The 72,089-nt window shown below is 40.2% G+C and overlaps 2 protein-coding genes across 6 annotated transcripts; both read right to left on the bottom strand.

Moving 5' to 3' along the window:
- Positions 1-14,705: 14,705 nt before the first annotated feature.
- On the bottom strand, positions 14,706-16,297 carry LOC103056639 (terminal nucleotidyltransferase 5D). Its single transcript, XM_007432993.3, has one exon. It carries the CDS (start codon positions 16,285-16,287, stop codon positions 15,109-15,111), a length of 1,179 nt encoding a protein of 392 aa, XP_007433055.2. The 5' UTR covers positions 16,288-16,297; the 3' UTR covers positions 14,706-15,108.
- A 20,140-nt stretch (positions 16,298-36,437) lies between these two features.
- LOC148214420 (uncharacterized) lies at positions 36,438-54,357 on the bottom strand. Of its 5 annotated transcripts, none has more exons than XM_088151583.1 (3): positions 53,929-54,357; positions 52,586-53,769; positions 36,438-48,012 (listed from the first exon to the last, which is right to left on the bottom strand). In XM_088151583.1, exons 2-3 carry the CDS (start codon positions 52,633-52,635, stop codon positions 43,434-43,436), a joined length of 4,629 nt encoding a protein of 1,542 aa, XP_088007709.1. In that variant the 5' UTR covers positions 52,636-53,769; positions 53,929-54,357; the 3' UTR covers positions 36,438-43,433. The 5 variants fall into 5 exon arrangements, with proteins under 5 accessions (XP_088007709.1, XP_088007707.1, XP_088007710.1 ...); XM_088151581.1 differs by having other exon boundaries at positions 51,009-53,769; positions 53,929-54,356; XM_088151584.1 differs by having other exon boundaries at positions 53,449-53,769; positions 53,929-54,356.
- Positions 54,358-72,089: the final 17,732 nt, after the last annotated feature.

Here is a 72,089-nt window from a genome sequence, read left to right as displayed (position 1 = left end):
GACACATTAATGAGGCCAACTGTGAAAAAGATGAATTATGAATTAACTATATTTCCACACCCCCTGAAGTAATTATGATTACTTCCCCAGATGAGCACAAATGGGGACAGATTAACTAAAGGTTGAGATGTAAACCAAGAACTCTATCAATGTGGCTCGTGGCTGGCTGTCTTCTGCTCATCTCATTAATATTATTGACATGCCAGCTTTTCAAATGTGTCATTATGTTTGTGCTGAAAGCAATGGTTCACAAACCTTTTTCCTGATTTAAAATGGAATTTACTCTTAAAATATGAACAGTGTTTTTGATGGGGAAGAGCAAGAGTTCTTCTTCTTCATGCACAGCTCAGTTGGGACAGGAAATGATTCTATCATTCTTCCCATCTAAGGGATTCAATCATTAGCCTGGATGGGCAGAATGGAGGTACTTTCTTGAAAAAGCTGCTATCTGAATTTCAGGAGCCCATCTACTGCTGGACCAAACAAATGAACAAGAAACCAAAACCATTTAGTATTTTTTAATAAGAAGCTTATTTTTCATCTAAAGGAGAAGACATTTTTAGCAAAATTCTCATGAGTGGGATAGCTCCTCTTGATTTAGTTGAGATGAGGTAAATGTTCTGCCCTTTCATGTACTATTCAATAGTTTGCAGTTTTTCTGGCTTCCTATGGAGCTTTTGGACCATAAGAATTAGGGGAACCCAGAGAAGTGCAGATAGATACGTTGAGGAACAGATCTTAGCACTTTTGCTATATCCCAGAAATAAAATAAGCTCAAAACACCCAGCAACCACCTCCCTCTGAATTCTAAAGTTCATTGAAGACAAGGTACGAAAACAGGAAAAAAAAATTCTCATGGAGAAGAAAAAACCCAGAAAATTGGAGGACAGATTTTGGTATAGTACAAGGTTTATACACAATAGCTACAGAAAGATCAAGGGATTCCTAACGATGATGCACATATACAAAGATTTAGGGTCACATTTCTCTCTCACTTCCAGACTCCAAATTTCCAATGGTACCATCCATTTGATATTAAACTAGACTAGGACAGTGTTGGGTAGTTTGTGATTCAGCCTCTTGTAGAAACCTAGCCGTGTCTTACTGATTGTGAGAACCAGGCTTTCAAGTTACATTGGGATATGTTTTATTCATCTGAGCATCGTATATTATATAAACAAGCCTTTGTGTTTGTTAACCTGGCTTAACAGCACAACCTGTGAGCACAGTCATATCATTGTCTGCCTCTTCTATGAATGTACCTTGGGCTTCCCAAGAATCTTAATGATGAAGGTTTTGGTTTTTTTAATGGAATGCAAGTTGCATTTTTATGGTTCAGTTTCTGTGTAAGAGATGAGGCTTCACACATGAGTTAAGTGCTCACAAAGAAGGACAAATTTTCTTAGAGTGAACTAGGCTCTTGAAGGGGATAGAGCCAGTACTGTACAGTACAATTTTGATGGGTATGTACTTTGCCAAGTTTTTCAGCTCCACCGAGAGGTGATAGAGACAAGAACTGAACCTGGAATTTCTGTGTGCAAAGGAGGGTCTTTTTGCTTAACTTAACAGGTCCTATTTACAGTGCTTCCAGAACCCCTACCCCCAAACATATTGAATGGGGTGAATATATGAATGATGGTCCTAATTCACCTGGGTTGTCCTTTAGAAAAACCCTTCAGTTCCTTTGTGCAACAATAGTTTTGAAATGAGACACATCCAATCTCATGGAGAAGGCAGCTGCTGATTGCATTATGAATAATACCAATAATGAACAGCCCTGTAAATTGCTGCATTATTAATCCTCAGCTAAGATGCACTTCGGTATTTTAAACCTCTCACTGCCTAGTGGAAAATCTGAATCACTTCCAGAAGGACCTTTATGGCCAGAATGAACATATTGAAGGCTAATGATAAAGGAAGCCTGGGAAAGATGATAAGGAACCAGATTGTGAGAATATAATCTGACCTATCCTTTCGATAATAAATTCTTGACTTGTAGTTGTAGGTGTGTACAGATTCAGTCAGAAAGCCCACAGGCTGTACCAAACTTCTGTCTGTACTGTTGCATTTGTGGGAACCCTTTGGTCACAGGCCAACTCATAATTAGATGCTCATATTTATGAACGGAAGCAATAAAAGTCCACACATTCCTCATCCCCAAGTTCTTTCTGGGGAGGTATGGAATCTATAAGTAGAGCCTTCAACAATATGCCACAATCATTTTTTTAAAAAGATGTTGAAAATTGTCCTTCCCTAACCCGTTGCTTTTTCATTGGACTGGAATGACAAATTCTAGAGTTCACAACCAGCATTCCAAACACCCGAGTTTTATAACTCTATAGCTGCAATACATCTAGTGGGGAAAGACTGATTTTTTTTTTTTGGTTATTTGATTTTTTTTTATCCTGCCTTTCCTTCAAGAGCTCCAATCAGGAGGTTTAGAACATGGTAGAGCAGTGTTTTTCAAACTTGGCAACTTTAAGATGGGTGGACTTCAACTCTCAGAATTCCCCAGCCAGCATGTAGCCCTCCAGATGTTTCTGAACCATCCATCCTCTTTAATAAATAGGGTTTTGGGGAGTCCTATTCATCTGACTATCCATCCTTCAGCAGAAATAAATGTGAGGTTTTTGTTCGTTTGAGTGCTTCCTTGTGCCAAATTGTATTATCAATCTTTGAAAAAACATGATCTTCCCTCATCTATTTTCTCAGTTGCAGAAACTAAGTTCCAACTTCCAGCTCTCCATTATGATATTGTATCTAATGAAAACCCTTACCTCCTCTACTACCTATTAAAAATGAACTCTAAGGAAACAGTTATATTAACTCATCACACCAATCTGTTATTTCTCCAGGTCACAGTGACATAATGCATTATTTAAAGCTTGTTCATCATCAGAGAAAACTGTAAACGCCCAGGCAGTTTACTGGATAGATATTAATCTCTTCTTTTAATTGGTTTAGAAATATTATACTTGATACACAAAGAAAGTCCTCCATGTCAGTCGAACGATAGTTCTATTACAATCATTGCTCCCATTAGATTTTAAGATTTGGCTTCATGCTCTACATAGTCTCTGGGGGAAAGAATTACAACTCTTTTCACACTCACTTTCAAAAGACATTATGAGTTTCTCATTTCACATGTGCAATTTATTTTCTTTTCCAAGGGATAGAGTTAGCAAATATCATGAGGGCTGCTTTATTCATGCGATACTCTTCTGATGGGGTGTCTCTAACTTGCTAGCTGTATAGTTTGGCCTAGTTCGCACATGCATTTGTATTGCACAACCACAACAGAATCAAATTATGAGTTGTTATGGGACTGCATGAATTTCCATAGGTGCAGAAGACAGACCTTTGGGTAGGTTTAGGGTTAGACACCATACATGTGTTGTGTTCATCATACTGCTACCTGCCTTTTCTTATCATTCAAATGGCATCTATCTTCTTAAAGCCGTTATTCTGTGCTCTGCACTGTGATAGTTGAGAACATTTTTCTGTGTGGCAAACCTTTTGATGTTTGAAAAGTGTTATGGAATCCAGCTCCTTGGTGGGTTCAGGATAACCAGAGTTAGAGATTCTTCAACAGCTGGTTCATCCTTTGCTCAAAGAGTTCAGGTGAAGGAATGTGTAGATCAAACTTGGCCACTTTAAGATGAGTGGACTTCAACTCCCAGAATTCCCCAGCAAGCATGCCGGCTGGGGAATTCTGGGAGTTGAAGTCCACTCATCTTAAAGTGGCCAAGTTTGGACAATACTGGTGTAGATCATTGATTCCTTGATGTACAGCTCCGCTAATTCTCTAACATATTTACCACATTAACAGCCCATTAGATCATCATGCTCTGTGGGAAGAAGAAACATATTTTTCTAACATGTCTTCTTTGGAAGATAAGTATCTGTAAAGCACAATCATATTCCCATGCTGTCTTTTCTTTTTCTGGGTTGACTAATGCAGTTCTTTGTTGTGTATATATTGCTACCTTTTGTACAGGAAGAGCCATAGAAATACGTGAATTTTGGAATGGTAAATTAATTATGATTGAGAAAAGAACTCCATCACTGGATGCATCTCCAATCTGAGGTGTGTAAATATAGACACATGCATTCATAGAGCTTCAGAAACATTCTGTGAAGATGGAGAATAATCTTTTCTTGGACACAAAAAGGACTGGAAGTTCCTTTTCTGCTTCAGTTTGATATTCGAAAAGGAACTGTTAAAAAGGCACAAAAAGATTAATATGTGTTTACACTTTGTTTCTGTTAAACATAATGTGTAATAGCATCAGCAGAGAAAACAGAAACATTGACAGCTGTGATTGGGTTCTGAAAGTGTCTCTTCCACTTTATGTAAATAAAGGAGCATATGGTAACGTGATGTTTTTGAAATCAAGACCATGTCTAACAAAGAACAGCTCACAAACTCTAGTACAGAATGGCTTTGTAAAAAGGATTGGAAACGTTTGGATGGTAAGTTCAAGGAAGATGCGTTCAACCAACATACCACCATTTTTAGTAGAATGGTTAGTCATATGTTATCTTTATTGTGCTTCCTTGTGGCTAGTTTCTAAAAAAAAGGACAGCTTGCTAAAAGCTGGACCCTCAAGAAAAAAATTGATCACAAGAGATCCACAACTGCAAAATAAAGAGCTAGATGTTCTGAGGGGGAGAAGGGAACTTCAAGTGCTTTTAGAGAAACATATTTTGCCCTTAATGCTCCCAAAGCTGTGTTTGGGTTGATATCAGAACACATGACAAATTCCATATCGATTTAAAGAATCAGCTGCCCATTCAAAAGATTCTCTTTACACCTACAAGAAAATAAGAGTCAATGTGTAATTTGGGGGTGCCCCAAATCCAGGATTATTAGTGGATGCTCAGTAAAATCTATAATTAGAAGTGGCTCTTTCCAATTGTAGCTAGTTTGTTATCTGCAGATCTTCATGAACCAGAATTGCTTACCCATAGTCCTTGATGCACTAATAATTTCCCAGGTGGATTTTGAAAAACGCCCTTCTACGGCATGGTCTCAAAAAAATACAGAGAAAGTATAAGAATGTTTTTTTGGGGGGAGGGGGGTTCTGAGTTTGTTTTTGGTGCCTTCAAATCAGTCTTGACTCCTGGTGATTACATGGACAAGTCCAGATTAGAAAAAAAGAGGAAAAATGTGAGGGTGATTTATTTATTTGGTGCTTTCAAGTCAGTCTTGACCCCTGGTGACTAATGGACTAAATTGGCAAAATGTTTTAGAAGTGGTTTGCCCTTTCCTTCTTCCTAGGGCTGAGAGAGAGAGCGACTGGCCCAAGGTCACCCAGTTGGCTTTGGGTCTAAGGCAGGACTAGAACTCACGGTCTCCCAGTTTCTAGCTTGGTGACTTAACCTCTACACCAAAATAGCTCTTGACAGCATTTATGGAGAAATATATTTTTGATAAAACACTATAGCTGTTTCAATCTTAGTACCTTTTCCAACTATCAGATAAAATTCTGGGATTCTTCCATTGTGTGTTTCTTATATCATATCCCATTATAACTTAACTTCTTGTGCCTCTTTCTAGAGTTTCTGTGGAATATACTTAACCACTGAGTATTAAACTATGCTTGAAAGGTCCCTTCCCATTCAAACATTATTATGGGTGGCTCTATTCATTTGCTTACTTATTTTGTTTATCTGCTCTTTGACAGCTCGGTGAATGTTCTACAAGACAAATTAACTTTTTAATTAATTTTGTTGTCTGTCATCAATATCATCCCACAACCAAAACTGTTTGGCGATACTCAGTATTGTGACAACCAAAAGTGATTGGTTATGTGCAGTAGGTTGACAACCTGACATTTACTACATGGTCTTAATTGGCTGGGAATTGGCTTATGAAGAGGAAGGAAGGAAGGAAGGAAGGAAGGAAGGAAGGAAGGAAGGAAGAAAGGAAGAAAGAAAGAAAGAAAGAAAGAAAGAAAGAAAGAAAGAAAGAAAGAAAGAAAGAAGGAAGGAAGGAAGGAAGGAAGGAAGGAAGAAAGAAAGAAAGAAAGAAAGAAAGAAAGAAAGAAAGAAAGAAAGAAAGAAAGAAAGAAAAGAGACCAATGTCTATAAACCAGAAGAAATTAGAAAATATAAAGTCTACATTTAGAAAGAAAGAAAGAAAACACTTAAATTAAAAGCAGGTCATTTATTTAATGAACTTCCCCAATACCCAAAGGCACTAGTCAACATGTAGACTAATGACCTACAAATAGACATGATCAGTACAATTATTTTAGCATTGCCATTTTTTTTTTTTGCACAACTTGAGATGGCACATCAAGTGAATTACATCCTTACAATAAAATTCCATTCCCAGAACACCACCACATCAGTGTCTGATATTAGAATAGAAAACATGCTGATAAAACAAGAAATTCTTGAGTAGGAGGTACAATTCTGTCAGACTGAATGCTTTATTTCAGTGCATACTTTCTCAGCAGTTATTGATTTAGTACAAACTCTGGGCCTAATTTAACTAAGGACCAATTCTCAAGCTCTCTCATGCCACAAAATAGCACAGCGATAGAATTTTCCAGGCTTCCCAATCAATGTTATAGCATACAGCTACAGATTCCTGAAAAGAAAAAGCTAATTCTCCCAGCCTATTTCCCCATGCCCCAAAACTTAAAAAAAAAACCCTAAAAAATGCTCAAAGGTCTTTCTGGAACAATTTCTAAGAAACTATTTGGAAAATTATTTGCATGTATATTCTTTTAATTTGATTCATTTCCTCCAGCATGCCCAATTATGGACATAGATAGAATTAAGAGGCATTAAAAAAAAAAGAAACAATATTCTTATTCAATTGGGTAAGCTTTGTATCTTTATAGTTACATTATTAAGAAAGCTTTAATAGTTCAACTTTTTAAAAATCAGGATCCTTCTAAGTCAAAAATGATTTTTAAAAGATGAAAATGTGTAAAATCAAAATTGAAATGAAACCTTGACATTAAAAATCCCATAGCCAAAGAAATCAAAATTAAATCTGGAATTATAGCCAGTTTTCTTCATGAGCTGTACTTGCCCAGATACAGTCACAGTTCACCATGATGGGCCATGATGAAAGAAAAGCTGTTCTCTCCTGTTGTATTGGAAGATTTCAATGTGCTGAAACAGAAGTACGATTAGCTTAATGAGAGCCTTGAAAAAATGCTGATAAGATGGTCCATAATTTCTCTTTAGCTTCAAATGGAAAACTTATCCAATGATCCTTTATAAAATAAAAATCCCTGAAGCAAATTCCATTGCAAAACCTCCGTGAAATTTGCAGGGAAACTGTCCATTTTGACAGTTTCCGGAATGCATAGGAGCCCAAGTTTACAAGAGATTAAATGCATCGCAAAGTTTCTCCATTCACTTCAGTGGCAATCTCTCATTTCCCCTTGTGCCTATTAAGATCTCCTCCATTGCACTGAATGCTGAAGCCCTTGAGTATACAGTAGAAGAAGCCACCTTATAATGCAAGGAGGCCCAAGCCACAGCTTGTGGATTGCAGGTGGCTCCGCACGCCCTACTTTTGCAGCTTCCACAGTCCCCAAGACACAGAGCTGCAACTTAGTGGTAAGCCACAGAATAAGGATGGCACAATTTTTCATTGATTTTCAGTGGGAAATCAAACAAAAATACATGTTTAAGCCTTTTCATGTTTCTTTTAAAAAGAGAAATGGGGAAAGCAGAACAAACATTCTGACCTTCCTATCTCTAGTGACATTGTCACACCACTGGCCCACCCTCTTTGGCCCTTAGCCACCCAAAAAATATTCATTAAGTATTATGGACTCTGGTCACAAAAATGTTCTCTGCCTTACAGTGAACGAGACCAGCATGTCCTTCAGGTTGTGCTGAATTACAACTCCAGCCAGCATGTGGAATCATAATGGATACAGGGAGATGCTTTTGCAATATCTGGAAGGCCAGAGGCTGTGTACCCATGCCATACTCAGACCAGAAACAGTCTTCCAGAATCTCAGGAAGGGGTCTTTCCCATCACATGCTACCTGATCTTAAAAAAACAAAAACTGGAGATGCCCAAACACCCTCCAGGTGCAAATCAGGGACTTTTGAGCTACGCACAAGAGGGTTGTCCTGTTTGCATAAGAGTTCCTTGAAAGTACTTGATGAACTTGAGATTGGAGGATTTTGGCAAGTTAGCTGGTCCACAATGGCAGCATAAGGTATGAATGTAGCTTGTCTACTTTTATATTTAAAAACAGAAAACAAAAACAGCCAGTTCTTTGTTGGATCACTGGAACACAACAAACATATCATCCTGATCGCAAACAACTCTACAACTTTTTTTAAACTCATTGTGATAAAACTTCAACATGTTAAATAGTATAAATGTCACAAATTACATTAAAATACCATAAAGTATCTGTCTTCAATCTTTTACAATTATAACAAAAGATCTCAAGGATTTATATTTTTATATAGTTCTCTCTCTATATATTTATATTAAGAAAGCACTTAGACCTTTACACACGTGACCTCACAACATTAGATTACTTGAAGCTGTAAACTTTGTGAAAGTTTTGTGAAAACAATGCATTAAAATCAGCCATTCTAAAAAGTATTCATTAGACATATTCCAACACTGTTGACTGTATAAGATTTTACACAAACATATAACAAAACATACAGATATTTTCAACAGAAAAATCAACTAAATCTTGTATATAGATCTTGTATATAGATTTATACCTGAAGGTAATAACATTAAGATCTGGTTACTACATTTGCTGGGTGGGTGTCTCTCTTCACATGTCAAAAAGAAGGCTGACACCAAGTCAATTCACCACGCACATAATGTAATATGTCAGATAGGCAATCACAATGGTGCCATCAAATTAGGACTTTGGGGCAAATGTCCAGGCCCCCACTCAGCAGAATGTGCAAGAGGAAAGTGAAGCACAGCAGCAAGATACAGATAATCAATACTGGTAAATCCAAACTCAAGAATTACTTAACTGTGCCTCTGGTCCTTCCAAATGGAGGTCCAATTTACATGAATGAGCCTCACACTTAAGAAAGTTCATATGTACTGTATGGATAGATCATGCACAGTAGCTTGACACATATATACATCCCTGGATGGAAACCCTGCCTCTAACGTTACATTATGTGAGTGGTGGAGGAAGGGAAGTCATTCAATGTTCTGCAACACAAAGAACTTTGCCATTCTACTAATACATGAAAACAAAACATAGATAAGGTGCATCAGCAGGAATTCAGTGTTGAGAGCCATGGAGGTGGCCTTGAAGGGGAGGGAAGGGAAGAGGAAGGGAAGGTAAAACACAGGCAGACTTACAAGATCCTGTTTGTATAGTTCTGGTCTCTCTGTAGAGTCAGTTTCCTGATCTGGACTTCCTCATAGAGCTGACATTTATTCAGTGTATACTTTATAGCAATGAAATACTATGCCTCTTTCTAGCTGAACCTGTAAGATCCTTTATATCAATTCACATTCTTTATTCACCTAGATTAGGACTATCTGACTAGGAGTAGTTCTCCAGGATAGACTTTGCTACTTGCAGAAGACTTTGCTACTTCTTATTACTCAGTCTTGTTGATTTCATATCTTAAGGCATGAACTAGTAAGTGCTGCATGATGAAACACATGCTTTGGTACATGGACACTCTTGTTCAGTGGTAGAGTGTCTCGTTCGCAAGCAGTAGATTCAACTCATGACATCTCCTAGCAGAAGAGCTCCTGGAGAGACTCTGTAGTCAATTTAGATGACGTCAAGCTGAGCTGGACAGACTAATGATCTGATTTAGTATAAAGCTGCTTTCCTTGTTCCAACTTGGGATATTTTGTATACACAGTAACTTGGGCATTGCCACCACAAGGTGGAAAGGCTGGTAATGCTCCATTTGGTACATGTCAAGGAACACATCTATCCTGTAAGCCAGGGTTCCTCAACCTTGGTGACTTGAAGATGTGTTGACTTCAACTCCCAGAATTCCTCAGCCTGCATGGCTGGCTGGGGAATTCTGGGAGTTGAAGTCCACACATCTTCAAGTCACCAAGGTTGAGGAACCCTGATGTAAGCTATTACCGAATGTCTTTTCTTTAACACCAGCCACGATACCCAGTGTAATCCAGGCGTACAACTATAAGGTTGTACTTTTATTGACTGGAATGGAAATTTTATAAGGGCTATTCTTACTCTTATGTGCCCAAGACCAAAAGAGGCAAGTTTTCTGCTTTGTATTTGAGGCCACATTTCTGAAAGAGAAAGTTGAACATATAAATTTCCTGTGGTGGCTGTATTTCAAAAACAAAAACAATAAAAACCAGAATCAGCACTATTGAAGGCATTCCTAAATCCATTGGAGCTTTTAAGCAACAAATCTTATACATTAAAAAAAATATTCTGCTTAATTTGATTTCTATATATACATGTATCCCAAATAGTTTCACTCTGGAGACATTCAACTGCAACGTCTATGTAAGAAATACAAGATATTTTGAATATATCAAGAGATTCAATTTATACCTGAGACTTTTTTTTTTTTTTGCATATTGATATCCTTCAGACTGTATAATGGTTTAAACCTATATAGTGTAACTTCTCATTAAAATCAACTGGATCAGTGTTTCCATTGGGTTCTATGGGGCTCAATTCAAAAGCTGCTGGTATAGTTTAAATGAACTAAAACATAATCCGAATATAAAGATACAGAATGAAACTGAATTAATTGGGTAACTGATAACAAGCTACATAACATGGTTGGTGAACACCAGCAGGTCTTACATTGTTGATAATATACATATTGATTCTCAAAGGCATAATGATGCATATACATAGTAGTACTAAAAGGCACACCTTGTCCTAGATACAGTATCTTTCTAATTCAAATTTCAAAACCAAAACTCGAATATATAAAAAAATCAGGGTGATACTAATGAGTGGATGTGAAGGGTACATGCATACTAGGAAGAAGGACCAGCTGGAGTTGAGGCAAAACCATCCAGATCTTTTGAAGTTTTTAGGATGCATCAACTCTACAAATTTAGGCTGGTTTAATACTTATTTCCTTCCCCCAGGGATAGGTTCTTCTGAATTTGCAAGAACAAAGAACAGTTAAAGAATAGTTAACGATGTAAGAAATGGTCTTCTAATTCCCAAAATTTTTTGTTGCAGGGGAAAGTCCCTTGCAATTTCCTCTTCCTCCCATGTCACTCTAGGCTGTCAGAGAATGTGGGATTGACGTAGATTGGATAAAAGACCCAATCCATATATTATGGAAGAATTGTAAGGACAGCTTCACCATGGTTTCACCTTTCACTATTCTAGTAACATGAAGATGTAGAAATCAGATGAAGGGAGCATGATTCCAGGGAGAAACCAAGGATCACAGGGTCAGTTTCTGAAACACGTTAATGTTTTCATAAAGGTTGGTCTTAGCCTTCAGTCAGAATTTGATGTACTACACTCGTTGGCTTTCTCATCTTTCTTAGTGGTAGTTCTGAAAATCTTTTAGGTGGAAATAGCATTAGATGAATACCAACCAATCTAGAGAGGGTAAACAGTGATCTCATTTGTTACAACTGAAGCAAGGTCAGGAAAATAACCCTAACATAAAATGGTTACATCAAAAGCAAATCAAAACAACAAACTGGTTGGTGTCTAGATGATTGGATACACAGCATTCCATCTATGGCATAACCATTGGGAGAGTATTTTACTATATGAGCAAAATCTACTTGGTTGGGACTTGCTTGAATCGAGAGAATTTTCCTTTTTCTGGTGCATCAAAGATGGCCAAAACTGGTAATGAAAAAAATGTAAAAGGATGATTAAGTGTCTTTCTCTGCTCACTATTCATGGAGAAAGTTACTACATGGTCCTTCCAATTCCTATCATAGTATAAGAAAATACCTCTAGTATCTGACAAAGTAGCCTAACTAGACCAAGGACCAAAGTCAAACTGGATGCTTCTGGGAGATTAAGAAGTACGGTGACCTTGCCTGTTACTGTTTTTAAAGACATCTAGCATCTGAAAATAAAACTTCCATTACTGTACATCACTGGCGTTTGGTAGATACCTCCTCCTTTTTCTTTGAAGGTCATTAATGGTAGTGGCCACTGCAATTTGTGGCAGGGAAATCTGAAAATATTTAGGCAACCAAGTTATTTCTAGGATCTGTCCTGAGTGGTGCTGTGGTTCTTCTTTTGAAACCACGACGAATAGGATATTTAAGCAGGGGGTTCAGCTCAGGGTAATAGAAAACACTTTTCTAACCAGTTCTTGAAGTCTATTTAAACATACAGAAAAATATGTGCAACAATCCTTCAGACCTGGGGTTGGCAACTTCCTTCCTCCTTAAATAGTTCAAAGTTACAGGATATATTATTAGCACAAAATATCTAGCAATTCTCACCTTCTCAGTTACGTTCTATGAAAATGCAGCAGGAACAGGCACTTTGGCACATGAAAACTCTTTTCTTTTCTCATTTGGCAAAGCACACATTGTTTTTGAAACAATGGCAATCAGCATGTATTTTTTTCAACTCCAGATACACAATATTTACACAGTAAACATCTTTACTGAATGCAGCTCTTGTGGATAATAGGAGATTCGAGTGGTCAGCTTTTTCTTAAAGATCCTAATTCATCCACTATCACTCCAATTAATATTTGGCGTGAATTTCAGAATTAGACATTATAAAAGCCCCACAAAGTTCTTGAAAGGGTTTCTATTTCTGATCTGTATCACTTCCATGTAATTTTATCCATCATTCTATCCCATTCTATTTCACAATATCCCTTTGAACACACACACACATTTTGCTGCTCAGAATACAGATGTAAGGAGGTGCTTCCTCCTAAGTAAAATTGATATACATATTTAAACTGCCAAGAACTGCATGATGACATCTGGACAAGCACAAAAATTCAGTCAAAATCTAAGTTATAATCTATACATTACTTTCAGAGATGTGAAGCACTTCATGTCATACAGATGTTCTCCAAGAAAAAAAAAAAAAGGATTCTTTCATGGCCACTGCTGAAGGCAAGGTGGAACAAAGATTAGACAGGACTGTTGTTTTCAATGACATCCCTGTGTCTTCTAGAACATCTAGCTCCATCCTATATACCAGGAGAAACACTGACATTAAACAATTGCCTACCTGGTCAAGGGTTTGCTTTCTCCCTTAGCTTTGGTATCTATAGCCTGTGCTTGGGAATAAACATGAAATGACCCTAGTTCTGTCTAGATTTATCAGGGCTGTGGTTCTTTCTTGGCCCTATCCTTCATTTCCACGTGATTCTGAGGTATGTTTGTATCGAGGTCATACATAAACACTGAGTGTGCATAGGCTTATGTACATGTGATCTGGTAGCCAGAAAATCGTTCTCATACATGGTGTTGGGGCAAAATGGATGCCGTAAGCCTTAATTTTGTATGAATGGTCTTTTAAGGAGAAAAAATGATGCCTTAAACCTCTACAAAGTGGGCTGTGGAATACTTATCCTAGCAGATACTTCAGTCCTGCCATACCAGCCCTTCTTTATCTAACTCAATTAACTTCCAATTACCATTAATATATGTAAATGCTTCATTCTGAGTATACAGGGGTGCCTTGGTCACCACAAGGCAATGTCTATCTTCTCACAGTTTAGAATTAAAGAGCTGGAATTTCTTCCATGATCCATGGCAGAACTCTCAAAAGAGCTCAAAAGCATTCCTCCTCTCCTCTCCCCAAATTTCATTAGAAATCATGCTGATTATCTAGTCTTTAACATATAGAATCTTTCCCAACCTGGGCACTCTCCAGACATGTGGACCATCTCCCAGAATTCCCAGACAGCATGACCATTGCTGAGAATTCTGGGAGCTGAAATCCACAAATCTGCAGGGCATCTTGGGGAAAGCTGACTTAGAAAAGTAACAGTTGTAGTCACGCTCCAATATCACTAACATCGGCTTATTTTCTATTTTCTCCTGTATCTGGTGACATTCACCCGTGGATTCACCTTAATTTTCAGCTCACTAATTTTGGGGCAAGGCCATGGGCAGCCACAGGGACATGGAAAGGGGGGCAGTGGATAAAATATGCATGAGGACATCATCACACAAATGCTGTGACTTATGTACTTGCTAACTGTGGCATTTGCATGATGGCATCACCATGTGTGTGCTGTCATTCTGGCATCATTGTGGTTGGCCATGGATTCTGCTCAAGCAAGGTACTGAATTTTGTAACTTTTGGAATAGACGGGCGTCAACCCAATGGAAAATCTCCATGAGTGCTTTATGTAAAATATATAGGGTTGAATGTTGTCCTATATATTTTCAAAAAAGCAAGAGGTACTCAGAACCTTCTTTTTGTGGTTGCTTACAAATAGAACATCTCTTCTATTTAGGGACTTGGGTTGGCCCCCAGTTGGTGTTTTGAGCCAGGGAGCAAGCTATGCATCACCAGATAGAAGATAAAAAGAATATCACATTTATATCAGCTTTCCCCAACTGGGTACCCAGAAAAGTCAAACCCAATGTTGGGCTTTAACTCACAAAATTCCCAGCCAGCAATGCATGGCTGCTTGGCATTCTGGGAAATGTAATCCGACACCATCTGCATTGAACCAGCTTGAGGAAAGCTGCTTCCATAATGAAGTCCCATGACTGTTGTACTTTTCTTCAGGAATGTCATCTTCTCCCATGGCTTGTGCCACTTGTAATACCCTATCGCTGGCTATCCTTTTCTAGCCTAGACCAACTATTGCAATAAAGAGAGAAGAACACAAAGCTGTACATGAAAGTCCAAAGAGATTGTAGTTTTAGGGCACTTGCTGGGTATGCAATGTGTAATTAATCAAAACACAATTCATTTGATATACAAGTCAATCTTTCACAAGCTGCCTGAAGGATATTTCAAGGCCTTGACCGATGATAGATGTTTGCAAGAACACACAGGTACATGTGGGTACACACACAAAAAAGATGTCCTGCTAATCAAAAGTGGTAGGAAAATTTGCTTTAACGGGGGCTTTATTCTGAAGAGAACTGTCGGGTGGAGCAAGGGCAAAGGAAGGGTTGAACACTGATGTAAGGCAAGGAGGTTTTGTGATCGGCTACACCATGCCACTTTGCATGTGTATGTGAAAGGAATAGGGCTGGTAGATAATGGGAGGTTGTCCGTGAGCGATATAATAATTGCTGAAGTTCCTGTCGCTGATATAAGGGGCAGGCTGATAGTAGCATGTTACATTAGCTACGTTGGGGATGATGTTCTGTTCTCCAAGCACTTTGAGAGCCAGGATTGTAATCATATTTAGCGTTTGCCTTCGTTCGTGGCCCATAAGACAGACTGTACTCTCATTCACAACCCCACGCAGGGTCATCAGATAGTCATACTTGCTTTTCTCTTCCCCAATGAAGTGGTTACGCAGGTAGGACTCAATCTTCCGCTGTTGCTCTGCTACATCTGGGAAATCAATGAAGAACCGAGAACACATGTAACGTTCCAGTGATTTAATTTCTGCCTCATCGGCTGGCTTAAAATCCCGGACCAGAAGATTGCTATATTTCAAAAGGCCTCCTCCACGGATCTCTTCCGGGTTCCTTGTAGCAATCAGTTTGTACTTCAGGTGGTCCATGGCTTCATCAAAGTCTCCATACATGCTCTCAGCAACAACGGACAGCTCAGAGTCTTCTGTAAGTTTGCCATCTCCATCACTATAGACATTCAACACCGAGTCGAGGATGATCTGAAAGGAATCTACACTAAACTCAAACTGCCGCCGGAGAGAGTTGACAAACTTGAGCTCAACATTTTTGCCACTATTGTTGGACAAGGAGATAAGGCTCCAGCGATCATGATCTGTGGATACTTTCACCATCTTCTGAACATAAGCATCCTTCATGGTCTGTGCTGTGATTTTTTCCTTGTTGACACATTTTGGTAAAAAATCCAAGAGGCAATTTAAGACAGATTCCTTCACAACCTGAAATTCATGCTCACTTGGAAGCTCCACACCAAAAATGATGTCCAGGTCCTTGTAGCTGGTACCATTCTGTTTAACAAGGATATGACTTGCTGTGGATCCATTCAAGCGAATGTCATGGACAATAATTTGTTTCTTTATCAGCTGCTCTTTGACAACTTGAATGATGTCTTTTGGCTTTACCTCTAAAGTCGGAAAATTCCCTCTTCCATGAATGGGGATCACCTCAGTCAGTACTTGATCCAGTATTTTAATCTGTTCCCAGGTGAGATAACTGAATCTGTGATCTAAACCCTCAGTCATCATGAAATCAGGTGGTCAACTAAGAAGAAAGCACAAAAAAAGAAAAAAAGAAAAAAAGAAAAAAAAGAAGAAGTCAGGAACACCTTAAAATTTAATAAATTGGGCAGTGTGGTTACCTGACAAACACTCAAGTTATGATTGATTGATTGATCGATCTGGAGCTGGGGAAGAAATCATAAATTCAGCAATTCTATTGGCCAAGGAGATATTGACTGTGATCTCCATGCATGCCTTTGAGATTTGCATCAGGGACCATTCTCCTTGACTTCCAAATACTTATGAAAGGGTCTTGATGCAAATTTATTTGTGCATATAGCTTTTTTACTGGACTGAGAACTTTGATTGGACACAGTTTTGATCCTGGCTTGAGAAGAGCTCTGTGTATCAAGTGTTGACATGGGTGCCCACCTTAGCCACTTGCCAAAGGCAAATCCACATGATCCCAGTGTGCCTTTATGCTTACACAAAATGTGTGCAGAGATTTGAATCCACATCCCATAGGATGCCATGGCTCTTAGCTTTTTGTTGCAATTTGGAGCGGGCAAAAAAATATATATTTATATTTTATTTCTTCCCCATCACCTGATTTATACAGCACACTGGTTGAAGAGTTCTGGGGACTGCCAAAGCTTGCATATTCATTTGTCTTAATTTGCTTGCTCCTATTAAATGTGTTACTCAGCTGGGAATTTTGGATTCTTTCTTTCTGATAGCTCCACTGCTGTTTTTCATGTATTATTCTGAATCATACCATTAGCTCAGCTGGGCTAATGAAAACACACAATCACCACTTAGAGTATTAAAACAACCAAACCACATGGTGTATTTAACAGCCCCATGTTGACATAAGGTACTTCCACACTTACCCTGTGTGCTACCAGTTTCACCACCCAAACACACAGTCGTGTTCTCATATTGCCATTTGAAGCCTCAATAAATACTTACATGAGCCAGCTAGTACTCCTCCAGCTAGAACATAAACAGGAATCAACCCTGGTTTGTTTGTTTTTTTCATTTTGCAATGTTAGCTTTTCATAGCAAGAGAAGATTTTTTTTCTTTTTAAGAAAAAAGGCAAGCCAACCACTGTCAGATTAACAGCAAAGACATTCCTGTTTAGCAGGGAAGGACAGAAGAAAAAAAGCAAAGGCATTTTGATTTCTGAAACAAGGGAGAAATCTCAGAGGTGGGTGCTTCCACCAATGGAGTCCCATCTCATCCTACAATTCCAGAGAAGCACTGTGAAATTATTATGATAATACTTCCTCTGAAGTAGTAGAGGAGTGGATTGACTTGTGGAGTTAATCAACTTTTTTCGTAATACAATTTTTTATTGAAGGAATTTTAACAAGATCAAAACAATACCAATATTAGAAAAGAAACAAATAAAATAAGGAAGAATAGTGAATAAGTAAGAAAGAAAAGAGAAAAAGAAATAGAAATAGAAATAGAAATAGAAATAGAAAAGAAGGAGAAAGAAAAGAAAAAGAAAAAGTTATAAAGAAGTGGCTTCTTTACCAGCAATTACAAATACATTAATATTTTACCTTCTCTCTAAGGTTATGACATCATTTCCTTCCTTCCATAGCCTACCCTTTCTAATCTTCAAACCCATAAATCACAAAATCATTTTTCTCTTTTTTTCACAAAAAGTCCTAAGGGGTTTCCAGTTACTGATAAATGTAGTTGCTGATCTTTCTCTAATCCAACAAGTTAATTTGGCCATCTCTCTAGTTCTGTCATCTTCACCAACCATTCCTCCATTGTGGGTATTTCAGATCCTTTCCATTTTTCTGCATATACTAGTATCGCAGCAGTAATCATATATCAGAAGAAGCCTCCATGGCTCTTTTCTAATGGATTGTCCATTAATCCCAGCAAGAAAAGTTCTGGTTTCAGTTAAATGTTGATCTTTAAAACTCTTTGTGTCATTACATGTACAGTGGTACCTCTAGTTACGAACTTAATCCGTTCCGTTACTCTGGTTGCAACTCGAGTTGGTCTCAAGTTGAGGTAAAGTTTTCCATTAAGGTTCAATGTAAATACGGTTAATCCGTTCCGCTCTCCGAATTTGGTCGCACCACGAGGCAAATTTCTCCATAAGGTTCAATGTAAATACGGCTAATCCGCCCTCCGAATTTGGTCGCACCCCGGGGTAAATTTCCCCCATAAGGTTCAATGTAAATATGGCTAAACAGTTCTGAAACATATGCATTTTATTTTTAAACCTCAAAAACTTTCCAAACGCCACGAAAACCTTCCAAACGCCACAAAACACACCACAAGCCTCACGAAACGTCTCCTTGCTACCGCGATCTCGCCCACAGGAAGCCGCGACCGTGTGGCAGCAAGGCAAATGGCCGCGGATCCGGTTCGTATCTCGAGGCAGAGTTCGCATGTCGAGGTAAATTTTTGGGGCCGGAGCTGGTCATATCTCAAAAAATTCGTAAGGAGGGGCGTTCGTAACTAGAGGTACCACTGTATTTGAACCCAGAAGTTCCTGGCTTTTTTACAAGTCCACCAGGCATGATAAAATGACCCTTCCTGTTGTCCACTTTTCAAGACTGCTAGTTGCCCCAACAGCATCATGGGGATAGGCAAGAACAATGCTAATCTCATTTGATGGGTCTGTGTGTGTGTGTGTGTGTGTGTGTGTGTGTGTGTGTAGAGAGAGACACACAGAGTACTACAGTATAGAACAAATCCTTCCAATTATGTTGATCCAGGACACAGCCAGATCTTTCTATCTCATTCACACCCTAACCTATTTAGATATAATTTACAATATGGCACCATCTACCTATGAAGTGAGTTTTATTGTCTGTTTCCAAGTGAAAGGATATCATCAAAAGTGCTCCTCTAGGCATGGCCAAAAGCTTGAATAGACCAGGGCATTTGAACCATATATTTCCTGCTTCACAAATAAAGATCTAAAGCAAGGAATTGCTTCTCTCTGAGAGAAGAAAGTGTTAAGATGTCTGTCTCATCCTCCTATTCAATTCTGATTTATGTGTGTAAGAAACAGATGATTTTGAATGCAGAGGCAGAGGCTCTTTGAGCCTAAACTGAGGTATGAGACAGAAAGCAAAATACACTTTCGGTACCAACCTTCTCCATTCTGGCACTCTCCCATTTTTTATTTTTTTTTTACTACAACTCCCAGAATTCTTCTTTAACCATACTGTAGAACCATCTAAGAAGGCACCAATTTAGGGGAAGCCATGCTACGTAGCAGGAAGAAACAGGAATGTTTAGGTACACATATCAACTGATAATTGATAATTTAGCTCAGACTATATAGCCCCTCAGTATACTGATTGAAAGAAATGAGCTAGCAAGGAATAATTGGAAAGGTGAGCCATCTCTTGGCTATCTTTCAAAGTTACTCCTGTGCTTTATTTATTATTTTTATCCCTCATTTTAGCAGTCGTTTAGAGCAAAAGATTCAAGTTAATTAATACCCCCTACTCTCTTGAGGGATGTAAAGGGAAAATGGCAAAAAATAAAAAAGTCAGGCTCTGAATGTTGCCCAAAGAACATTTGGGAGGCATTGTTTTCCTGGACGCTTATTATGGGCTGCTCTAAAATTAAGGGCTCCAATGTTGTGATGTTAAATATGTACTCTATGAATGTAATTAAGTGAAAATTACACAGCTGTGTAATTAAAAGTTATTATACCAAATAAATACACAACTAAACATGGCATGCAAGCAGTTTTTAATTTGTTTAACAAAATTAAGTTATGATTATAAGGTTGTTCATTTCTGCTCAAGAGATCGTCTGGCTATTAATAGTGGGTAATTTTTGCCCTTTTATCCAATAAAGAGTTTGTGATGTGGCAATTGTTTATATACTTCTAAAAACAGTGACTTTCCCTCCATAGTTCAGCAGTTTTTGTAGGCTTGCCACCTCTCTGATCAAAGGATAATACCAAATATGATTCAGTACCATAGTGTTTTGTAACACAGAATGGGGAATTTGACATTCTTAAGATTTTGGAATAACCTGGTCATGGTTGGTGTTGTGAGATTGAGAAGAACAATGGAAATGAAGGAAGAATGGATTGACTGTTCTGATGATCTGGGATACTGGGTTAGATTCCAAAACTTGGAGTTTAATCTTAGAAGAAGAAATGTAGCTCACTGAGTCTAACCTCCTGCTCCATCCAGGAATCCAAATTAAAATATATCCATCAAATAGTCATGCCCGAACTTAACCCGAACTCACTCTGTGGAAGAGGATATAACATTTCTCTGGAAAACTGAAATGGAAAACCTTTCTTGCATTCATTAGCCAGCACAATCTGGTTCAAATTGAACTCATTATTAGGAAACGTACCCTAACATTCCTGCAGTCTTTCCTCTCATAACTATGCCTTGTCCTACGTTCTAGGATGACAGAGAACAGATTTTGACCTCCTGCTATGTGATACATCTTAGGTCATGAAAACTGCTATCATATCTACCTAGAGTCATGCTTTCTCAAGGTTACCATACATAATTCCTTTGGTCTCTCTGTGATTTCCTATCCCCTTATCATCTTTGTTGCCCTTCTTTGCCCTTTCTGTTTTCTGATCTTTCTCCAAATGTGGAGCTCAGACCTGGCCAAGTGCAGGTAGGATCTGACCAATGCAGAATATAGTGGAATTATTACTTCTTGTCACTGATGCAACTTAAAATTACATCTGCCCTTTTTGCAGCCACAGCACATTGATGATGCACATTTAATCTGTGATCAACAAGTTGAACTTGTTGTCAGACTCTTGGTCCATGTAGCCCAATACTGTCTGCCCAACTGGCAACAGCTCTCCAGAATTTTAGGCAAGAAAGATTTCTTTTCATGACTTGTGAATACCTTAAAACTGGTTTTATCTGCATCCCTATAAATCAGGCATTTTTCCACTGAGTGATAGAACTTCGTACAGTGAAGAAGTTTACCTTAAATAGCAATTCTGTCATGGTTACATTTTTTGCATATAGGAATAAAATGTTATGGTACTGTGAATACTGGCATTATTTTGAATACCACTTGTTATGAAACACAAGAGGTCTTGTTGAATTCATGCCCTGCTTGTGGACTTTTTAAGGGCTATTATAGGTCAAAGGTGTTGTAGTTGGCCGTAGATCAGTATGTAGTCGAACGCTGCTTTGCATACAGAGATCCCAGCTTGATTTCCTGGCATCTCCAAGCATCTGGAAAAACTACAGCCTGGAACCCCATCCTTCAAGATATCAGATAAATTTTCTTGCACATTAAAATATATCTTTCCCAGAAATCCTTCTCTTTCATCAACCTCTTTTTTTACACTCGTGCACCTTGTTCAAATTTTGCTTCTAAAATTAAGTTAAGGCTTAGATTGGTTCCTGGCTGACAGAAAACAGAGATGAGGAAAAGGGTAGATGACTTACAGAGAAACCCCTGGAAAGAGATGCAGCTGCCATGGAAACCAGATATAATGGAGCAAGTCCTGAAGCATTAGATAAGCATAGATGTAATCATAGAACTGCCTCATGAGTCAGAAAATACAAGAGTATCTGACTGTGTGGCTGGAGGATTTTAGGAAAGATTGATTCTGTGCTTGCCAAAATTCAGGTTGTATAAAACAAAAAGAAAAGAACATACGGGCTTTATTGTGATAAATATTTAATTTAAAATATGGAGGACCTAACCTAAATTTGAACAAGCCCAGCCCTATTGGGGGAATTCTAAACATCCACTCTAGAGACAGAGAGAAAAACAAAGTTGATGAGACTTTGTTGATTTAGGATAATGCCAAGCATATCATAGCATCCATTCAGAAATATGGCAAGAATACTCTAGATGGAATAGTCCAACTACATTCCACCCAACTATTTTTTTTAACTATTGTTTATAAGAAAGCCACCAATATTAAAGCCTTCTAGAATAATGAAATCAGTCTTTAACAGAAATGGATGAATATTCTATATGAATCGCAATATGTCCCCAAACATCTGGGCAATTGTCAGTAAAAATGCCCAGAAATACGTGTACAAATTGTGATTTATATAGTTTTCTCTAGGCATGCCATATATTCAGAAAAAAAAACTTTAGGAAAGGCTCATGAAGAGTCAGACAATGCAAGCTATCAGGTCGCATGTAAAAACTAGCTGAAAAACAAAATTCAGAACTTGCCAGAAAAAAAATCAAATCCATTTGTGTATTAGAATCTGAATAAATGAATTATTGCTCTTTGGCCAATAAGCAAAATGCAATAAATCCTACAACTGGAGCATCTTACTTAAAATAAAGTCAGCTTAATACAGTCAGCTCAGGTACATCTACAATGACTGGGCTCTCATCTTAATAGCAACATAAAAGAAGTTGGCAACTATTTTAGTTATATCTGAGCTCATATCTGCAAGACAGTTAAGTCACATAAAATAAATAATTTCTTCTTGGAAACCTCAAAAGTAGTTGATCTGTATGTTCCTTCCTTATATCCTGATAAAGGGTAAGGATAGGAGAAACACGTGTCACAGTTTCCAAGGCACCCAAGTCACAAGGACAGATACCACTAAAGGATTGGAATTTGGCAATCCCCCCAAACCCCAAACTTTTTAGGTTGGAGGACACATTTGGAAATGAGAGAGCAAGGTATGGGCAGCTGCGTAAATTGGTGAGGTATCCAGTTACAAAATAAAATTTTATTAGAAAGCTCTGGCGATGTTGATAACATACCTCTTCTAGCCTCCCAGGATGCTCTTTAACACTTTGCCCCCTTCTCTCTCTGTCCGCACAGTTGGGTCTACTTCAAAACAGAGCATCAGATTGTAGCTTCCTAAAATGTTTATTTTGTAGGAATGTCTTTAGGGTATACATCATGCCCAGGAGCTAATGACTGGCATTTTGCTTTTTAACACCCTAGATTCCTATTTCATTTTTAATTTTTTAAAAAATCTGATTTTAATTAACAAAACTCAGGTAAGACATGGGTCTTGCAAAATGCCAAAGGAGATAGTTATAATCATTTAGGGGTACTCATGAGCCTCTTGTTGGTAATCCATTGATTGTTCTTCATGTTATAATGAGGAAAGAGATGTCTAGCATGAATTCTGGAATCCAAGAAGAAAAAGATCAGAAGATGCAGAAATTTTATGAGAGCCAGAGTATTGCTTGTCCACAGCAAGCCAGTCAGATGGTTAATTAGCTAAAAAAATGAATTCCTTGTTAAAATATACTTCATCTTACAAGAAAAAATCAATGTCCCTCTGACATGGCACAAGAAACCTTCTTCTAAGATGGCAACTGCTGCTGCAAAAGCAACTAAAGAAAAGTTAAACCTTCATAGTAATGCTTTAAATCACAGGCTACTTCATGCAAGTTTAATAGCCTTATCAGCTAAAATTGAATCAACTTAGATGTCTCAGTGACAGCTTCATTATCATTCTAATTAAACCAGATGATGTATAAATTATCTAATTTATTTAGATTTAGATTCAGTTTGAGAAGAAATTTCATGTTGGATGAAAATTCCAAGGCTTCTTAGCTAACGTTCTCTTCTACCAATTTCGGAAGATGTAGATCAAAGCAGTTGAAGAGCACCAGGATGAGAAAACCTGCTATTATAGGTAAGCATCGTTCACAAGGAACATGGAGAAATCTTATGTTTGGATTCTAGTACATCCAGTTAAAAGAATTAAGAATAATGGGTTGAATACAGATGTCATCTGGGTTGGTATAAGCTAGTTTTAGCCTGGAACTTGATGGACCCAGATTTAAAGTCACCATTATTCATAGAAGAACATTGGGTGACTTTGGGGCTCTCACTATTCCTCAGTCCAACTGATCTCACACATTTTACGGTGTGTATTAAAAAAAAAAAATCAAGATTTGGAGGAAACATGACATATATAAACCAAATGAATAATATGTCCAAAGTATTCCTTGGTAGCAATCAAATCAACAGATAGCCACTGCATTGCAATGGGAAAGATTGTGAAAAGCAGATCCCCTGGTTATGCTAAACTTTGCGCACGGAGATTCTCCCATCATCACATGGAGGAATGGAGAAATAGAAAGGTCTAAGGGAGGGAGGACTTGTAACGAAAATGAGCCAATCGCTTTTAGTAGGGACTTTCAAGAACTGCTCCCATTAAGCTAATGTCAACAACCACAGCGAGAGCCTTGTAATACTATCTTATCTCAAGATAATGCATGGTTTGCTACTACAATCTTTCCACGCTATTAGGATCCTAGCCATCTCACCAAACACCTAATAAGTAACCTACAGCCATATGCCACCTTCCTGTTTGATGGGGGGAATGGGGGGGGGCACAGATGGAGGCAGTTTTCAGTTTGAAAACAATCCTCCTTAGAAAATATACAAGACAGATTCCCCACCACCCACCCACCCCCAGTCTCTGAATATTAGTTGATATGCTAGTGCAAACATAGGCTCAGAGGGAACTAAGGCTTTTTTGTTTTAATGAATCAATGACTAGATTAATATGGAGATTTAGCAGGAATATAGTCTTGTCCGTTGTGATGTCTTGACTGTGGAATGGTCCTTCCATTTCCTCCCACTTAAATGAGAGTCACTTTGAACAGCTTTAGGTGCCAGAAGAGAAATGCTGAAAACTCTTTCTAGCACTGTATGTGTCAGATGCAATTTTGGCTAGAGAGAAAACTATTATTTAGTGTTCAGGACGTTGGACAGTTCCACATGACCATGCCTGGAAAGCTCTGTCTGCTACTACTCAGATTAAAGCAGGAGTTGGAGTGGTGGGGGTGTTCTAATATATCACTGGTAGAGGGCTCCATTGGGCCACCACTCTCTTGGGCAGATAAAGCTGGAAGGTATTTAATGAGGGTATCCATCTGTTGCTACATCAGCTTGCTGGCTTCTCTAGTTCAGATTCCTAAATGTGATTGATTGATTGATTGATTGATTGATTTAAATCAATTTATTAAATCTTGTGGGGTTCTTTAGGGCATCTCACGGTGCTAGTTCAGATGTAGGCTTGTATTTTTCCTGATAGACTATTGAGACTACAGGATAAAAGTTACTGACTCTGGTTCTAAATTATTTGTAAATAAATTCATGCGTTGTATTGCTTTGGTGAGCCATGTGGATTCATCACTCTTTTCTTCCACTTTCCAAATGGCAGACAATGATGACTTCATGAAATGCAAATATAATATCTATGTTTTTTCTCAAAACCATTTGGTATGATTCCTTGCTTATGGCTGAGACATATTGGTATAGAAAAAGACATGCCTGCACTAGTGATGATTCAGTCCAAATTTTACCCAAGCAATGACTCCTCTCCACTGTTAGTAATTTTAGTTTAGTAGAAAATCTGGTTTACACCATATAAAGCTGATCAACTGTGTTAAATTGTTCAGCTCTGACTCATAGATCAGGAGTCTAAGAAAAATGTTGTTGCTTATTGGACCAGACAGGTTGCTGTGGAATACACCTGTAATTTTTTCATGATGAGAAATCCTATGACATTCAAATGTTTGCACTCTTTCATTTGTTGCAGGATAATATCTCCCTACTACTATAGGTCATCCACTTTTTCAACATAACTTCTAGGAAGAAAAGAGCAGATTAAAGACTTACGATGGTTGGATTCTTGCCAAGCATGCACTTCTGCAGAATTAGTGTGATGATTCTCTGGATTTTTTGGCAAAAATACAAACGGTCATCTTGCCACTGATAAAATCATGAACCTCCCAAGGAAATGCTGTGGAATGAAACAGACAATAATAGGGCACTTTGATATATAATGTCAATCTGGTCACAGAATAAATCAAATATTAGAATTATGAAATCCTGTATTCATAATTTTAAGACACGAGAACTTAGAACATTAATGATTTGTCAGTATATCTGACCTTTTCTTCAGGAGCTCAAGGTAGTGTACATAGCATGCCCTCCTCCACATTGTCCCCACAACAGCCCCACAAGCCAAATTGGGCTGAGAGAGAGTGATTGGTCCAAAGTTCCTCAAGGAGCAAGAGCCAGATTTGTTCAAACCAAGTACTGTATGTTGGGGATCATGACAGCAACAGGAGGAACTAAATCTTAAGATTGAAGAACAGAGCAACCATATCCAAGAGCTTTGCAGACTGGGTTGGGAGGCCTGGTGGGCAATATGAATCCATGGGCTAACAGTTACCATGTCTGCAGTAGACAGAGTTCATGCCCATTTGGATCACTGGCATTCCCTCCCATCAAGAAGATGGTTCTTCTCCATTGCTTGAAAAGTTGTGCGAGCTACACTAAAACACCAAGAACTTTGTTTCCAGTTTTGATTGGTGCTGGTTAATCATTTGAATGCTGCCTAGCCATTCTTAAAGGAAATCCATTGAAAATAATAGCGATACAAGTTAGTTATGATTAACTCAAGCCTCACTGATGTTGATGAGTCTACTCTGAGCCAGACTAAGGCTGGCTTCAATACTATTCCTCTAAATCCAAAGTTATGCTTTTTAATCATTTAGACCAATTTCTGATGTTGGAAGGATGCCAATGCCCACACTCACCAGTACAGACATTAGAGACTCATTTTCTATATAAAGACCCCTCCCCAAGTGATTCACCAGTTCAGAGAAGCCTCTTTTGGACCTGACAGAACCTCATCACTTAACAGAGTTTAACAATGCCAGAAAGGACACAAAGCTAAACAAATATAAAGCAAAATGACAAGATGTTCATAAATGAAACTGTCAGGAGCATGGCTGGTGGCCAGGAAGCCACAAAGCATCCAGTTCTTCTCCTAAGTTAATGAGAGGAAGGGATATGGGGAAGGAAGCTTGCTTCAATTACATCCAGAAGGCATGAAAGGAAATGCTTTCTTGATCGAAAGCTTTGGTCTAAGGTCATTCACAAAATTGGAATAATTCATTACATATAATAGCCAAGTTTGGAAGAACTGGGCAGCCTCTAAATTTGACTTAAGAAGTTTCAGAATGACACCTGCAAGCTTGCTGGATGCTTTTCATTGAAAAAAAAAATTGTTTATTTGGAACAATAAACCAATGATGACTTTTATAATGGTGTCAGCAGAGTTCTACCTGGCTGGTTGAGAAAGGCCATAGATAGAAAAGTATATACTGTCTAATTTTCTTCTTTCTGCAAAGCAAGCTTTTTGCATTATGAAAAGAAATGGGGGCAAGGGGGAAAAAGAACCCCACAGATCTGATTCACACAGTATATTAAACCTCAGTGGTTTTTATGAAGTTTATTAAATAAAGCCCAACTAACTGGGTTTCCACAACACACTAAGACATAAAATAGACCAGTTAGCACCACTGTGCTAACTGATGGTTTGCTTAGGCATAGTTTGTTGAATAAAGTACATTGCCTTGGCTTGCAGAATACATGAAGCTACAAATCCTGGTTTATAAGCCACACTTGCTGGGTTTACATGATACATTAAATGAAATCAAGCCAACCAATGTTATGTGTGAATCCTACCACTCAAATTCTAGACAGTGGATTGAATAGAAAGAGTCATCTCTGTGTGTGCTGGAGCTGGAATCTTGAAACTAAGGTTGGTGACCCTAGTACTGTATCTCCAACCATACTTTTTTAACTATATCATTGTGTATTTTCCTCACTAGAGGGACACTACAACTTATTCTCAGGCACATAGAATTAGGGCTAAATACATGAGACCCTGCAAAAATCGTTGCTCATAGTGATGATGGGCGTATGAATCTACTCTCTCCCTCTTGTTGCTTCAAGGAAGGGGGGAAAAGGTATTAGGAAACCAATTAATTAATTGCCAGAAGCAAATAAATTCATTGTTGTTTCTTTTTCTATGGCAAGTTTGGATGGAAAATGTGGTGCCTGATATTACTGCCATGTTGTAGATAAAAAGACAATAATGGAGGGGAACACTGGTTAGAGGCCTACAGGAAGTTGCAGTGTAGAAATTCATCAAGCTCCGATTTAAGGTCAACATTTGAGATGCAAAAGGGACAATATTCCATTTGAATTTGAAATTTGGAGGCAACGCTAGATCCATTTGGAAGTTTGATTCTACAGGTAGTCCTTGCTTAATGACCATTCATTTAATGACAGTTCAAAGTTATGACAACTTCAGGAAAATGACTTACAACCTGTACTCACATTTACAACCATTGCAAACCATTGCACCACCCCCTGTGGTCATGTGATCATGATTTGTGACCTTTTTTATGATGCTTGTTAAGCAAATCACCATGGTCATTAAGCAAATCACATGTTTGTTAAGCAAATCATGTATTCATTAAATGAATTCTGTCAAAAAAGTCCATTGGGGAAGCTGGATTCACTTAATGACCATGTGATTCGCTTAACAACCATTGTAAAAATGGTTGTAAAATCGAGTCCAGTCACATGGTGATTAATGACCGCCCCATTTAATGACCATTTTCCAGTCCCTACTGTGGTCGTTAAGCAAGGACTACCTGTATAATGGAGTAGCCACAACTGTCTGCATCTTCTTCATTTTTTAATAGAATAGGTTGAAAACAGCAGGAATGATAGCTCCTTTGAGGTTCAATCAAGGTTTTGCTATAATATATTTTTTTTAAATATTCTTGCATCTCTGCAGGGATGTGAAAAGAGCACCAACACAACCATCTTCAAAACAATCTAGGAAGATTTTCTAGAAATCTTGTCTGGAGTCATACAGAAAGAATTTTAAAATAATACATTTCAACAATAGTATAAAAAAATAAGCTTTCGCTAAAGACAGAAGAATCCGACACTCTGATTATTGCTTTTCTGGTTTGGTAGACTTGCTAACATGGCTTACAGGCAAGGTTAGCATCTTCTGAAAATGAGGCATAATGTGCTGCTTGTTCAAGATTCAAAAAAGGATGAGAAGTATGCATGCTCTCCCTACTGTACATATAATGCATTATGATGTAGAGAAATAATTATTATACCTTTTAAAGCAAGTGCATCATCTCATGCAATGAAGAAACTCACTAAATACAAATGATGTACACAAAGAGTAAAGAAAACAAGTGTTTGGGGGTTTTTTGGTTTTGGTTTTAAATGGGGGATGAGTGGGGAGAAAATGGGGACTATATAAAAAAGAGTTGAGGTTCGAAATTGCTCATTCCTAATCCAGCAGATTGTGGTATAAAATATAGGGATACCATATATGGGCATCACCATCATCATCATCATCATCATCATCATCATCATCATCATCATCATCATCATCTCTGCCCAACCATTAGACTTATCAAAAAGTTATCCTTTCTTTGTAATTCTTTGATGCAATCAAATTGTTGTCTGACATTTTGCAGCCCAGATTTGATACCTCTAGTGAAGTTAAGAAAAGCAATGCATTAAAAAAAAAAAACCACACGGAATATCTTTTTTAAAACAATAAGACCTACTGTAGCATTCTGAAAATAGGGGGCAGGAGGACAGGAACCAAGGCATTTCCCATAGCTCTGCCTACAATTATCCAGCAGAACAAAAAGGTTCCCAGCTTGCTTTCTAAAAATATTTAGATGGAGTCAATAAAGATACACTGTGGTAAACATTCTGTGCTTCGGGATTATTGTTAAGAAAGCCCTGCTTTTCACAGCTGACTATGCCAAGCTTATGATAAAACTATTGTACAGTCTGGTACATAGGATGAAGACTGAGGGGACCCACAAGGGAAAAGTTCCATTTTAAATCACCATAAAAAGTACTGTTCCCTGATCTTTTGGAAGGAAGGAAGGAAGGAAGGAAGGAAGGAAGGAAGGAAGGAAGGAAGGAAGGAAGGAAGGAAGGAAGGAAGGAAGGAAGGAAGGAAGGAAGGATACGCATATATGTGTACGTGTGTGTGTGTATATATCATATATTGGGTGTAGAGGTTAAGGCACCAAGCCAGCAACTGGGAGACTGTGAGTTCTAGTCTCGCCTTAGGCACAAAGCCAGCTGGGTGATCCTGGGCCAGTTCCTCTCTCTCGGCCCTAAGATAAGGAGGAGGCAAGGACAAATCACTTCTGAAATTTTGCCAAGGAAACTGCAGGGACGCACTAAAGTCAATGCTGACTTAAAGGCAAAAATATACATACAGTACATGCACACATACACACACATGAGACCCTAAACTGAAATGAGTGAATTTCATTTGGATAGTTCGATTCATGTAGAAAAGCATTTTTAGACAGCCCCCCACCCCCTCCCAGGAATACAGCAGTTTCACCCTGTTTTCCTACATTCATGTTATTGCACAAGTTCTAAAGCTGAGCCCCTGTGTAAAAACAAACCCTAGGTTTGCACTGAGGTGGGAAATAAAGCCACCCATTTAAGTTGGCTTTCAAACCAGCTGGTCAACAGAGCTCCAACGAACGCTGCTGGGTTATGCCACAGCACTGTGTAATACTTCTGCTCCAGAACGTTGTTGTGCAGCTCCAGGTGGGATGGAAAATAAGAAGGATCGGGGAAGTTGAGAGAGCCGATGACTTCTTTGAAGTGATAGCTTTAGTGCTGATTCATTGCAGCTTTGAGCCACAGACTCATTGAAAAAGGAGTGCACGGAGGTAGGAAGAACAGGAACGGGGAATAAATCGAAAGAAACTGAGATCATTTTAGAGATAAGCTCTAACAGTGCCCGCTGCTTTTGATCCCCTGAAATTCTAAGCCCCGGCCTGCACACATTTAGACAACGTCCACTGGCATGTGACTGGCCAGGAGGAAAGAGGAAAGAAATTAATCTGATCCGGCTCAAACTGCTTCTGATCGCTTGGAGGGGGAGCAAATGCCTTGGACCAATGATTCATTCAGGAAATTCTCTTGTCACCAGAGTGCCATTGAGAGAGTCGGTGGGGATAATGGGTAGGCGAAGTTTGAAAGGAAAGCAAGCAAAGTTAATCGTGCAAGAAAAAAAGGGAATAGGCATACAAGGAGGGAAGATCCATAACTGGCCATTAAATGGTTGCCCAGTCATACATTGTGATTGCTTTGTTGCCTCTCCCAGCCCAACCAATTCCTCTGGTGGAGTAAGCTTCTAAGTGTGACCTCCCCATCAGGCATGAGGGGTAATACCAATGAAGCTGCAGAAGTTCTCTCCCTCATCTGCAATTTATTCTCTCCCCTTGCCCTCAAAAAGCAAATCTCTGTTTCTCACTGCTTTTCCCCTCCCACCTCATGAACACACGTGGGCAGACACACACTTCTGAAAGAAGGATGAGCTGTGGATCACACATGTGTGATCCTAGAGAGGAAAGAAAGACACACAATTCCTTTGCAGCATCCCATAATAGTCAGATCTTGGGAGTGTGGTTGAAAAGGGTCTCAGGGGTTCTAGCAGGTTTGGGATTGGTGAAAACCTGGCTAGCCTAGGTTTTTCTCCACTAAGGGGAAAGTGCATGCACCTTACTAAAGGGACACCAGTTCCAGTTTCAATCTTGGGCACCTCTGATGAAAGGATCTTCAGATGTGGGGGATCTTTTCTGCCTGACCAAGTTGGAGCCAATCAGAGTAGATGGCATACCCAGTCTGTGACTTAGTGTGCCTAAGACAGTTTCATGGTTTTTTTAACCGAGGGCTCTCATTAGTCCATGGATGACACTGAAGGAGTCCAACAAGGCTCATCAACATCATCATCATCATCATCATCATCATCATCATCATCATCATCATCATCATCATCATCTCAACAAGTTCCCATAGAACCCTGGAAATTCAGAAAACTGTATTGCTTTTTGGAGTCCCCAGATGGTTTTGAAACAAAAGACAGCTTAAGACTTTGAGTGTTCTATAAACTACAGAGCAGTGAAGATTATATTAATATCTACCTCTAACTACTGACATTCTATAAGGGAGGGATTATATTCAGAGATTAAAACTTGTACAGTTCACTGTAAACAGAAGAAACTGTTATTGCTTCTACCAGTTGGAGTTCTTATACAGAGTTCAAGTTCAAGGAATTTTGAGGGATTCATAAAGACAGGATTCTTCACTTATAGAAAATAGTTGTCCAGATACCACACAGAGAGGAGCACGAAGCCTACAACACCCACAAAAATCTACATGGAATGGTTGGATCTGTCTTTCCCCAGTTTGTGATTTCCATATATTTTGGAATTCAATTCCTACTAGCATCTATCAGCACAACCATTGGTCTAGGATACTAGGAGGTAATACATTTATAGAGCGACAGGTACACAAAGCCTGTTCAGTTGTAACCTGCAGAAAACTCAGGTTTCCTGTAGTATTTAAAAGAGACTTTTCTTAAAATCTAAAATTCTGTTCCTGCATGACTACCAGGGTTGGGGCAGCTTGTCTGACTTAAAACAATAACAGTAACAACAATAGACACATAAAAACCTCAATTCAGATGGAACATAAATATGATTTTCCTCCTAACTTATGTTCTAATGGACCTGTAGAACATACAGGAAAGTCACAGAAATGAAGGACTTAAATCTAAATCTCTCCGACTGTGATACCAACTTCTAACACCTCCCCCCCCCACCTTTAGTATAACCATGTGCTTTGTTTTAGCTCCTGTTCTTCCCCTTTACCCCCCAGAACCTCACTCCTTTCAGTGAATCTCTAGAAAGCTAAAAGTATCTAGAGACTTTTGGACAGTACAAAATTCAGACCTTCAAAGGGCAGGCCTTTCCTGCTAGCAATATTTCCTTTGCTTCTTTCCATCTTCAAGCCAATTATTGAAGGCAAAGCTCCCCATGTTGTCCAGAGAAAATAGTAACAACCACCATGGATGGGGATCACACCAGGAAGAGTTCATGAGCTCCATCACACTCTCCCTTGGACTGTTTCCTCCAAATCAAGAGGATTCCAACCATGTCTTGCCTTGATTTCCAATTAGGCTGGAGCAGTTTTACCCAACAACTTGCTGGCCTGGGGACCAAAGTCTGGAGGTGTTGGGGGGAAAAAAGCCAAATGCTTGTAATCAACCAATGAAGTTGGCTCAAGAAAGGGGTCTCGAACTTTCAGCTGAGACCTAAGGGAGAGAAACCCTCTTGGTCAAGATCTGGAGAAGACGGCATTCAAAACTCTGAGCCTTGTGTAAGGGGTCCTTCTATTGGGAAGGCATTCTGGGCACCACGGAGATGGATGAGATGAAGTTGAACATCCGCAAGAATGACAACAGCAAGAATTACAATGGTAAAAACGGCCGAACTGAAAGCCCGAGGCCTCTCTAGCTCCAAGCGCCCTCGAGACCGACCTTTTCCTTCCCGCATGAAGAGTTAAGTACTCACCGGGACGGCCTCGTGGAAGCGGCAGCTTAGGGTCCCCCTCTCCCCTCTGGCGTCCCCCAAGCCTGCCGGCGAGGGGGTGGGGAGACGCGCCCCTCACTGCCCTTCTCTTCCCTCCGTTTCCTCCCAGAAATGGATGGCTCAGCCCCGTGCTGGTAAGGGCGCCGGGGGAAAGAAACGATCGCAAGGTACCCCAGGACCCGCCAGTCCCCCCCAGAGACCAGGGGGAATGGGGAGAGGAAGGGAGACCCGAGAGCGGGGATCGGGAGGGGAGGGAGGGGGAAGAGAAGCGCGGAGTCGCGGCGCCGAGGCTGCTGTCCGCCGCCACGGTGGTGCTGAAATGCGCCCCGAGCCTCCCCGCCCGCCTCCCGCGGCTCAGCCCTTGTAGCGTAAGGGTGCCCATGGCAACCCCACGTCACACAGTTTGAGGTGGGGCGGCCGGTCAGGGCTTCCTCCACGCGCTGCGCCCCGGGCGGGGGGGGGGGGCGCAGACGGAGCCGGGCGAGGGGAGAGGCGGCCTCTACCCCACGCCCCCGGCCAGCCCCTCGCTTCCCCTCGGGGTGCAGCGCGGCCGCCCTCACAAGCACGGACGCACACAACTTTCTTTTCGGGGGGGAAGCTCCCCTCCCCCCCCCCCCCCCCAGAATCGGCTCGTTTGAAGGCAGCTGGCGGGGCCGGGCAGCCTGGGTTTGGGGGTGCCCCTCTTTTACGTAAGGTCAGGCCCGGTTGAGCCACGCAGCCGCCCCAGCAGACCCGTTTCCATCGCGGTAAAAAAGCTGGGCGGCTTTGGTGGGGAAACCGACGCTTGGGAGAGACGACGTGCGATAGATATAGGTGAACCCTCAGCGCCGCCCAGGGAGGCCACGCCTAAATAGCTGGGGCAGACGCGGATGCCAGTTGCAGAAAATGAAAAACCGCGGGTGTGTAAACATGCCTGATAGCAAAATCTATCAGCCCTTCCTCGTTTCTGCCTTGCACGTTCAGGGGCCTTTTCCTGTAATTTACTCGTCCACCAGCAGAGGCTGCTTGCGGCCTTTCTGTTTCCCAACGTTCAGTTTTGAGAATGAAGTCCGTCAATGTAGACCTAAGCAGAGGACCGCTCAGTTCCGATTCACCGGGGGTGCCCTGAGATTTAGACTAGGTCCACACATTACACCGATGCATAGTTTGCTTAGCTGTGGTTTAGAGCAGACCACCAGACTTACACATCATACTAACCTGTGGAAACCTGGCTGGCAGATCACAGTGGCTGAGTCCCCACAGCCCAGAAAGGAAAAGCCAAACCAACCATATTCTGGCTTAATGCAATGTATGAATCCACAACCTCAAACTCAGGAGAAATACCCCTTTCATCAGTCCTGTTTTGTATCTTCAGGAACTGAGTCTGAACAAATGAACCATGTATATCAGTGGTCTTTCAAATCCCAGATGTTCTTGATATGGTCAGTTGACTAATAACATGTATTGAATACAGTGTTACTAATGTGTTTAAGGAGCGAACATGGGTTAATGGATCAAATCTAACATGGGAATGGTTCAGTGACAAGGCACATAAGGGCTCGTTCAGTCCCTGGCTCCCTCAGTTGTCTCTAAGGACACATGGGTACCTCATAGAACCTTAGTCTCCTTGATCCTGAAATACTGCCATCAACTCTAAGAGAAAAAAAAATATTTAAATTTATTGGGAGTAATAGTATGAACTGTCTTGAATTACTTTAATTTAAAATTACTTTAATTTGAAATTCAGGGTTTGCCACACCCATTTTTGGAAGTGCTGTCCCTGGTACACCATTCAAAGGCCAGGTGAAGCTCTTTGCTCAGAAGCTCTAGGCTTGAAAGACTTGGATACAGGAACCGATTCAAATATTTCTAAGCACAACAAAATAACACGAGCAAGCTAGATGTTTGGGTTATCAAACAGAAAGGCAGCCACACCCAATTTCTTAATTCCCGTCTTGCCCATCCAATAGTAGATATTGACCAAGTGGCAAGTGTTGATGATATTTCAACTCTCAACACATCTAGAGACCAGAAAAAGGATGCCTGAGCTGTAGGATAATGAGTGGGCATGCATTTTGAAGTTGCCCTGAAAACATAAAAGTTTGCTTGGAAAGGCATCACAACTCTGAGATAACAAAGAGACCACATGACACATATTATTACAGCAGACAGCCCCTCTGCATCACCAGGATGTCAGTGAATCTTCTAGGTGAGTTCAGCCTCCTGAAGAGCCAAGAAGCATGAAGCAAATAAGATAATGCTTTGATCTCGGTGATCATAAAATCATCAAATCCTAAGATTGAAAGTGTCCCTGGATGCCAGCTAGTCCAGGTCACTGCTCAGTGCAGGAATCCAAATTAAAGGAGGTGTCTGTCCAGTCTTCACTTAAACATACCCAAGAAAGCGGAGCCCACTGTCTCTCTGGGAATTACATTTCACTGTCAAATGGTTTTTATTATTCAACATGTTTTCTCCTGATATTCATCAGGAGTCTGTTCTATATCTTGAGATCATTGTATTATGACTTGATAGTTCATAAACTGCTAATATTCCAGAAGGCACAACAAGGTACATTTTAACTTTTATCTTTCTTGTGGAGAAGCATTCAACTTTTTTGCTTTCCCGCCTCTGTAATACAAGCAGAATGAATGAGACAATGATAACAGAATAGTTGAAAGTGCATTCCCCCCCACCCCATCTTCAGTTTCAGAGGCTAAATAACAAGAACTTGGGGTATGCCCATATTACAAAAGGTCATCAAATTTCAAATGCACAGAAACATCCCCAGGAATTGTGGATTATGCAAGGATTGTTTTTTTCCTTTGGTCAAATAGCTCTTCTCTGTGATCCCACCATCAGAAATGAGGCATTATGGGATATACAAAAGATTATAGACTTTATGAACTATTAGAGAAAACTATCAGGAAGGCAAAAACTTTATTTCACTTTTTCAGCAGCAAAGACCATTTGGCTACCTCTTCTGGATCATTCAAGTATTTCAAAAACTTTGAGACTTGGTTTCATCTGCTGGCTTTAGTTTACTGTTTTGTTCTTCCATTTGCTAAACTACAGTTGTAATATATATTTTTGAAGCTGCTAAACCATAACATAGTTTGGTTCCAGTTTACTGCGTGAACTCAGTCACTGCCATTTGTAATCCGTGATTTACAGCATAATTGTGTGGGCCCAGTTATGGTTTGATTAACAAACTCTGATATGTGAATGCAGAGTTTGAGTGGAAAATGAAATTTTAGGTTCCCATCTATCGAAATAAGATACTCAAGAAAAAATTATTTAAGATGTAATCAAGTTTCAATCTAGTTGCTCTTCACTTCAATTTATTTTTTGCTTTCAGACATTGGCTTCATATCCCAAATATTAGTCAGTAATGAATCAACTACTCAACCAGTAATGAGTAACTGCTGTTACAACAACCCATTTTGTAAAACAAATGTCATGTCCTTCTCTTGCTTGGGCTGAATAATTCAATTACTCTTTCAATTTCCTATTCACGCCCCCAAAATTCTGGGCTAAAGTACAGTGTATCAGAAGGTCCTTGATACTAGTAGTCAGGTAGGGATAAAAGAACACAACCTGAGGCCCCAAAAATTTTGGGTGTGATAGCAGACCCCCTTTAAGTGTTACTTCCATAGTGCAATTTGATAGAACTGAGAGAATAGATGCATTAGGAGTAGCCATAATGACTGAATTTAATTTAGTTTAAACTAAATTACATAAACCTTTAATTAAATCCAAATTAGCTTTTGCCCTGACTCTGCCCATTTTTAGAAATGAGGGAGTGAGCATGCCAATCAAAAGCCAAATGTGTTTTTTGGTCTAAAAAGAACTTGCACACCTTTGAATTAAAACCTGGACGTATTATATCAGTTTTTCTAAAATCCCTACATTACCCACAGCATTGGGGGGTGGGGAAGATCTTGAAGGCATCCTTTATATCTTGGCTAACAGAGTGTGTTATTCTCTACCATTAATAATTGCCTAGAGCATGTCCAATGTCAAGAGTCTTGATGAAGATAGAGCTGCAGAAATACAAGGTCACCTGGGCCAGCCTGTCATGGTCAGAAGAGCAGAGCACTGAATCATATGGTAGATACACTGTTCCTGATAGGGGAACTGAATTGTTCCTAGACTGGGGAGGACAATGCAGCCAAACTAAGAAGCCAGGACTGATAAATACCTTTCATTTTCTAGATGAGAACTCTGGAGAATGCAATGTGTGTGGGGAGATGAAAAGGTCTGGATTGTGCAGAGATCTCTAGGGTACTTAATTAACAAGACCTAAAGTAATACAGCAAGCAGAATCAGTGTGATTACATGTAGGTTTACACAGAGCCAACCTCAACTGTGTCTAAAAGTGCCTACATGGACTTGTCTAAAGGGTCTTTTTCTTCCCCATCTACTCTCGGTATGTTAAAGTTTCATAACCTCACTCCCCTCCCCTCCCCTCAAACATTATTACTGAATCAAAACTTTTAAAGTAACATAAGAGGAAGACAGTTAAATGCATGCAGAACAATCCCATCAATTATATATAATTAATGCATGTGTAATTAAATTGAAAGGAACTATAATCAGAGGAAGTGCTGGGCTAGGAATATAATCCCACAACAGATGCTTCTCAAACACAACAGACTGTGTCATCCATGGGTTCACTAGGAGGAAGAAATAGTTGAAACTGAAAATTTCAATCAATCATCACAAGAATCCTATATTTCATTTTGGGAGATTTATCTCATAGAACTATAAGACACAGCCTAGACAGTTTAATGGGATACTTTTGGATTTTTTTAGAAAGGCTTTTTATGATAGCATAAGCTCCAGTGGGAGTGAGAAAAGAGAAAATCTAGGTTATACATCAGGGACTAACAAGTCTGTTGAAGAGACTTTAGGTGCAGAAGTGGCCTCAGAAGGTCTTTTGAACAATTAGAGAGCCTCAGCCATTTAATCTGTGTTAAATTAACCCACATTAGCCAACTGCCTGGAGACCTCCAGTTAACCAAGGCTCTTTTCCACATGCTCTTTATGACTAGAGATGTGTCAGGAAACCTCACATCCTCTCAGCTGGCCTCTGGGGACAAGACCTTTGGTATGATGGGCAGAACAACTTGCTTCAAAACTAGATGGCCTGGGTGAGAAACAGCAAAATCAGTACAACACAGAATAGAGCTGAAAATCCATTATACACTTTCAGGACCAAGTACCACCGAACACAAGCATGTGTTTGCTTGGTTTGGGGGTTTAGCATCTGTAAAACCTGTGATCCGTCCATTATAACTCAACACTAAATATGAACAAGGCCACTATGGCTTACTCAGGCAACTATAGCCAAGGGCATGCAGACAGCTAGTAGCACCCCAACCAGTTCCCCTCTATTCAGCCTTATTGTCTGCCTGAATATTCCCTCTCTCTTAACTTTCACCACACATCCATGATCACATCACTGGAAACTGGCAACAGAACAGTGATTCAACTCCAACCCAAGTACCCCAAAACCTAAAAACACTAAGAATTTCATCCAATTTTCCTCCAGCCCCAGCTCAGAAAAGTTGCCTTCCTCTAGCTCAGCATGATATGTGAACCTGGTTTGCATGTGAGGATACACAGGTGCATATGCAGAATTATTTTCTATGCTGTAGTGACCAGTTACATTGACCATGCAAAATATACACTGCATAGAAATAGAGAAATCTCCCCCCCAAGAGGGGGTAGCGAAAGTCATATAAAACCCCATACAGTACATGGGGGCATGATATAATGTAACATCTGTAGCTCTCTGCTCTGAGAGCTTACCGGAGAAAGGAGCAGGGTCAAGGAGAAGTTGACAGCTCTTTATTAATGACTTTTGTGTGCCTCCTTTCCAAGAAAAGGGGACCCCAAACAATAAGAGGGCAGAGGTTCTTATACTCTTTGGCGTTGACAGGTGGAAAATCTGAGGGATCTGATTCATGGGCAAGTTTTGGGGAAGTGAGATAGGTGTTAAACAGGGGAAAAGTGTTTTTCTGTTGTAAAACAAAAGTCGCGCCTCTGGGATAGACAGCGAGCTAAGGATTCCATTGCTAACAAGGAGTGGAATTTTGAGATATCGGGGTGCCCAAGCTTGATTATGTGGAATGCCTGCCGCCTCTCCCCTTGTTTTAACAAAGCATCCTCACTGGGGCTGCCCCCTAGATGAACCTTTAGGCAGGTGAGAGCTTTCTCATGGTGTTTGCTGCAGTACTGTTAAGAGGGTTATTTCAGCTGTGGAAACATGATCATTCTTGGGTCATGCAGTAGGCTGGGGTTGGTCCTATTTTATACGTATATGTGGGGGGGGGGCAGGAAACAGCAGAGGGCAATGGGGGAAAGAGTTTGCAACAGGAGAGACAGAGGGGAAGGGGCAGAAAGAGGGGCAGAGGGAGAGGGCCAAGAGTTTGTCACTTCATTGCATTATTTTTCCATCACAGTATATATCATTCGAAGGGCACCTGTACCATAGCAAATGTCATCACTGAAATAGGAGGTTCCCTGCATAACTCTTTGTTGTAGTTCCCTTGCACTTGGAGCTAGTCCAGTTTGCAAAAGGAACATGCTGTGTCAAAGTCTGGTGGACCTCCAAGGGGAATTCACAGATGCTCTGCAAGAATCAGGTCAAGAATAAAACAAGGCAGGGGGAAGAATTGGGCATGGGGTGGGAGATATTGTAGTAGGGAGCCTAGGGGAGGCATAAAAGAAAGCGTGGACATAAATAATCAAGAAACAGAAAGCAAGCTATCTTATAAATGGCAAGTCATCCCAGGAGGCAAGAAACTTGGAGAGAAGCATTACTCCAAGAGCTTAATGAATTGATGATAAATGAGGGTTGGAAATTCCTCTTGAACTTTCCAATATTCTGTTTTTAACCCCAGACCAGTATTAAAAATACCTTACTGAAGTCAGTACTCGATCATGCCTGGCTGTGTGTGGCTCGGTATAAGGTAGGTTGAAAGGGATATGGAATGAAAGGGCTGGAGCAAGTCTGCAAAATTAATATTTATTCAGACCAAAGTGTTCAGTTGGCTGCAGCTACAATGACACACTGAGCCAGCTACTAATTAACCCCATGTTAACAAAGATAAAATGAGAACCTAGCCTATGAGGTTAGTTTATGGATCAGTATCTCATGGGCAAAGCTAGAGAACTGGGCTGAGTAAACTACAGTTCAGTTCACTAAGGGTAAGTGTGTTGAGTGGACACAGTCATAATCAGCAGCTTAAGGACTAAGATTCCACCCCAATTTGAGGACAGCTTCAGGATGATTCCAGTCATGCAAGACAAAAAGGATTTGAAGAGCTGCTCCTTTGCTGCTGGCTGGAAAGAAAGGTCAACCCTGGTTTTGGAAACCAGCACACTGGCTTAGTTTTCAGTATGAAGAGAAAGCCAATGACATCAATGGAGAGAGACCAGAAAGACACCGAGCGCCAGTAAGCTCTCACTCTCTGATGGAATGGGAGATCAATAGGACCTGACAAAGCTGCAGCTGCAACCTCCAATGACGTCAAGGCACACTTGCCTCTTCTGAGACATGACGTCAACAAGAGATGAGTCATTCTAGATAGAGGGAAACAGGAACCTTCGGTGGTTCTATATTTAAACATTCAAAAAGAAGGAAATGTACCCTGGACCCTGAAATGTACCCTTCTTCCTCTCTGATACAGAAGAGTATGTTGTTGGAACATGGATGCTGCCCGCCCCCAACCCCCAGGTCTTTTACAGAGGAGATATGGAATAAATTATGATCACAAGCTCTGACAGTTCCATTCTACATAAATGCTCAACAGTAGTAGCATGGCATCATAAACAGCCCAGAATAGATCAAACCTCTAACAAGAAATTCTAGTCTTATTGGGCCAGGTTAGACTGATATTTGTTGAGTTCGTACACCAATCAGCAACCCCAGCAAATACTAACCACACTGTGCATTGGTGCAGCCTATCTGTGCAAAAAAAGTAGAGTTGGCCTTGGGCATAAGGAAGGAAAGAATGAGCCACGAAGGGAGGACATGGTGAAAAGTTTAACAGTCCCAAGAAAGAGGGAAGCACAAGAAAGAAATCTAAAATAACCCTGCCTTGATTATGTTGAGTATAAAATGGGACAGAAAGTTGGACAGGCTTTCAAAGTTGTTATTCTACCTTATTATAATAAAGAACATTCCCAGATTCCTTGCCCTGCCTGTTTCTTCACTTGGCCTACCTTGAAGGGCTAACATTAAGCCATCGCTTGTGTAACTCTGGCATGAATAAATCACAACTGGAAAAGTCAGTATAACACTGAAGCACAAAGCAAGGTTTGCAAACCACAGTGACTGGGTTCACAAAACAAACCATAATACAATACAAACCAAACAATGTGTGAACCAGCCTAAACATTGTCAGTGGCAATATCTATTTGATTTATCTAGTAATGCTTAGGAGAAATGAACGTCCACTTTGGAAAACTTTCGAGAGAATTTTCAGCAACTAGCAATTATAACAGGAGCAATTTTGTCTGAGGAAGGCTCAAATTAAATAAGCCTCGATTGGACCACTTATGAATGTTCTTGCAGTTTATAAGATTATTAGGGGAATTCCATTGTTCATACTTTGCTTCCAGCTTTAGCTGAATAAGCCTATAAAGGAAGCAAGGCAGATTCTCTTCTTTTTGTTCTGCTCTTCTTCAAGGCGCTCAGAAAACCGTACAGTAGATGGTTCCCCGGACTCATTTTGCACCACTCCCACAGAGCAGGTTAAGCTGATCTGTAAGCCAGCTATTGCGTTTTTATAATGCATGGTTTTTAGTGTTGCGTGAACCCAGCCAGAAGAAAGCTTATTCTACAAGCCACAGTTAAGCAAACTAAGGCTTAGGGTAATGTGTAAACCCAGCAAAAGTGATTGGCCCAGAATCGTGCATAAAGCAGATAAAGATTTGGACCCGATTCTCCTGTAATCATCACAGGGTAACCTAGTGGAAAGCTCCACACTTAAAGAACAGAAGACCTCATCTAGGTAAAAGAAACTCAGCTGTAGAGTTCACACAACCAAAATGGCAAGAATGCATATGGAGTTAGAGATAGCTGTTAGTTATTCACACAAACTGAATTCACACGTCATGCTAAATCATGGTTTGAGTATAGTTTGCTGAAGAAGCCATAGTGGTCTGGTTCCTGCATACTCCAACATTTAGAAATCACAACAATCTCTAAAACAGACCATCTCTAGGGCAAAACCAAACAAGCCACATTAAGAGGATCAGGTATGTGAACCCAGCCACATATTTAACTTTTCACTTCTAGTGTAGCATGAACTGTTGGCTAGTCAAGGGGAAAAAGTTGTCAAAGTTGGGTAAAAAAAGCACTGTTGGGATATTTAAAAATATAAAAATAACTTTTAATTGTTAAAGCTTTTGCAATTGAAGAAGCAGTTACATTTCATGCTTTTTGGCAGTATCTAAACCAGTGTTTCCCAATCTTAGCAACTTTAAGATGTGTGGACTTCAAGTTCCAGAATTCCCATCAGGATGCTGGCTGGGGAATTCTGGGAAGTTGAAGTCCACACATCTTAAAGATGCCAAGATTGGAAAACACGGGTGTAAGCCTTTTCCACATAATAAATGTCATTGCATTACATCATATGAGTCAATGTCATTGTTAGATGTTACTCAAGCCCTCTCTGGTACATCAGTCCTCTATTATCAGGATTTTTTTTTTTTTTTTTGAGTATGAGGCCCATGCATCATTGTGATAATGGTCTCAGGTGATACCGCCCATCCAAAGATTAGCTACCTCAAGGAGAACTGAGTCTCCAAAATCCAGCATTTTGGCCATACCGAAGAGGAAGTGATTGATGGAAACTGAAAGAGTCTCTCACTCAGGAACTACCATTGAAATGAAAAGAAGCAAACCATGATAAAGAATTGAAAGGGTCTGCTAGATAACCCCTGACATTCAGTCAGTGTAATTTTGGGTTAGCTCTCTTTCAACTCTTTCAGACTTATCATATGATACATTGCTGGCAGATCCTACTTCTGCTGCAGCCTCCAGTTCCTCTAAGACCATATAAAAAAGGGATTGTTGAGAAGCTGTTGATCTTCTTCCATTCACTTTGACTCTTGGAGAAAAACAAATCTCAGCCATGGGCCCATTGGCCTTTGGCGTAGACATACAAATTCCATCTGGCTTGTTCAAGGCAGAAACATCTTTAAAATAACTCCCATCCAGGTCATCTATTAATTTATCCTCTTCCTCCTCATCATCCAAAACAATAAGTCTAATAGGTGTCTTTTTCTCCCACCCAAAACTCTCTCTACTATCCATCAAAGCATCACATCGGCTGTTGGAATTATCCATGACCACAGAGCCCTTTACACCTTTGCTAGTCTGGAGGCTTCTGTTGCCTCCATATTCTCCCCAAACAGATTCAGCTGCACAGCTACAGTGGCTATCCAACCTCAGCTGGAATCTTTCATTTTCTGTCTCTTCCAGTGACATGTCTTTTCCTGAGGTGGTTTGTGGTCCAACCTCAGAATCCTCCAAGGCAAGGCTGAAATTGACTGGATAGGAGAAAGTAGCAGGAGACTCCTTGCCCTGCACGGTTTCTCTCAATCCCGATTTCTGTAGTGCACTGCTTTCTGAAATTTTCTTAGCCATTGTCTCATGTGGTGCTATAGCATCTAATTCATTAATTTTGCAGGCATCTCCATGAAAGCTTGGAAGAGCATCAAGGAACATTTCAGTCTCAGTTTGGTGCATGTCATTATCAGAAGGATACACAACTGACTGCTGCAACAGTTTCATCTGGATATCTGTAAGCTCACTTCTTGCTTTTGGAGATGGATCGCAAGAGATCATTTTGGATTCAGAGTTGGTATTGCCTTCAATAGATAATGAAAAGGCTTGGGGAAAAGAGGATACAACATTTAGACTCTCATTTTGCTCATCTTTTTGCAATGTGGTTGGGTCATATTCTTTGTTCTTGGAATGCAGAACATCTGTATTAGTTATATGGAAAACCATTTGCTCATCATCTGTATCCTTGGCAGGTAGATCAAAGACTGCGTTGGATTCAGGACTGTAGTTCTCCTTGTTAGATACCGAGTGACTCTGAAAAGGGGACACAGGACCTATCCCTTGCTTTAGGTCACATCCTTGGAATCCTGGAAAGTGGTGTTCTTTTTCCTCGGAAGGCAAGACATCCACATTCCAAATAGTCTGAAGCATTTGTTGAAAGGCCTCATCTTCAATATTCAGACTGGTCATTTTAAAGCTAAGATTGGCCATATCACTAGCAAGATCACTGTCATTATTGCTTACAAGATCAGCAACTTCATTACTGATTACAGGATGAATAACTGCAGGTGGGGCATCCACAGGTCTTGGAGAAGGATTTGATGATTTCTTCTTTGAGGAAGTGGATGATTCCATGACTCTTGGGCTTGTTTCTTCAGATATGGATGGTACAAGAGTGTCACTTGGTGAAGACTCTAGTGGTTTGTTTGGCTGGGTGGATGACTCCGTATCTCTCAGCCATGCTCCTTCAGTCATGTTTCTGATATTTCCCATCAGCTGATCATTCAACTGTGATTCTAGTTGTACCAACTCTTGGGCTTTTTGCACTCTCCGTTCAATGTAGCTGTGGGCTTCTTCATTTTCAGCTTCATCATGTGCCATTTCTTTAAGCTCACTTCTTGCTTTTGGAGATGGATCGCAAGAGATCATTTTGGATTCAGAGTTGGTATTGCCTTCAATAGATAATGAAAAGGCTTGGGGAAATGAGGATACAACATTTAGACTCTCATTTTGCTCATCTTTTTGCAACGTGGTTGGGTCATATTCTTTGTTCTTGGAATGCAGAACATCTGTATTAGTTATATGGAAAACCATTTGCTCATCATCTGTATCCTTGGCAGGTAGATCAAAGACTGCGTTGGATTCAGGACTGTAGTTCTCCTTGTTAGATACCGAGTGACTCTGAAAAGGGGATACAGGACCTATCCCTTGCTTTAGGTCACATCCTTGGAATCCGGGAAAGTGGTATTCTTTTTCCTCGGAAGGCAAGACATCCATATTCAAAATATTCTGAACTATTTGTTCAATGGCCTCAACTTCAGTAATCAGACTGGTCATTTTAGAGCTCAGATTGGCCGTATCACTAACAAGATCATTGTCATCATCGCTTACAAGATCAACAACTTCATTACTGATTACAGGACCAATAACTACAGGTGGGCCATCCCCAGGACCTGGAGAAGAATTTGGTGATTTCTTCTTTGAGGGAGTGGATGATTCCACGACTCTTGGGCTTGTTTCTTCAGATATGGATGGTACAAGAGTGTCACTTGGTGAAGACTTTAGTGGTTTGTTTGGCTGGGTGGATGACTCCGTATCTCTCAGCCATGCTCCTTCAGTCATGTTTCTGGTATTTCTCATCAGTTGATCATTCAACTGTGATTCTAGTTGTACCAACTCTTGGGCTTTTTGGACTCTGCATTCAATGTAGTTGTGGGCTTCTTCATTTTCAGCTTCATCATGTGCTATTTCATGTGTGTACATCAAATCATGATCAGAAATGCCAAATATCTCCAGCGAATGGATATATGCAATATGCTCATCCAACTGAGCATCTGTTTTTCTTTGGGTGGCGTGTAAGGACTGCAATTGCAGCTGTGTTGCTGAGCTTCGTGTGTCTTCTAAGATGAACAACTCTCTTATCTCTTGCATAGTGAAATAACGATAGGGATTTTTCTTGTCTCCTGTGCTTTGACGTATTAAGGAATCTTTGAAGACTTGTCTTCTATAGATCTTCTCTTCCACTGTCCCACAGGTAATCAACCGGTAGATTATGACATTCTCTTTTTGGCCGATCCTGTAAGCTCGGTCCACAGCTTGAGCATCTGTAGCTGGATTCCAGCTAGGATCAAAAATCACCACTCGGCTAGCAGCTGTCAAGGTTAAACCGATCCCACCAACTTGAGTAGTAAGCAAAAAGACAGAGTAGTCTCGATCTTTCTGAAACACGCCAATTCTCTTCTCTCGCTCTGTCAAATGGGTCACTGTCCCATCAAGGCGCATAAGCTTAAAGTGCCTGTGAGTTAAGATGCGCTCTATAACATCCAACATTTTTCGTGACTGGGAAAACACCAGGGTTCTATGTCCCTCGTCTCGCAGTCTTTCCAGCAGCGCCACAAGGAAACCCAGCTTTCCAGACTCCTGAAGCAGCCTCTCGTCAGAAATATGCCCAATGTTTCTCTTCATGTCTGGAAGCTCACTAGGTTCATTTTCTCCAACTTCCTTTTCACTATAACTGGATGCTTCCAGCCCAAGGTGACCGCATGCGCGAGCTGACAGGAGCCGTGGGTGATCACAGAGCTTCTTCAGGATATTCAGTTCAGCCAGGGGGGACCTTTTAGATATCAACAACTCCTTGATATGATCCAAAGTTAGAAAATTCCTATATATTTCCTCTTGTACAGGTGCTAAGAACACCCATACAATAAAGTCCTTTTTTTGAGGAAGAGAAGGCATAGTAGGAGCAACATCTTTACTTTGGTCTCCAGGAAGATGACTTGGAAGTTCAGACTTATTTTGCTTCTGTATCTCATCTTTAGTCCGTCTCAGAAAATATGGCTTAATAATGGACATCAGGTTTTCTGAGATTTTAAGTCCCAGAGCTTTCTCTCCAGGACTGGCGTCTTTCGCCCTAGCTTTTGTGATAGGATTCTCATATTCCATCTGGAAGGTTTTGACTGTACCTAAAAGTGAACCTTGACAAGCAAAGTCAAAGAGAGCCCACAGTTCCTTGAGATTGTTTTGGACTGGCGTCCCCGTGAGAAGGATGCGGTTTCTGGAAGGAATGGCATAAACAGATTTTGTCGTTTTGGCAGATGAGGTTTTAATTTTATGCGCTTCATCAAGAATGACATAGTCCCAAACAAACTCTTTCCCACTAAAGCTAGAAAGCTGCTTCCAGCTGTTGAGGAGTATCTTGTAGGTTGTGAGCAAGGTGCCCTTTCTCCTCTGGATTTGCTCCAGATGTTTTTCACGTTCAGCTTTGCTGGTCCCGTGAAAGACTTTCACTCGCAGGCCTGGAGTCCACTTCGCAAACTCTTTCATCCAGTTATTCAGAAGGCTGGTTGGGACAATGAGCAACACGGAACGGATGAGTTCTGCATCAAACATACCTGAGAGGAACGCAATGATCTGAATAGTCTTCCCAAGTCCCATGTCATCTGCCAAGATGCCACCCTTCCTTCTGTCTTGATATAACTTGTACAAGAAAGCAACCCCTTCTCTCTGATGATGAAAAAGCTTGTCGTGCATTTCTCCATACAGCATCAGTCCACTCTGACACACATCCACAAAGCTATCGTCATTCTGGTCCACAGCCAGAGCAGCCAGGGCTTCCTCTAACTTTTTAATATTCGCTGTCAGCTTTTCACTGAAATGGATTTCAAGAGCCTGTTGGAACAATTGGATAGATTCTTCTAAATTCCCACTTCTGGCCTCCTGTTTTGCTTGGGATACATATCTGTAAAATCAAAAGGCAGTTCTGAAGTCAGAAACAAAAACAGCTCAAGGTCAGAGAGACTTTGAACTTAGGAAATAATTATTTTAGTGCTTTCAGCCTGCACAACATAAATGCCTCTGGTACCCACTCTCATATTTATTGGGTGGTGGTGGTGGTAGCGCCTCCTTCTGGACTAGCATTAAAGCCATGGGAGGTCTGCAAATCTGAAAAATCCACATTTTCCTAGGTAGTATTATCACCCTCCTCCTTCTTCCTCCTGAACAGTAGAGTTCCACTATCAGAGAAGAGTTGGTGGTAAACTATTACACAGTCTCAAGAAGACAGCTTGGCAAAGTTATTCTCCACCATCAGGGAAAGCTTTCTCTTGCTGCTTTAAAAGTGACTACCTCAAAATCCCAGCTAACTTCAGGATGCCCTAGAGCAGCGTTTCTCAAGCTTGACAACTTTAAGATGTATGGACTTCCACTCCCAGAGTTCCCCAGCCAGCATCCCCAACTCTGGGAGCGGAAGTCCATACATCTTAAAGTTGCCAAGGTTGAAAAACACTGCCCTAGAGGGCCTATCAAATCCCAGACAGAGGCTCATTATATTTTGTACTAATAATAACTATTTTATTTCTTTCTTTTGAGTCATTGTTGGCTCTTGGCAACTGGCTGGACTAATCCCTGCAGTTTTTTTGGCGAGGTTTTTCTGAAGTGGTTTGCCATTGCCTCCTTCCTAGGGCTGTGAGGCTGACTGGCTCAAGGTCACCCGGAGGGCTTCGTGCCTAAGGCGGGACTAGAACTAATGATCTCCTGGTTTTTAGCCTGGTGCCTTCACCACCACACCAAACTAGCTCTCAGTAACTAATAACAGTGACTAATTGGGACTTTGTAAAAAGCGATTCCCTGCCCTCCTACTGTTAACAAGGGCATCATAGCTCAACTCTTGTGCTTACAAACAACTACTGTACTATACAAGCTTGCTGAAAGTCTGCTCAGAACCGCCTGTGTCACATTTTAGGCTGCTGGCAATGCAGTTTTTATAGCTATTAAGCTTCTGCCTACCTTCTTCTCTCTCTTCTTCCTTTGTGGCTTAATATCCAGCTTAAAGAAGAGATCTACAGAATCAGAGCCTGATACACTATTTTATGAGTATATTTTTTTACTGATTTGGATCAGTTCTAACCTTACTGTACTGATTTTCCTTCTTGGTGGACCAGTAATATCTATTATGTTTTGTGTATCAGCTGTCTCCAAACAAATATCTTCCAGGCGTGAGGAGCCCAACTTCTAGGACTTCATGGGTGTTGATGTCCAGCATTCCTGGAGGATGCTAGATTAGAGAAGGACCAACGCACAACTGTACATGCTTTTACTCTCTAAGTCCCACTGCTTTCAGCGAGGCTTATTTCCAAGGAATTTAGGATACAGTTCCAACCTTAATCTCCCTCACTCCAGACGTGTTTTAAGCAACAGATGCAGCCAAGGTTCTTCATTGACATTATTAACAAACAGGACTTTAACTGTCTGAAACTTTATCCATACAGTGGCTGGGTTCACATATTGTTCTAAGCTGTGCTTTGTTTAGCCATGGTTTACAGAATAAGTCACAGTTGGCTGAGCTCACCATACACTAAGGCAGTTTGGTGTAGTGGTTAAGGCACTGGCTAGAAACCAGGAGACTGTGAGTTCTAGGCCTCCTTTAGGTATAAAAGCTGGCTGAGTGACTTTGGACCAGTCACTCTCTCTAAGGCAAACCCACCTCACAGGGCTGTTGTTGTGGGGAAAATAGGAAGGAGTATTAGGTATGCTCACCGCCTTGAGATAGATAGATAGATAGATAGATAGATAGATAGATAGATAGATAGATAGATAGATAGATAGATGGATGGATGGATGGATGGATGGATGGATGGATGGATGGATGGATGGATGGATGGAAGGTGGGATAAAAATATAAGAATAATAATAAACTGTGATTTACAAGCTGCAGGATCTGGGTTAGCATAATGACTAAGACAAGATTGCTAGAATACTCTAGAGCAGTGTTTCTTAAAGATTTTGCTCTCGGGACCCCTTCCCACCTTTAAAAATTATGGAGGACCCCAAAGGAACTTTTGTTTGTATGGGTCATATTTATCAATAACTACTGTATTGAAAATTAAAATTGACGCATTCGTAAAATATTTATAGAATCATGTAAAAATAACAATATTAAACCCATTAGATATTAACCTAAATAAAATATTTTTCATGGAAAAAACCTATATTTTTTAATAAACAAAAAATAATCATGAGAAGACTGACGTTGTTTTAAATTTTTGCAACTGTTTTCGATATCTGGCAAATAATTTTGACCTTTTGGACTCCTAAGAGCAGGGGTCCTCAAACTTTTTAAACAGGGGGCCAGTTCACAGTCCCTCAGAATGTTGGGGGGCCGGACTATTTATTTGTTTGTTTATTTATTATTAAACTTGTATGCCGCCCATCTCCCCCAACGGGTGACTCTGGGCGGCTCACAATAATAGTTTGAAAAAAACATGAATGAATTCTTATGCACACTGCACATATTTTATTTGTAGTACAAAAAAAAACCTAGGAAAAAACAATACAATAATTAAAATAAAGAACAATTTTAACCAACATAAACCCCACCCTGCATTGGTGGTCAGTGTCAGTAAATGTTATCCTCCCCCCATCCCATCCCATCCCCCCCGCCCCCTGCCCCCCGCATTATTGGTCAGTGCCAGTGGCCATTCTCCTACTTGACGGGCAACCACACAGCCCAAATGGAGAAAGTAATAGGGCGCCCTGGACCCCACCGATCACCCCTGCACAGAGGATCCCTCCCACGGAGTATGAGAAAGTATGAGTTGAAGTGCCCCTGTGGTTGTAAGTGTGGACGGGCTGCCAAGTGCTCGAATTTTGATCATGTGACTGCAGGGGTGCTGCAACAGCTGTAACTATGGGGACTGAGCATAACTACTGAATGAATGGTTGTTAAGTGATGACTACCTGTACAAAGAATTTGAGATGATGGAACAGGTCTGGGCAAGGAAGAAGAGTTTGGATATAAATGCAAGGAACAGAAGAGAAGAAAAAGTGAAACAGAAACTGAGTACAATGCTTTCTGCGGTCCTGATAATTTGCAAAGAAGTAGGCTGACCTGATTTCCAAAAATAAAAACTTGGATATACGAATATTAAAAAATGCATACATGTATACAAATCTACAAATCAATTTCCCCAAAGTCACAGGCAAAAATTACCAGAAAAAAAAAAGACACAAAGATGTTTAGAAGAGCTTCTCTGGAATGAAGCAACTTTAAGTAGTTCCAAACATTCCTGTTCCCTGTTGTGCTTTTACACTCTGTGAAAAATTATTTCCAGGCCAAATTAATTTAATAAATGACTAACAATCAATTGACTACTCTCTCTATCATAAGGCTATCAGACCTGATCTGCAGAAATCATTAGTTGTCAGCAAAGAGATACAGGAAACACTAACTTTGCTTCTTATTCTGGATTTCTGCAGACTAGTACTAATCAATCAGCCAGTAAAATGGATAATGGAATAGCTTCATTCCCATGTTCCCTTCTACCATAAGGTACCCTGAGACTTGATGAGTAATGGAAAGACATCATTTCTTTGGCTACTTGTTCCCATACTGTTCTGCCTGCTCTACCTTGAGCCCTCCCATTAGTTCGAGGATGCCTTCCCCAAAATCAGGACTGTCCCTGTAAAACTGGAATTTAATCTTGGAAATAAGTTTCAGGCACTGAGAGTGCCTTCTGTTGACTAAAACCTAGTCATGGCAGCAGGTTATTGGGAATATTTTAATGACATTCCCAAAGAAATCCATTGTGTGGGTAAAACAGGAAGGGACATAAAATGCAAACTCCAAGCACCATGGGAACGGGGCTCCTGCCGTTCTCCAAATAGGGCGCCTGTACACATGAGAGCTGGGGAAGACCAGATGGTTTCCGAGGGATTGCAAGAACGGGGGGGGGGGGGATTGGGAATGACACAAGCAGCTTGGAGAACGACACACCGATCACCCTGCACGGAGGATCCCTCCCGTGGAGTACGAGGAGAGGAGGAGAGCCACCGGACGGCCCGGTATACCTGTCATGTAGACTAGTCCGGCTCTGCGATCTCCCTCCTCGTGCATCGCCTGCAGCTCCCGACACAGCCCCGACACTTCCGCTTCTGAGAGACAGCAGCGGCGGCCAATCAGGCGGGCGGGCCGTAGTTTGAGAACTCCTGCCTAAGAGGGTCTTGGGGGACCACCAGGGGTCCTCAGACTACACTTGAAGAAACACTGCCCTAGATTTTGGGCAGGTTAATTAAGCCCTAAGGCCTGCTGGATGGCATTAGTGGCCCCTGGTTTTGCCTAACCCTTACCTACCTCCCATTGATAAAGGATCCCCTTAGTAAGTAATGCTCCAACTTGCTCAGTTAAAATTCAAACTTGCGCGCTTAAGGTGCCAGCGTCCCCAACCTATCACTGACCGGCATGCAAACAGAAAGGGCTTGCCAGAAGCAAACCCAGCGGACGCCCTTTCCCCATCAATGCACCCCTCCCGAAATACCTGCGGTACTCCTCTGCTTGGGCGGGGTGCAACCCCGTCGGCTCCGCCATGATTTTGCAAAAATGCAGGGAAAAGATGCTCCAACTTGCTCAGTTAAAATTCAAATTTGCGCGCTTAAGGCGCCAGCCTCCCCAACCTATCGCTGAGCGGCATGCAAATGACCCGGAGGCAGGTTAGCCATTCAGGTCACTCCGAACGCGACCGCCCCGGGGCGGGGCCGAAGCTGTCATTGAGAAAAGGGCGGAGGCCAGCTCGATTCATTTATTCATCGTGACCCGGTGCCGCTCGAGCGATGCGTTTCCGGGTAGTTGGCGCGCTCGTTGCTGTGGATTTACTTACTAACACAGAAACTTGGGCAGCCAAGGTGTGCCACCCCAAATAAAGCCTGGCACCCAGGGCAGGCCGTATCCTTTTTAAATCGGATGCTCTTATTTCGTGGGGGAAAAGGCGATTCACTGTGCATTACCCACGCGGAAGTAGTCTCCATAAAGAAGAGATACGGGCGCTGTACTTTAACCTAACTGGGTTCAATCGAGCACAAACCACACGGAGCGTTCTCTACTACTGCAGAATCTGCAGTGCTTTCTTTGGAGGCGCCATCCACTGCCCCCTAGGAAGAGCCCACCAGGGTCTGTGACCTATTCCTGAAGCTGGCAGATCAATTTTGGGGCTCGTCCCCAACTTGCTTTCCTCCAAATGGGCTAGGCGCAGACTTTAATTCACAAAATTCCCAGTGGGAGGAGGGCAAGTTGAGGATAGCACTAAAATCGGGTGTCGAGGAACGGACGGGCGAAGGACCCCGCAGCGCCCGTGACATAAAAATGAGTAACGCTTGCGCATTTCTCTAGCGAGAAACCAACGACCATGGTGATTTGAGCTCTGTTTCGTTTCCAGCGCGTCCTCGCGGCGTTCAATTCCGATTTTCTGACCGTTTGAGGAAGTACCAAGATAGCACCAGGAGAGCTTCCAGGTACAATCGCATCAGGGTGGGCTCTCGGGGAGCAGGCAGTATAAGGCGCTCCAGGTGTGTTGGACTACAGTTTCCATCAGTCCCAGCCAGCATGGCCGATGATTAGGGATCACGACAGGGCTGCACATTCGAACATCTGGTCCTGGGGCAGGTGGGTCCTGCTAATGGGACTTTCTGAGCAGCCAGCCATTTAGAATGAGGGGTGCATCTTCATCTGCAAGACGGAGAACATTAAAAAGAGAAAGAGGAATCGATAAGTCTTACAGCGCCCTTCCCGAACCTGATCTGCAGGTAGACTCCAATATCCCTCCTTATTAATCAAGAATGATGGGGGGGGTGAATTCCCATGAGTCTGGAAAGACCAGTTTCCTACCTTCCCAGATGCGAAGTACTACATATCCCATCCCGACCCTACTTGGCAAGGGATGATGGGAGCTCTCACCCAACTAGTACTTCAAGCTCTGCAGTTGCCTCTCTTTTCCGACAGGCCGCAGCCGCCTCCTGGCCCGGTGACGCCCCCAAGGAAAGCGAAGCTCCATTGGCTGGGAGGAGGAACCTCGTGCCGTTGCGGCCCTCTCAGTGGCTCCGGGAGACGGCGCTCCCATTGGCTCCCATTGCGCGCATGCGCTCCTGCGGGGCCCCTCAACCGCTGCTTCCTTTGTCTCCCTCCTCCTCTTCTGCTCGTCAAGCTCCGCATATTTTCTTTAATATATCACATATTGAATACTGTATTTATGGATATATGCATTTTTGTACTCTTTAAGTACAAAAACCTCATTAGCAAATAAGAAAAACTGCACATTTCAGATGATAACTAAGTTTCGGTTTATGTGCTGGTTCAAAATTGCACAGCTGATAGACCTGCATTCACATGGAAACTCCTTCCTTTGTATCTGTATATCTAGAGAAGGATGACTATCTTACTGTTCAGCAAGGGATCTTTGAGCAGGTTCAGCAGAAGAGGCCCCTTAGCACCCACAGGGATTCCGTGACTCAGCTCTGGCCGTCGGGATAAAAGAAAGGACCTCGGAGGCGCTCATGGAGGCTCTGAGTAAGAGTCCTCACCCCTGCAAGCTCTCCACATTCCTGGGAGGTTGTCACGTCCCTTCTCTCCCTGAGTCAGCTGCTCAGCCTCTGCTGCACTCTGCGGTTTCCATTTCCTGCCCTGAATTGCTAAACCTCTTCCAAGTGGTTGAATCTGAACCAGAGCCTGGGAGGCGAGGGACACTGGCTCCCATGTTGCACTGCTGGGCCACCTGGGTAGTGCCCTTGCTGCCCAAGACTCTCCAAAGGAATGCATCCTGCAAAGGAAATAGAAGAAGCTCTGCTTTAAGGGATTTGGAATGAGATCCACCCTACATGTTAATTAAAAGATGAAGGACAAGCCTCCTCTCCCTCAGAAATAAATATTTGGAAGAACTCAGAAGCTCCATCAGAGGACCAAGGGAGAGCCAGGGAACTTCCCTGTGGTGGAAAAATAATAAAATAAAGCTGGAAACCCTTCCCCCTTCTCCCCTTGCCTCTCCTTCTGCCCCCCCCCCCCTTGCCTCTCCTGCAATCTCTTTTCTCCACTTCCTTCTCCCATTCTTTGCGCATGCAAAACAGAATCAGCTCCAGGTTATTGCACGACCCAAGAATGACCATGCTTCGCTGCCAAAATAGCCCTCTTAACACTATCCTACTGAAACACTGGGAGGGCCATCACCTGTCTGCTTCAGGGTTTCCCGTGGTTCTTATGTCATGTATCCCCCATTTAACACAAAAATCATGTATCCCCCATTTAACACCTATCCAAACCTATCCTTGAATCACATCCCTCAGATTTCTGGACATATATATATGGTTAAAAGACGGGGAGGGCACCATCAAACCACCATGTATATGTGGTTAAAAGACGAGGGCACCACCAAACCACCACGCGAATGTGGTTAAAAGGCGGGGAGGGCACCACCCAACCACCACGTATATATGGTTAAAAGATGGGGAGAGCATCATTAAACCACCATGTATATATGGTTAAAAGGTGGGGAGAGCATCACCAAACCACCATGTATGTATGGTTAAAAGATGGGGAGACCATCATCAAATCACCATAGATATATGGTTAAAAGATGGGGAGAGCATCATCAAACCGGTTAAAAGATGGGGAGAGCATCATCAAACCACCATGTATATATGGTTAAAAGGTGGGGAGAGCATCACCAAACCACCATGTATGTATGGTTAAAAGATGGGGAGACCATCATCAAATCACCATAGATATATGGTTAAAAGATGGGGAGAGCATCATCAAACCGGTTAAAAGATGGGGAGAGCATCATCAAACCACCATGTATATATGGTTAAAAGGTGGGGAGAGCATCATCAAACCACCATGTATGTATGGTTAAAAGATGGGGAGACCATCATCAAATCACCATAGATATATGGTTAAAAGATGGGGAGAACATCATCACACCACCATGTATATATGGTTAAAAGGTGGGGAGAGCATCATCAAACCACCATGTATATATTGTTAACAGGTAGGGAAAGCATCATCAAACCACCATAAATATATGGTTAAAAGATGGGGAGAGCATCATCAAACCATGCTCTCCCCACCTTTTATCCATATATAGATGGTGGTTTGATGATGCTCTCCCCACCTTTTAACCATATAAAGATGGTGGTTTGATGAGGCTCTCCCATCTTTCAACCATATATAGATGGTGGTTTGATGATGCTCTCCCCATCTTTCAACCATATGTAGATGGTGGTTTGATGATGCTGTCCCCATTTTTAAGGATATATACATGGTAGTTTGATGATGCTCTCCCCATCTTTTAACCATATATTTATGGTGGTTTGATGATGCTCTCCCCACCTTTTAACAATATATTGATGGTAGTTTGATGATGCTCTCCCCATCTTTCAACCATATGTAGATGGTGGTTTGATGATGCTCTCCCCACCGTTTAACCATATATACATGGTGGTTTGATGATGCTCTCCACATCTTTCAAGCATATGTAGATGGTGGTTTGATGATGCTGTCCCCATCTTTTAAGCATATATACATGGTAGTTTGATGATGCTCTCCCCATCTTTTAACCATATATTTATGGTGGTTTGATGATGCTCTCCCCATCTTTTAACCAAATATAGATGGTGTTTTGATGATGCTCTCCCCATCTTTTAACCATATATACATGGTGGTTTGATGATGCTCTCTCCACATTTTAACCATATATAGATGGTGGTTTGATGATACTCTCCCTACCTTTTAACCATAGATAGATGGTGGTTTGATGATGCTCTCCCCATCTTTTAACCATATGTAGAGGGTGGTTTGATGATGCTCTCCCCTCCTTTTAACCATATATAGAGGGTGGTTTGATGATGCTCTCCCCATCTTTGAACCATATATAGAATGTGGTTTGATGATGTTCTCCCCACCTTTTAAGTATATATAGATGGTCGTCTATATATACTTATGGTTTATATAGGGCTCTGGTGGTTTGATGATGCTATCTCTACCCCTTGGCTCTGCATACCCATATATGCTGGCTTGATGATGCTATCCCAACCCCTTTGCCTTGTATACCCATATATGGTTGTTTGATGGCTCTCTCCCCACCCTTTGGCCCTATAGACCCATATATGGTGGTTGATGATACTCTCCCCACCACTTGGCCCTGTATACCCATATATGGTGGTTTGATATTGCTGTCCCCACCCCTCGGCCCTGTATACCCATATATGGTGGTTTCATGGTACTCCCCCCACTCTTTGGCCCTATAGACTAATATATGGTGGTTTGATGATGCTATCCCGACCCTTTGGCCCAGTATACCCGTATCTGGTGGTTTGATGGTTCTCTCCCCACCCTTTGGCCCTATAGACCCATATATAGTGGTTTGATTATGCTATCCCCACCCCTTGGCCCTGTATATCATCAAACCACCTTATATGGGGAAAGGGTGGGAGAGCATCATCAAAACACCATATATGGGAATATATGGGGAGAGGCTGGGGAGAGTATCGTCAAATCACCATATATGGGTCTATATGGGGAAAGGGTGGGGGAGCATCATCAAACCACCATATATGGCTATATATGAGGAAACGGTGGGGAGAGCATCATCAAACCACCATATATGGGTTTATATGGGGAAAGGGTGAGGATAGCATCATCAAACCAACATATATTGGTATATATGGGGAAAGGGTGGGGATAGCATCATCAGAACCATCATATATGGGTATATCGGGAAGGGTGGGTAGAGCATCATCCAACCACCATATATGGGTATATATGGGGAAAGGGTGGGGATAGTATCATCAAACCACCATATATGCCTATATAAGGGGAAAGGGTGCGGAGAGCATCATCAAACCAATATATATGGTTATATATGGGGAAAGGGTGGGGATAGCACCATCAAACTACCACATATGGGTATACAGGGCCAAGGGGTGGGGATAGCATCATCAAACCACTATATATGGGTCTATAGGGCCAAAGGGTGGGGAGAGCACCATCAAAACTCCTTTTATGGGTATATATGGGGAAAGTGTGTGGACAGCATCATCAAACCACCATATATGGCTCTATCGGGCCCAAGGGTGGGGAGAGCAGCATCAAACCACCATATATGGGTATGCATCCATACCCACCATATATGGGCATACAGGGCCAAGAGGTGGGGATAGCATCTCAAACCACCATATATGGTTCTATAGGGCTAAAGGCTGGGGAGAAGACAATCAAACCACCATATATGGATATACAGGGTCAAGGGGTGGAGAGAGCATCATCCACCGCCATATATGTGTCTATAGGGCCCAAGGGCGGGGAGAGCACCATCAAACCACCATATATGGGTATACAGGGCGAAGCGGTGGGGATAGCATCACCAAACCACCATATATCGGTCTATAGGGCCAAAGGGTGGGGAGAGCATCACAAACCACCATATCTGGGTACACAGGGCCAAGGGGTGGGGAGAGCATCATCAAACCACCATAAATGGGTATATATGGGTAAGGTGTGGGGATACCATCATCAAACCAACGTATATGTGTATATAAGGGGAAAGTGTGGGGAGAGCATCATCAAACCACCATATATGGACCTATAGGGCCAAACGGCGTGGAGGGCACCATCAAACAAACATATAGGGGTATACAGGGCCAAGGGGTGGCGATAGCATTATCAAAGCACCCTTTATGCGTCTACAGGGCCAAGGGGTGGGGAGAGCATCTTCAAACCACCATATATGTGCATACAGGGCCAAGATGTGGGGAGAGCATCATCAAACCACCATATATGAGTAGATATGGGGAAAGGGTGGGAATAGCATCATCAAACCCCCATATATGAGTAGATATGGGGAAAGGGTGGGGATAGCATCATCAAACAACCATATATGTGTATACAGGCGAAGGGGTGGGGATAGCATCATTAAACCACCATATATGGGTCTATAGTGCAAAAAGGTGGGGAGAGGACCATCAAACCACCATTTATACGTTTACAGGGTCTATGGGTTGGGAGAGCATCATTAAACCACCATATATCGGTCTATAGGGCCAAAGGGTGGCTAGAGAACCATCAAACCACCCTCTATATATGGTTAAAAGGAGGGGAGAGCATCATCAAACCACCATATATAGGTATAGAGGGCGGAGGGGTCGGTAGAGAAATATCAAACCACCAGATATGGGTCTATAGGGTCCAAGGGTGTGGTGAGCACCATCAAACAACTATATATGGCTATATATGGTTAAAGATGGGGAGAGCATCATCAAACCACCACGTATATATGGTTAAAATGTGGGGAGAGCATCATCAAACCACCATGTATATATGGTTAAAAGGTGGGGAGAGCATCATCACACCACCATGTATATATGGTTAAAAGGTGGGGAGAGCATCATCGAACCACCATGTATATATGGTTAAAAGGTGGGGAGAGAATCATCAAACCACCATGTATATATTGTTAACAGGTAGGGAAAGCATCATCAAACCACCATAAATATATGGTTAAAAGATGGGGAGAGCATCATCAAACCATGGTCTCCCCACCTTTTAACCATATATAGATGGTGTTTTGATGATGCTCTCCCCATCTTTTAACCATATATACATGGTGGTTTGATGATGCTCTCTCCACATTTTAACCATATATAGATGGTGGTTTGATGATACTCTCCCTACCTTTTAACCATAGATAGATGGTGGTTTGATGATGCTCTCCCCATCTTTTAACCATATGTAGATGGTGGTTTGATGATGCTCTCCCCTCCTTTTAACCATATATAGAGGGTGGTTTGATGATGCTCTCCCCATCTTTGAACCATATATAGAATGTGGTTTGATGATGTTCTCCCCACCTTTTAAGTATATATAGATGGTCGTCTATATATACTTATGGTTTATATAGGGCTCTGGTGGTTTGATGATGCTATCTCTACCCCTTGGCTCTGCATACCCATATATGCTGGTTTGATGATGCTATCCCAACCCCTTTGCCTTGTATACCCATATATGGTTGTTTGATGGCTCTCTCCCCACCCTTTGGCCCTATAGACCCATATATGGTGGTTGTTGATACTCTCCCCACCACTTGGCCCTGTATACCCATATATGGTGGTTTGATATTGCTGTCCCCACCCCTCGGCCCTGTATACCCATATATGGTGGTTTCATGGTACTCCCCACCCTTTGGCCCTATAGACTAATATATGGTGGTTTGATGATGCTATCCCGACCCTTGGGCCCGGTATACCCGTATCTGGTGGTTTGATGGTTCTCTCCCCACCCTTTGGCCCTATAGACCCATATATAGTGGTTTGATTATGCTATCCCCACCCCTTGGCCCTGTATATCATCAAACCACCTTATATTGGGAAAGGGTGGGGATAGCATCATCAAACCACCATATATGGGTATATATGGGGAAACGGTGGGGAGACGTCATCAAACCATCATATATGGGTTTATAGGGCAAAAGGGTGGGGAGAGCAACATCAAACCACCATATATGGGTAGATCGGGTCAAAGGGTGTGGAGAGGATCATCAAACCACCATTTATGGGTCTATATGGGCAAAGGGTGGGGAGAGCATCATCAAACCACCATATATATATATGGGGAAATGGTGGGGAGAGCATCATCAAACCATCATATATGGGCATATAAGGGCAAAGGGTGGGGAGAGCATCATCAAACCACCATATATGGGTATATATGGTTGAAAGATGGGGAGAGCATCATCAAACCACCATACACTGTATATATGGTTGAAAGATGGGGAGAGCATCATCAAACCAACCATATATATGGTTATACAAGGCAAAGGGTGGGGAGAGCATCATCAAACCAGAATATATGGGTATGCAGAGCCAAGGGGTAGAAATAGCATCATCAAACCATGATATATGTATACGGTTAAAAGATGGGGTGAGCATATTTAAACCACCATCTATATATGGCTAAAAGATGGGGAGAGCATCATCAAACCACATTCTATATATGGTTAAAAGATGGGGAGAGCATCAACAAACCATGATATATATATGGTTAAAAGATGGGGAGAGCATCATCAAACCACCATCTACATATGGTTAAAAGATGGGGAGAGCATCATCAAACCACCATATATATATATGGTTAAAGATGGGGAGAGCATCATCAAACCACCATCTATATATGGTTAAAAGATGGGGAGAGCATCATCAAACCACCATATATGGTTAAAAGATGGGGAGAGCATCAATAAACCATCATATATATATATGGTTAAAAGATGGGGAGAGCATCATCAAACCACCATATATATTTGGTTAAAAGGTGGGGAGAGCATCAATAAACCATCATCTATATATGGTTAAAAGATGGGGAGAGCATCAATAAACCATGATATATATATATGGTTAAAGATGGGGAGAGCATCATTAAACCACCATCTATATATATGGTTAAAGATGGGGAGAGCATCAATAAACCATGATATATATATATGGTTAAAAGATGGGGAGAGCATCATCAAACCACCATCTATATATGGTTAAAAGATGGGGAGAGCATCAATAAACCATGATATATATATATGGTTAAAAGATGGGGAGAGCATCATTAAACCATCATCTACATATGGTTAAAAGATGGGGAGAGCATCAATAAACCATGATATATATATATGGTTAAAGATGGGGAGAGCATCATCAAACCACCATCTACATATGGTTAAAAGATTGGGAGAGCATCAATAAACCATGATATATATATATGGTTAAAGATGGGGAGAGCATCATTAAACCATCATCTACATATGGTTAAAAGATGGGGAGAGCATCATTAAACCATCATCTACATATGGTTAAAAGATGGGGAGAGCATCAATAAACCATGATATATATATATGGTTAAAAGATGAGGAGAGCATCATTAAACCATCATCTACATATGGTTAAAAGATGGGGAGAGCATTAATAAACCATGATATATATATATGGTTAAAGATGGGGAGAGCATCATCAAACCACCATCTATATATGGTTAAAAGATTGGGAGAGCATCAATAAACCATGATATATATATTTGGTTAAAAGATGGGGATAGCATCATTAAACCATCATCTACAGATGGTTAAAAGATGGGGAGAACATCAATAAACCATGATATATATATTTGGTTAAAAGATGGGGATAGCATCATTAAACCATCATCTACAGATGGTTAAAAGATGGGGAGAACATCAATAAACCATGATATATATATATGGTTAAAGATGGGGAGAGCATCATCAAACCACCATCTACATATGGTTAAAAGATTGGGAGAGCATCAATAAACCATGATATATATATATGGTTAAAGATGGGGAGAGCATCATTAAACCATCATCTACATATGGTTAAAAGATGGGGAGAGCATAATTAAACCATCATCTACATATGGTTAAAAGATGGGGAGAGCATCAATAAACCATGATATATATATATGGTTAAAAGATGAGGAGAGCATCATTAAACCATCATCTACATATGGTTAAAAGATGTGGAGAGCATCAATAAACCATGATATATATAATGGTTAAAGATGGGGAGAGCATCAATAAACCATGATATATATAATGGTTAAAGATGGGGAGAGCATCATCAAACCACCATCTATATATGGTTAAAAGATGGGGAGAGCATCAATAAACCATCATCTACATATGCTTAAAACACGGGGACAGCATCATCAAACCACCATCTATCTATGGTTAAAAGGTAGGGAGAGTATCATCAAACCACCATCTATATATGATTAAAATGTGGAGAGAGCATCATCAAACCACCATGTATATATGGTTAAAAGATGGGGAGAGCATCAATAAACCATGATATATATATATGGTTAAAAGATGGGGAGAGCATCATTAAACCATCATCTACATATGGTTAAAAGATGGGGAGAGCATCAATAAACCATGATATATATATATGGTTAAAAGATGAGGAGAGCATCATTAAACCATCATCTACATATGGTTAAAAGATGGGGAGAGCATCAATAAACCATGATATATATAATGGTTAAAGATGGGGAGAGCATCATCAAACCACCATCTATATATGGTTAAAAGGTGGGGAGAGGAGCATTAAACCATCATCTACATATGGTTAAAAGATGGGGAGAGGATCAATAAACCATGATATATATATATGTTTAAAGATGGGGAGAGCATCATTAAACCATCATCTACATATGGTTAAAAGATGGGGAGAGCATCAATAAACCATGATTTATATATATGGTTAAAGATGGGGAGAACATCATCAAACCACCATATAGATATGGTTAAAAGATGGGGATAGCATCATTAAACCATCATCTACAGATGGTTAAAAGATGGGGAGAGGATCAATAAACCATGATATATATATATGGTTAAAAGATGGGGAGAGCATCAATAAACCATGATATATATATATGGTTAAAAGATGGGGAGAGCATCATCAAACCACCATCTACATATGGTTAAAAGATGGGGAGAGCATCAATAAACCATGATATATATATATGGTTAAAAGATGGGGATAGCATCATTAAACCATCCTCTACAGATGGTTAAAAGATGGGGAGAGGATCCATAAACCATGATATATATATATGGTTAAAGATGGGGAGAGCTTCATTAAACCATCATCTACATATGGTTAAAAGATGGGGAGAGCATCAATAAACCATGATATATATATATGGTTAAAGATGGGGAGAGCATCATCAAACCACCATCTATATATGGTTAAAAGATTGGGAGAGCATCAATAAACCATGATATATATATATGGTTAAAAGATGGGGAGAGCATCATTAAACCATCATCTACATATGGTTAAAAGATGGGGAGAGCATCAATAAACCATGATATATATATATGGTTAAAAGATGAGGAGAGCATCATTAAACCATCATCTACATATGGTTAAAAGATGGGGAGAACATCAATAAACCATGATATATATATATGGTTAAAGATGGGGAGAGCATCATCAAACCACCATCTACATATGGTTAAAAGATTGGGAGAGCATCAATAAACCATGATATATATATATGGTTAAAGATGGGGAGAGCATCATTAAACCATCATCTACATATGGTTAAAAGATGGGGAGAGCATCATTAAACCATCATCTACATATGGTTAAAAGATGGGGAGAGCATCAATAAACCATGATATATATATGGTTAAAGATGGGGAGAGCATCATTAAACCATCATCTACATATGGTTAAAAGATGGGGAGAGCATCAATAAACCATGATATATATATATGGTTAAAGATGGGGAGAGCATCATCAAACCACCATCTACATATGGTTAAAAGATGGGGAGAGCATCAATAAACCATGATATATATATGGTTAAAGATGGAGAGAGCATCATCAAACCACCATCTATATATGGTTAAAAGATGGGGAGAGCATCAATAAACCATGATATATATATATGGTTAAAAGATGGGGAGAGCATCATTAAACCATCATCTACATATGGTTAAAAGATGGGGAGAGCATCAATAAACCATGATATATATATATGGTTAAAAGATGAGGAGAGCATCATTAAACCATCATCTACATATGGTTAAAAGATGGGGAGAGCATCAATAAACCATGATATATATATATGGTTAAAGATGGGGAGAGCATCATCAAACCACCATCTATATATGGTTAAAAGATGGGGAGAGCATCATTAAACCATCATCTACATATGGTTAAAAGATGGGGAGAGCATCAATAAACCATGATATATATATATGGTTAAAAGATGGGGAGAGCATCATTAAACCATCATCTACATATGGTTAAAAGATGGGGAGAGCATCAATAAACCATGATATATATATATGGTTAAAGATGGGGAGAGCATCATCAAACCACCATATATATATGGTTAAAAGATGGGGAGAGCATCATTAAACCATCATCTACATATGGTTAAAAGATGGGGAGAGCATCAATAAACCATGATATATATATATGGTTAAAAGATGGGGAGAGCATCAATAAACCATGATATATATATATGGTTAAAAGATGGGGAGAGCATCATCAAACCACCATCTACATATGGTTAAAAGATGGGGAGAGCATCAATAAACCATGATATATATATATGGTTAAAAGATGGGGAGAGCATCATTAAACCACCATCTATATATGGCTAAAAGATTGGGAGAGCATCAATAAACCATGATATATATATATGGCTAAAAGATTGGGAGAGCATCAATAAACCATGATATATATATATGGCTAAAAGATTGGGAGAGCATCAATAAACCACCATCTGTATATGGTTAAAAGATGGGGAGAGCATCAATAAACCATGATATATATATATGGTTAAAAGATGGGGAGAGCATCATTAAACCATCATCTACATATGGTTAAAAGATGGGGAGAGCATCAATAAACCATGATATATATATATGGTTAAAGATGGGGAGAGCATCATTAAACCACCATCTATATATGCTTAAAAGATGGGGAGAGCATCAATAAACCATGATATATGTATATGGTTAAAGATGGGGAGAGCATCATTAAACCATCATCTACATATGGTTAAAAGATGGGGAGAGCATCAATAAACCATGATATATATATATGGTTAAAAGATGGGGAGAGCATCATTAAACCACCATCTATATATGGCTAAAAGATTGGGAGAGCATCAATAAACCATGATATATATATATGGCTAAAAGATTGGGAGAGCATCAATAAACCATGATATATGTATATGGTTAAAGATGGGGAGAGCATCAATAAACCACCATCTATATATGTTTAAAAGATGGGGAGAGCATCAATAAACCATGATATATATATATGGTTAAAAGATGGGGAGAGCATCATTAAACCATCATCTACATATGGTTAAAAGATGGGGAGAGCATCAATAAACCATGATATATATATATGGTTAAAAAATAGGGAGAGCAACAATAAACCACCATCTACATATGGTTAAAAGATAGGGAGAGCATCAATAAACCACGATATATATATACGGTTAAAGATGGGGAGAGCATCATCAAACCATCATCTACATATGGTTAAAAGATGGGGAGAGCATCAATAAACCATGATATATATATATGGTTAAAAGATAGGGAGAGCATCATCAAACCATCATCTACATATGGTTAAAAGATAGGGAGAGCATCAATAAACCATGATATATATATATGGTTAAAGATGGGGAGAGCATCATCAAACCACCATCTATATATGGTTAAAAGATGGGGAGAGCATCATTAAACCATCATCTACATATGGTTAAAAGATGGGGAGAGCATCAATAAACCATGATATATATATATGGTTAAAAGATGGGGAGAGCATCATTAAACCATCATCTACATATGGTTAAAAGATGGGGAGAGCATCAATAAACCATGATCTACATATGGCTAAAAGATGGGGAGAGCATCATCAAACCACCACCTATACATGGTTAAAAGATGGGGAGAGCATCATGAAACCATCATCTACATATGGTTAAAAGATGGGGAGAGCATCAATAAACCATGATATATATATATGGTTAAAAGATGGGGAGAGCATCATTAAACCATCATCTACATATGGTTAAAAGATGGGGAGAGCATCAATAAACCATGATTTATATATATGGTTAAAAGATGGGGAGAGCATCATTAAACCATCATCTACATATGGTTAAAAGATGGGGAGAGCATCAATAAACCATGATATATATATATGGTTAAAAGATGGGGAGAGCATCATTAAACCATCATCTACATATGGTTAAAAGATGGGGAGAGCATCAATAAACCATGATATATATATATGGTTAAAGATGGGGAGAGCATCATCAAACCACCATATATATGGTTAAAAGATGGGGAGAGCATCATCAAACCATCATCTACATATGGTTAAAAGATGGGGAGAGCATCAATAAACCATGATATATATATATGGTTAAAAGATGGGGAGAGCATCAATAAACCATGATATATATATATGGTTAAAAGATGGGGAGAGCATCATCAAACCACCATCTACATATGGTTAAAAGATGGGGAGAGCATCAATAAACCATGATATATATATATGGTTAAAGATGGGGAGAGCATCATTAAACCATCATCTACATATGGTTAAAAGATGGGGAGAGCATCAATAAACCATGATATATATATGGTTAAAAGATGGGGAGAGCATCATTAAACCATCATCTACATATGGTTAAAAGATGGGGAGAGCATCAATAAACCATGATATATATATATGGTTAAAGATGGGGAGAGCATCATCAAACCACCATCTATATATGGTTAAAAGATTGGGAGAGCATCAATAAACCATGATATATATATATGGTTAAAAGATGGGGAGAGCATCATTAAACCATCATCTACATATGGTTAAAAGATGGGGAGAGCATCAATAAACCATGATATATATATATGGTTAAAGATGGGGAGAGCATCATCAAACCACCATCTATATATGGTTAAAAGATGGGGAGAGCATCAATAAACCATGATATATATATATGGTTAAAAGATGAGGAGAGCATCATTAAACCATCATCTACATATGGTTAAAAGATGGGGAGAGCATCAATAAACCATGATATATATATATGGTTAAAGATGGGGAGAGCATCATCAAACCACCATCTATATATGGTTAAAAGATGGGGAGAGCATCATTAAACCATCATCTACATATGGTTAAAAGATGGGGAGAGCATCAATAAACCATGATATATATATATGGTTAAAAGATGGGGAGAGCATCATCAAACCACCATCTAAATATGGTTAAAAGATGGGGAGAGCATCATTAAACCATCATCTACATATGGTTAAAAGATGGGGAGAGCATCAATAAACCATGATATATATATATGGTTAAAGATGGGGAGAGCATCATTAAACCATCATCTACATATGGTTAAAAGATGGGGAGAGCATCAATAAACCATGATACATATATGGTTAAAAGATGGGGAGAGCATCATAAAACCACCATCTATATATGGTTAAAAGATGGGGAGAGCATCATCAAACCACCATCTAAATATGGTTAAAAGATGGGGAGAGCATCAATAAACCATGATATATATATGGTTAAAAGATGGGGATAGCATCATTAAACCATCATCTACAGATCGTTAAAAGATGGGGAGAGCATCATCAAACCACCATCTATATATGGTTAAAAGGTGGGGAGAGCATCATTAAACCAACATCTATATATGCTTAAAAGATGGGGAGAGGATCAATAAACCATGATATATGTATATGGGTAAAGATGGGGTGAGCATCATTAAACCATCATCTATATATGGTTAAAAGATGGGGAGAGCATCAATAAACCATGATTTATATATATGGTTAAAGATGGGGAGAACATCATCAAACCACCATATAGATATGGTTAAAAGATGGGGATAGCATCATTAAACCATCATCTACAGATGGTTAAAAGATGGGGAGAGGATCAATAAACCATGATATATATATATGGTTAAAAGATGGGGAGAGCATCAATAAACCATGATATATATATATGGTTAAAAGATGGGGAGAGCATCATCAAACCACCATCTACATATGGTTAAAAGATGGGGAGAGCAACAATGAACCATGATATATATATATGGTTAAAGATGGGGATAGCATCATTAAACCATCATCTACAGATGGTTAAAAGATGGGGAGAGCATCATTAAACCATCATCTACAGATGGTTAAAAGATGGGGAGAGGATCAATAAACCATGATATATATATGTGGTTAAAAGGTGGGGAGAGCATCAATTAACCATGATATACATATATGGTTAAAGATGGGGAGAGCATCATCAAACCACCATCTATATATGGTTAAAAGATTGGGAGAGCATCAATAAACCATGATATATATATATGGTTAAAAGATGGGGAGAGCATCATTAAACCATCATCTACATATGGTTAAAAGATGGGGAGAGCATCAATAAACCATGATATATATATATGGTTAAAGATGGGGAGAGCATCATCAAACCACCATCTATATATGGTTAAAAGATGGGGAGAGCATCAATAAACCATGATATATATATATGGTTAAAAGATGAGGAGAGCATCATTAAACCATCATCTACATATGGTTAAAAGATGGGGAGAGCATTAATAAACCATGATATATATATATGGTTAAAGATGGGGAGAGCATCATCAAACCACCATCTATATATGGTTAAAAGATGGGGAGAGCATCATTAAACCATCATCTACATATGGTTAAAAGATGGGGAGAGCATCAATAAACCATGATATATATATATGGTTAAAGATGGGGAGAGCATCATCAAACCACCATCTAAATATGGTTAAAAGATGGGGAGAGCATCATTAAACCATCATCTACATATGGTTAAAAGATGGGGAGAGCATCAATAAACCATGATATATATATATGGTTAAAAGATGAGGAGAGCATCATTAAACCATCATCTACATATGGTTAAAAGATGGGGAGAGCATTAATAAACCATGATATATATATGGTTAAAGATGGGGAGAGCATCATCAAACCACCATCTAAATATGGTTAAAAGATGGGGAGAGCATCATTAAACCATCATCTACATATGGTTAAAAGATGGGGAGAGCATCAATAAACCAATATATATATATATGGTTAAAAGATGGGGATAGCATCATTAAACCATCCTCTACAGATGGTTAAAAGATGGGGAGAGGATCCATAAACCATGATATATATATGGTTAAAAGATGGGGAGAGCATCATTAAACCATCATCTACATATGGTTAAAAGATGGGGAGAGCATCAATAAACCATGATATATATATATGGTTAAAAGATGAGGAGAGCATCATTAAACCATCATCTACATATGGTTAAAAGATGGGGAGAACATCAATAAACCATGATATATATATATGGTTAAAGATGGGGAGAGCATCATCAAACCACCATATATATGGTTAAAAGTTGGGGAGAGCATCATTAAACCATCATCTACATATGGTTAAAAGATGGGGAGACCATCAATAAACCATGATATATATATATGGCTAAAAGATTGGGAGAGCATCAATAAACCATGATATATATATATGGTTAAAGATGGGGAGAGCATCATCAAACCACCATCTACATATGGTTAAAAGATGGGGAGAGCATCAATAAACCATGATATATATATATGGTTAAAAGATGGGGAGAGCATCATTAAACCATCATCTACATATGGTTAAAAGATGGGGAGAGCATCAATAAACCATGATTTATATATATGGTTAAAAGATGGGGAGAGCATCATTAAACCATCATCTACATATGGTTAAAAGATTGGGAGAGCATCAATAAACCATGATATATATATATATGGTTAAAGATGGGGAGAGCATCATCAAACCACCATCTATATATGGTTAAAAGATTGGGAGAGCATCAATAAACCATGATATATATATATGGTTAAAAGATGGGGAGAGCATCATTAAACCATCATCTACATATGGTTAAAAGATGGGGAGAGCATCAATAAACCATGATTTATATATATGGTTAAAGATGGGGAGAGCATCATCAAACCACCATCTACATATGGTTAAAAGATGGGGAGAGCATCAATAAACCATGATATATATATATGGTTAAAAGATGAGGAGAGCATCATTAAACCATCATCTACATATGGTTAAAAGATGGGGAGAGCATCAATAAACCATGATATATATATATGGTTAAAGATGGGGAGAGCATCATCAAACCACCATCTATATATGGTTAAAAGATGGGGAGAGCATCATTAAACCATCATCTACATATGGTTAAAAGATGGGGAGAGCATCAATAAACCATGATATATATATATGGTTAAAAGATGGGGAGAGCATCATCAAACCACCATCTATATATGGTTAAAAGATGGGGAGAGCATCATTAAACCATCATCTACATATGGTTAAAAGATGGGGAGAGCATCAATAAACCATGATATATATATATGGTTAAAAGATGGGGAGAGCATCATTAAACCATCATCTACATATGGTTAAAAGATGGGGAGAGCATCAATAAACCATGATATATATATGGTTAAAGATGGGGAGACCATCAATAAACCACCATATATATATATGGTTAAAAGATGGGGAGAGCATCATCAAACCATCATCTACATATGGTTAAAAGATGGGGAGAGCATCAATAAACCATGATATATATATATGGTTAAAAGATGGGGAGAGCATCATTAAACCATCATCTACATATGGTTAAAAGATGGGGAGAGCATCAATAAACCATGATATATATATATGGTTAAAAGATGGGGAGAGCATCATTAAACCATCATCTACATATGGTTAAAAGATGGGGAGAGCATCAATAAACCATGATATATATATATGGTTAAAAGATGGGGAGAGCATCAATAAACCATGATATATATATGGTTAAAAGATGGGGAGAGCATCATTAAACCATCATCTACATATGGTTAAAAGATGGGGAGAGCATCAATAAACCATGATATATATATATGGTTAAAGATGGGGAGAGCATCATCAAACCACCATATAGATATGGTTAAAGATGGGGAGAGCATCATTAAACCATCATCTACATATGGTTAAAAGATTGGGAGAGCATCAATAAACCATGATATATATATATGGCTAAAAGATTGGGAGAGCATCAATAAACCATGATATATATATATGGTTAAAGATGGGGAGAGCATCATTAAACCATCATCTACATATGGTTAAAAGATGGGGAGAGCATCAATAAACCATGATATATATATATGGTTAAAAGATGGGGAGAGCATCATTAAACCATCATCTACATATGGTTAAAAGATGGGGAGAGCATCAATAAACCATGATATATATATGGCTAAAAGATGGGGAGAGCATCAATAAACCATGATATATATATATGGTTAAAAGATGGGGAGAGCATCATTAAACCACCATC

Source organism: Python bivittatus, unplaced genomic scaffold (assembly GCF_059951505.1).
Source record: "Python bivittatus isolate LINGU-HERP-01145 unplaced genomic scaffold, Pbiv_v1 ctg000670_np1212, whole genome shotgun sequence".
Taxonomy (NCBI): Eukaryota; Metazoa; Chordata; class Lepidosauria; order Squamata; family Pythonidae; genus Python; species Python bivittatus.
Note: the sequence above shows the minus strand (reverse complement) of the source record. Positions and strands in the feature narration are given on the sequence as shown.

Excerpts from the sequence above, each read along its gene's own strand:
- LOC103056639 (XM_007432993.3), bottom strand. The coding sequence starts at position 16,287 with ATGATGACTGAGGGTTTAGATCACAGATTCAGTTATCTCACCTGGGAA.
- LOC148214420 (XM_088151581.1), bottom strand. The coding sequence starts at position 51,208 with ATGCATTTTTTAATATTCGTATATCCAAGTTTTTATTTTTGGAAATCA. Across the intron at positions 48,013-51,008 it reads ATCTCAAATTCTTTGTACAG|ATATGTATCCCAAGCAAAAC; the intron begins GTAGTCATCACT and ends TTGATTTTACAG.